We start from the raw sequence: 72,089 nt of genomic DNA, 5'->3' as shown, positions 1-72,089 counted from the left end.
TGGAAACTAAATTCCAAGACCTTAAATTTGATATATAATATGTTTGATAAATACCTCATATAGCACACGAAATATATTTCCCAAAAAGCTCTATTATAAGGCAAATTCTTAGTCGGGTTTTCTGCAACTTTAATCCGATTTTCCCCAAACTTTATGTGATTTATCCAAACATCATATATAATCTTATTATGACTTTAAACTTATTTAAATCATGATTAATAAGTCTCATATTCATTATACATTACATTGGGACGTACAGGGTGTAACAATTTTCCCCCTTAGAAACATTCGTCCTTGAATGTTAAACTCCTAGAGATTTATAGAAATTTTGGCAAAGTCTCCTCTGTAACGGTACCACTACCAACCTTTCAGACATAAAACCCAACAACACAAAGCCACACAGGTCCACAATCATCAATAACACCAATGGTCTCACACGGCCAATGACTATAACTAACATAAGAATCAAGGACCATATACGTACCTAAGGCTGTGATGTTTCAGTCCGATCCTCCTCCGGAAGCGGAAACAAGTGAGGATACCTAGACTTCATGTCTTCTTCAGCTTCCCAAGTCATCTCCTCCACATTATTGTTCCTCCAAAGTACTTTAACCGAAGATACGTCTTTAGTTCTCAATCTCTGAACTTGTCTATCTAGTATAGCAATGGGAGATTCCTCATATGATAGATGATCTATGACCTGAATATCGTCAACTAGAATGACTCTATAAATATCTCCAATACACTTGCGGAGCAAAGACACGTGAAAAATTAGATGTACTGACTCCAAGTTGGAAGGCAAGTCTAACTCATATGTTACCTGGCCTACTCCGCGTATGATCTTATAAGGTCCAATGTACCGAGGGCTAAGCTTTCTTTTCTTACCGAATCTCATAACGCCTTTCATTGGTGATACATTTAGGAATACCCAGTCATCTACCTGAAACTCCAAGTCTCGTCGTCGATTATCTGCATATGACTTCTGACAACTCTGAGCTGCTAATAGCCTTTCCCGTATAAGCTTAATCTTCTCAACTGCCTGTTGTACCAACTCTGGTTCTACTAACTTAGTTTCCCCAACCTCGAACCATCCGATAGGTGACCTACACTTTTGTCCGTAAAGATCTTCGTATGGAGCCATCTGAATGCTGGAATGATAACTATTATTATATGCGAACTCAATAAGTGGAAGATGATCATCCCGGTTACCCCTAAAGTCCATCACATAAGCCCGTAGCATATCCTCCAGTATCTGAATAGTACGCTCAGCTTGACCATCTGTTTGGGGATGAATTGATGTACTAAGACTTATTTGAGTCCCCAATCCTTTTTGGAAGGACCTCCAGAAATTAGCTGTAAATTGAGCACCTCTATCTAAGATAATAGATATAGGGACACCATGAATTCGTACTATCTCCTTAATGTAAATCCTTGCATAATCCTCTGCTGAATACGTAGTCCTGACAGGCAGAAAATGGGCTGATTTTGTAAGTCTATCAATAATAACCCATATAGAATCGAACTTACGCTGGGTACGAGGTAAGCCTATGATGAAATCCATGTTAATCACTTCCCATTTCCAAGTCCGAATCTCTATACCCTGCAATAATCCACCGAGTTTCTAATGCTCAATCTTAACATGTTGACAATTCGGGCACTGAGCAATAAACTCTGCTATATCCTTCTTCATTCCGTCCCACCAGTATATTCCTCTGATATCTTGATACATCTTTGTCGCTCCTGGATGAATGGAATAACGAGAATAGTGAGCTTCTCCCATAACCTACAAGCACAACCCTGCTACATTAGGAACACATAATTGACCTCGATATCTGAGGACTCCATCTCATGTAATCTCCAATGGTGTCTTCTACTTTTGAGGGGTTGTATCTCTGTAGTGAGCTAGCACAGGATTTTCATATTGGCGTTCCTTCACTTCAGTTACTAGGGAGGATGTCTTTGTGTCCTGAATACTAGCTCCGGTACCACCTGAATCTAATAATCGAACTCAAAGATTAGCTAGATGATGAATCTCACAAGTTATCTCACTCTTCTCTGGCGGTAAATATGATAAGCTACCCATAGATCTACGGCTGAGTGCGTCGGCTACTACATTCGCCTTTCCTAGATGGTATAAAATATCAACATCATAGTCTTTTAGTAGATCCAACCATCGCCTCTGATGTAAATTCAATTCTTTTTGCTTGAATATATACTGAAGGCTCTTATGGTCCGTATAGATATCAACATGAATGCCATACAAAAAGTGCCTCCACATCTGTAGTGCATGAATCACCGCGGTTAACTATAAATCGTGGGTGGGGTAATTCTTTTCGTGATTTCTTAGTTGTCTAGAAGCATAAGCGATAACCTTACCATGTTGCATCAATACACAACCCAATCCACCGCCTGAAGCGTCATAATAGATAGCATAACCATCGATCCCTTCTGGAAGTGTTAGAACTGGTGTTAAAGTCAATCTGTCCTCCAATGCCTGGAAACTCCACTCACAAGCATCAGTCCACTGAAACTTGGTTGCCTTCTGAGTCAACTTTGTCAATGGTGCTGAAAGGGAAGAAAACCCCTCTACAAATCTCCTATAATAACCTGCCAAACCCAGGAAGCTACGAATCTCTGTCGGTGTTGTGGGTCTAGGCCAAGTCTTCACTGCCTCAATCTTCTGTGTATCGACCCGGATACCCTCACCCGAAATAATATGACCAAGGAAGGCTACATAATTCAACCAGAATTCACATTTAGAGAATTTTACATACAATTTCCTGTCTTGTAGATCTCTGAGCACAGTACGCAAATGATCTGCATGCTCGGCCTCTGAACGAGAATAAACCAAAATATCATCTATAAATACAATCACGAACAGATCTTGAAAGGGTCTGAACACACGGTTCATCAAGTCTATAAATACCGTTGGGGCATTAGTCAAATCGAATGACATAACACGAAGCTAAAAGTATCTGTATCTGGTCCTGAATGTTGTCTTCGGAATATCCCTTTCTCTAACCCTTACCTGATGGTACCCCGACCTCAAGTATATCTTTGAGAAACACCTGGCACCCTGCAACTGATCAAATAAATCATCAATCATCGGGAGTGGGTACTTATTCTTGATCGTCGCCTTATTCAACTGTCTGTAATCAATACGTATCCGCAAGGAACCATATTTCTTTCTTACAAATAACACATGTGCTCCCCATGGTGTTATACTGGGCCTGATAAAGCCTTTTTCAAGCAAATCCCTCAATTGTTCTTTCAACTCTCAGCTCTGCAGGTGCCATTATATAAGGAGGAATAGATATCGGCTGAGCATCTGGTAATGTGTAAATAGCAAACTTAATCACCGGCTCTGGCGGAAGGCCTGGAATTGCATCGGGAAACTCATTAACCACGGGAATAGATTGAAGGGTCAGTGACTCTGCTTTCACATCCTATGCCCGAACTAAGTGATAAATATAGCCCTTTCTAATCATCTTCCTTGCCTTGAGATAGGAAATAAACCTACCTCTCGGCGACGCAGTATTACCTTTCCACTCTAGAACTGGCTCCCCTGGAAACTGGAACCGAACAATTTTTGATCTACAATCAACGTTCTTATAACAAGAAGTCAACCAATTCGTACCCATTATAACATCAAATTCTACTATATCTAGCTCAATCAGGTTCGCTACTGTAGAACGACTAAGAACTCCTACTATACAATCTCTATATACCCGTCTAGATATCACTGGATCCCCAACACGTGTAGATACCTTAAAAGGTTTAATCCACTCAGGTTCTATCCCAAACTTGCTAGCAACCAATGGAGTGACATACGACAAGGTGGAACCTGGATCAATCAATGCATATACATCATATGAAGAGACTGATAATATACCTGTAACAACATCAGGTGACACTCATGATCATGTCGACCCGCTAATGCATAAATACGGTTCTGAGGAACGCTCGATCTAGATGCTCCACTTCTGCCTCTACCACGACCAGTCGATGCCTGTGATCCTTGCCTAGAGGGGCATACTAATGATGATGAACCAACTATGGATCCCGCTGGCTGAACTATACATGCACCACCTCTCGTCGGACAATGTCTCATAACGTGGCCTGGATAACCACATGTATAACAAACACCCAACCCCACGAGGCACTGCCCAACATGATTCTTACCACACTAAGCACATCATGGCAATTGTGGCCTCATCTGATTTGACTCACCCCTATACTGAGAACGAGAGGCCCTGGAACTCTGACTGGGCCCTGAATATGTGGAACAATCAAATTTCCTACCGAAAAACTGAAGGGGTGCACTGGCTGATGGCTGAGCTGGATACCTCGGGTATTGATGTATCTTACCACCTCGAAACTCACCAGAAGGACCTGAAGATCTCGCTCTCTTACTTTGGTCCCTATCATGCTCACGATCGGGCCTCTGCTTTTTCTTACGCTCCTCTACACCCTAAGAGTATGCCTGAATACGAGAAATATCAATGCCTGGATGAAATGAGACCGACATACAGTCATTAAGCAGGTATGGCTCCAACCCCATCACGAACCTGTGAACCCAATCCTCCATCTTAGCAACAATAGTGGAAGCATACCTAGCCAAAGAATCAAACTGAAGGTTGTACTTCCGAACACTCATATTACCCTGTCGAAGGGTAAAAAATCTATCAACTCTGGCCCGTCTAAGCTCTAGTGGAAAATAATGAAGAAGAAAAGCCTCTGTAAAATCCTGCCATACTGCTGGAAGGGCATCCTCACCTCTGGACAACTCCCAAAACTCGTACCAATTAATTGCAATATCCCGAAGTCTATAGGTAGCTAGCTCAACTGACTCAGTCGCAGTGGCCTTCATTACCCTCAAAGTCCTCTATATCCTATCGATAAATATTTGAGGGTCCTCATTTGGATCTGCTCCAGTGAATATTGGAGGGTCCAAATTAATGAAATCATGAACCCTCGCACTAATGTCCCTATCTGCATGACCAATACCAACCTCCTGACGTCGAGTTGTGCGGCCACTAATCGAGTCAATAACTGAATAGCATCTCTCATCTCCTGACCCGGTGCATCTGGATGAGGATCTGGGGTACTTGAGCGGGTGCTCGAGCTGGTCCCCCTCGGATCTACTTTGGAGAGGGCAGGGTATGTGAAGTCTGAGATAGAGTCTCACTGTGCGACTCTCCCCGAGACCTGGTAACTCGTGGAGCTCTACTTGTAGTCTCATCATCCACTGACTTACCCCTTCTGGGCGGCTGTAACCTTCTTGGGCATCGATGAAAACATAACATGTTGTTAGGAAAATGAATTCTATATATCGCACGATCTAAGATAAGAAAGAAAAGTAACCATTCTAAATATCTTGTAGCCTCATGTCTATAAGTGTGGTGCACAACACACCCATAAACAAGACTCTACTAGACATGGTCTGTAGACAACCCTAGGACAGAACTGCTCTGATACCACTTTTGTCACGACCCAAACCGATGGGCCGTGACGAGTGCCCGAGTTCTACCTATCGAACACCCCTAAGCATTCGTCTAAGATATAAACATGAAATAAGTGTAGGTCATGCATAAAGTCTGGAAATAAACTACTAATTCATATGAACAACCTACATGAGAAAACATGCCCAAAAGACATAGTGTATGTGTGTGTGTATGTGTGTGTGTGTGTGTGTGGAATACGGTAGGGCTAGCCGACAAGGAAATATACTATCTAACTATACATGACTATCTACAGACCTCTATTAGAGTGTACAACTGTATAAAGGACGGGACTGAGCCCCGTCGTACCCATATATATATGTAAACACATAATACCAAAACTCAAAAAAGCTCCGGATCAAATGGAGCACACCAATACTCGCTGATCAAGGATCCTAAGAAGGGGGGCCGTCAGCCTGTCTTCCTGCACATGCGGGCATGAAATGCAGCGTCCCCGGGCAAAAGGGAACATCAGTACGAATAATGTACTAAGTATGTAAAGCATGAAAATTAGTACATAAAAGACATAGATGAAACATAAGGTAAAGAATTCCACTTATGAGTCTAAATAACTTTGTGAATCCTGAAAAATTTATAATATCATGCACATGCTTGTAAATGTCGTATCATGCATAGGTATAGGTGTACATAGTATCATCAAGCCTCTGAGGGTATCCCATCATATCATCTCGGCCACTGTGGGCAAATCATCAACGTATACCAGCTGATCAGGTGGTGGTGCGTATATAACGCCTTCACCTTTTCCCATATCCCATATACATATAATATATGCGTATATAACGCCTTCTAGTCATGGGTCAATGTGCATGTATAAATGCATGAAATGCATAAGAAATACGTTAATAAGATTTCTCAAATATCATAAAATCAATATGCCTTTCGGACAAACTTTATCAAATACGTATTTTTCTGAGACCCATGAACAAAGGATATAATAATAATTCACATGGGGAATCAAGAATATAGACACCCCTAGTATTTCTATGCATAGAGTCATTTATGAAAGTTGCGTATTTTGCTTGTTTCGCTTGTATCATTTGGATCATGCTAAAAAGAAAGAAGGGATACCCTTAACATACCTCAAATAGTCAATGCAACTCAACAACAAGCTTATGACAACTAGCGCACGAACCCTATAGCAAAGAAATATGTGTACAATTTAGATGGAGGTAGTATATTACGTATCTCAAACGATAACTCGATTCTAAAATAAAACGGGCAGCATTTCCCCTTATTTTACTGCTCCCTCAAGCCTACTATAGGCGAGATACAAATATAACATAATCAGCAACTCAAAACAAACCTAATTACAATCCGGGACCTTCAATACAACAAAACCCCCAAAGATACCATAATACACCCAATCAATAAATTATCAATTAGCCTGCAACTACAACGACGAGCGACCAACCTACTACCCTACCACATGTGGCGTTTCTCCCTCCATTTTTATCCTTCCAAACTCCATAAATCAGCAGCACAATAGACAGCCCAAAAGCAACACAAAACAGCCCACAAAACAGTCCACTACAAGTCAAATAACTCGAACTCACGGCTTCCGATCACCGTCCCGTGAGGTCTAACTATTAGGAAACGAATTTATCAACTTTTCTTGATATTTTAAAGCTTAAATACAGAAATTAGGAATTTTAGTAACTATTAAATACATTCCAAAACTCAAACTACAAAGAAAAAGATAGGCGATATAGTGATACTTACGTCGTAGGGATCGTTCTGATGTTATCGCTTCTCGATTTCGTACCCGGGATGTTAGTAATATTTGAAGCTATTAGAGAGCTCAAGGACCGTTCTTTCATGGTGCCTCTGGTCAGATTCTAAGTAAAATGAAGAGAGAGAGACGAATTAAAACATATTTATCAAACTTTTGAAAAGTCAAAAGGTGCTAGCTTGGCACCCTCTCATTCGCCCATCTTCCGACGCTTATATCGTTTTATCTGGATGTCGTATGAATGAACGGTTAAGAGCGTTGGAAACTAAATTCCAATACCTTCAATTTGGTATATAATATATCCGATAAATACCTCATATAGCACACGAAATATATTTCTCAAAAAGCTCTGTTATAGGGCAAATTCTTAGTCGGTTTTTCCCCAACTTTAATCCGATTTTCCCCAAACTTTATGTGTTTTATCCAAACATCATATATAGTCATGTTGTGACTTTAACATCATTTAAATCATGACTAACAAGTCTCATATTCATTATACGTCACCTTGGGACGTACAGGGTGTAATAATACTTACTGGGTACACGTTGTTTGCGTACTCATGCTACGCTTGCTACACTTTTTGTACAGGATATAAGACTGGAACCTTAGGCGGTCCTACTGGTGTACACCCACGCTATTCCGAGGCCTAGTGGTAAGTTGCTTCTCCTGAGCCATTCTGCAACACCTAGTGTCTCCCTTTGTTTTTGTTTTCTGTCTATTTTGTGTTCAGACAATATTTTGGATTTTTTTTGTATAATCTACTAGATGCTCATATACTTGTGACACCAGGTCTTGGCACACACACTAGTAGAATTGTGATTTGTATTATTTTCTTGATTTTTATTTAATTATAACCTTTTATATTTTTTTCTTAAATCTTGCAAGTAAGAAGAGTTTAATTACTCAGAAAATTATTAAAGAAATAGATATATGTTTGATTCACTAGTTATATTGCCTAGCTGTGATGTTGGGCGCCATCACGACCTATAGGTATAATTGGGTCGTGACAACATGGTATCATAGCACTAGATGCACTTAGGTCTCACAAGTTATAAGCAGGCCTAATAGAGTCTTGCGGATTGGTACTGAGACGTATGTACTTATCTTCGAGAGGTTATAGGGTGTTATGAAAATACCTTTCTTCATCTCCTATCATGTAGTTGATGTAGTACTAAGTATCTTTCTCTTATTCTTTCATAGATGGTGAGAACGTTCTCTACTGAGGTTCCTGACTAAGGAAGAGCTGCTCTCCCTGTTGTTAGAGGCCGAGGGAGGGCTCCAGTACGTGGTAGGGGATGAGGACGTCCCAGAGTTACTCCAGTTATGCCACCAGTGGATCTAGTAGAGGATCATATCATTGAGGAGCAGGGCGAGGTGCCCGTAGCAGAGCCAGCTCTAGTAGATTTCACATCCGCTCCGGGATTTCAGGAGGTCATGGGTCATATGATGTGGTTGATAAACATTATGACTCAGGAAGGTTTATTTCCGGTAGACTCAACCACATCTCAGGCGGGAGGAGGAGCACAGACCCCTACCGCACAGGTTCATAGGCAGGCAACTGTTGTATATCAGACCCAGGATGCACTACCCGTGGGCGGAGCCCAGCCAGTGGCAGCAGCTACACCTGAGCCCAGACCAGCTGCGGTCGGCGAGACGCAAAAGCTATTGGATAGATGGATTGGGCTACATCCTCCTGTCTTTAGGGGTGAGCAACATGAGGATCCCAGGATTTCGTCGACAGGTGAAGGGACACACTGCACAACATGAGGATATTGGAGTCCCATGAGGTAGACTTTGCTACCTTTCAGCTGGAGGGCAGGGCCCGTAGGTTGTGGCAGTCCTATCTTCTTGGCAGACCAGTAGATTCTCTTCCCATGACTTGGGACAGGTTCACCCGTGTTTTCCTGGATAGGTATATTCCACCCTCCCAGAGGAAGAGTTGCGGTTTCAGTTTGAGCAGCTCTAGCAGGATCAGATGTCAGTGATCGATTATGAGGCTAGGTTATCTGAGTTGTCTTGCCATGCACTTATGATACTCCCTACTTATGCAAAGAGAGTATGGAAGTTTGTTGCGGGTTTGCACACTGGAATTCAGGCCACTATGGCCCGAGAGGTTGAGATGGGGACTTCTTATGAGCTAGTTGTAAATAGCCCGAAGGATTGAAGGTGTGTGTTAGCATAGCCGAGAGAAGGTTATGAGAGATAAGTAGTTTAGATATTCTAGAGAGTTTAAAGGAGCCCTGACTGGGGGTACAGGTCAGTTCGTGAGAGGGCAGTCCAGCAAGTCCCCATATCCAGCACCACAGCCTCCTCGGGGTGCTCTAGTGCGTCCTTATTTTAGTGTTATGACGGAGAGTCCTTACCACCCACCAGCTAATTAGGGTTCTTCCCGTGGGTATTCAGGTCATCAGGGCCAGACTTCAGGTCAACAGTCCACCGTACCGAGGGGTTATTTTGAGTGCGGGGCTTTCAGTCACATGCGAAGGTTCTGCCCTAGGCTTTAAGGTAGACCAGTGCAGTAGGGTCAGCAGCCTATGATTACTGCACCAGTTGCTCCACCAGTCGCCCGACAGTCCAGAGGCGGAGGGCTGGTGGGTAGGGGTCGTCCTAGAGGTAGAGGCCAGCTAGGTGGAGGCCAGCCAGTTGGCGCTCCAGCTCGTTTCTATGCTTTTTAGCCAGACCAGATGCAGAGGCCTCAGATGCCGTGATCATAGGTATTATTTCTATCTGCGGCAAATATGCCTCAATTTGATCCAGGGTCTACATATTCCTACGTGTCATCTTTATTTGCTCATTTCCTGGGTGTTTCTCCTGAGTCATTGGGTACTCATGTTTATGTGTCCAATCTTGTGGGCAATTCTGTTGTTGTGGATCTGATCTACCGTAAATTGCTGCATTCTGTGGTTATGAAACTAGAGCAGATCTTCTGCTGCATGAGATGGCCGACTTCGAGATCATCCTGGGAATGGACTAGTTATCTCCACATCATGCCATCCTAGATTGCCATGCCAAGACTGTTACCTTGGCGATTCCAGCATTGCCTAGGTTGAAGTGGAAGGGTTCATCTGTCAGTGCATCTGATCAGATTATTTCCTTTCTAAAGGCTCGACACATGGTCGGGAAGGGTTGTTTGGCTGATCTAGCCTATGTTCGGGACACTACTGCAGAGACTCCAGCGATTAATTCAGTGCTTGTAGTTCGGGAGTTCACTGGTGTATTTCCTCTAGATCTTCCAGGCATGCCACCAGATTGTGATATTGATTTTCGTATTGATTTGGCTCCACATACCCAACCTATATCTATTCTATTGTACTGTATGGCTCCAAAAGAGTTGAAGTAGTTAAAAGAACAACTTGAGGATCTACTAGCCAAAGGGTTTGTCAGGCCGAGTGTGTCGTCTTGGGGTGCACCGGTATTATTTGTGAAGAAGAAGGATGGAACTATACGGATGTGTATTGATTATCGCCAATTGAACAAAATTACCATTAAGAACAAGTACTCGTTGTCGCGTATTGATGATCTATTTGACCAGTTTCACGGTGTTAGGGTGTTCTCTAAGATCGACTTGAGATCGAGGTACCATCAGTTGAAGATTCAGGATTTGGATGTTCCGAAGACAGATTTCCGGACTAGATATGGTCATTATGAATTTTTAGTGATGTCCTTCAGTTTGACTAACGCCCCTGCGGTATTTATGAATTTGATTAACGGAGTGTTCAGGCCATATATTGATTCGTTTGTCATTTTTTTCATTGATGACATTTTGATCTACTCGCACAGTAAGGAAGAACACGAGTAGCATATGGGAGTGGTGCTTCAGACGTTGCGGGAACAAAAGTTATATGCTAAGTTCTCCAAAAGTGAATTTTGGCTAAATTTTGTAGCATATTTGGGGCATATTGTATCGGGCGAGGGTATTAAAGTTGATCCCAAAAAGATCGAGACAGTACATAATTGACATCGTCTCACTTCGGCGACTGAGATCAGGAGTTTCCTAGGGTTAACAGGCTATTATCGTCAGTTCGTGGAGGGTTTTTCATCTATTGCAATACCTTTGACCAAATTAACCCAGAAGGGTGCTCCGTTCTGATGGTCCGATGATTGTGAGGTGAGCTTTCAGAAGCTCAAGACAACATTTACTACAATACCAATGTTAGTGTTGCCTTACGGTTCAGGGATGTATATAGTGTATTGCGACGTTTTACGCGTTGGCCTGGGTTGCGTATTGATGAAGAAGGGGCGAGTTATTGCATATGCTTCGCGACAGTTGAAGACTCATGAGAAGAATTATTCAGTGCATGATTTGGAGTTAGTTGCGATTGTTCATGCTCTTAAGATTTGGAGGCATTATCTTTATGGGGTGTCTTGTGAAGTTTACACGGATCATCGCAGCTTATAGCATTTGTTCAAGGAGAGGGATATAAATTTGAGGCAGCGCAGATGGCTTGAGTTACTAAAAGATTATGATATTACTATCCTTTATCATACGGTCAAAGCAAATGTAGTTAAAGACGCCTTGAGTAGAAAGGCGGAGAGTATGGGTAGTTTGGCTTTTATTTCAGTAGAGGAGAGGCCATTAGCTTTGGGTATTCAGTCCTTGGCTAACAGACTTGTGAAATTGGATATTTCAAAGCCCAGTCGAGTTCTTGCATGTGTTGTTTCCCAGTCTTCACTATTTGAGCGGATCAAGGCTCAATAGTTTGATGATCCACACTTATTGGTTCTTCGAGAAACGGTATTACGGGATGGTTCCAATGAAGTTACTATTGGCAAAGATGGTGTTCTACGACTCCAGGATCATTTATGTGTTCCTAATGTGGATGGGCTGAGGGAAAAGATCCTAGAGGAAGCACACAGTTCTCGGTATTCTATTCATCCAAGTGCTACAAAGATGTATCGTGATCTGAGGCAGCACTATTGGTGGTGGCGGATGAAGAAGGACATAGTTGAATATGTAGCTAGGTCCCTAAATTGTCAGCAAGTTAAATATGAGCACCAGAGGCTATGTGGCCTACTTCAACAGATGACTATACAAGAGTGGAAATGGGAAAGCATTGCTATGGACTTTGTAGTTAGGTTGTCGCGGACCTTGTGTAAGTTTGATGCAGTTTGAGTCATTGTCGACAGGTTGACCAAGTCGGCACACTTCATTCCGATTGTGACTATGTATACTTCAGATAGATTGGCCCAGATTTATATTCAGGAGATATTTCGGTTGAACGGTGTGCCAAATTCCATCATATCAAATAGAGGCCCTCAGTTTACTTCACATTTCTGGAGAGCAGTACAGAGTGAGTTGGGGACCCGTGTGGAGCTCAACACAGACATTCATCCGCAGACCAACGGGCAGCCAAAGCGGACAGTTCATATTTTGGAGGATATGCTCAGGGCATGTGTGATTGACTTCGGAGGTAGTGGGATCGTTTCTTGCCTTTGGCCGAGTTTGCTTATAACAAAAGTTACCAATCCAGCATCGAGATGGCACCATTTGAGGCTTTGTATGGTCGGCGATGTGGTTCGCCCATCGGATGGTTTGAGCCCGGCGAGGTTAAGTTATATGGTACAGATTTGGTGAAAGATGCCTTGGAAAAGGTAAAGTTAATTCAGGAGCGACTTCGTACAGCACAGTCCAGACAGAAAAGTTATGCGGATTAGAAAGCACATGATTTATCGTTTATGGTGGGTGAAAAATTTCTCTTGAAGGTTTCGCCGATGAAGGGAATCATGAGATTTGGGAAGAAGGGGAAGTTGAGCCCAAGGTTTATAGGCCCATTTGAGGTGTTGAGATGAGTTGGGGAGGTTTCTTACGAGCTTGATTTGCCTCCCAGTCTATCGGGAGTTCATCCGGTTTTTCATGTATCTATACTCCGGAAGTATCATACCGAACTGTCACATGTGTTAGACTTCAGCACAGTTCAGCTAGATAAGAGCTTGGGTTATGAAGAGGAATCAGTTGCCATTGTGGATAGACAGGTTCACTAGTTGAGGTCAAAGAAGATTTCTACGGTAAACGTTCAGTGGAGGGGCCAACCAGTCGGGGAAGAGACTTGGGAGGCCGAGGAGGACATGCGGGGCAGATATCCACACTTATTCAGCACTCCGGGTATAATTCTAAACTCGTTCGAGGACGAACGTTTGTTTAAAAGGTGGAGAATGTAAGGAGCCAATCGGTCATTTTGCCTTTTAGAATCTCGTTCCCCTAAATAAGACTCCACGTATGTGCTTTTACTATTTTATGACTTGTGGTGATAGTTAGTTCAGGATTTGGAAGTGTTGGGGTTAAAATTGAAACACTTGGTTCCTTAATTGGCTTTAAAAAAGCTAAGTTTGACTTCGGTCAATATTTTGAGAAAATAACCCCGGAATCGGGATTTGCCGGTTCTAATAGGTTCGTATGACGATTTTGGACTTGGGCGTATGTTCGAATCGGGGTTTGGACAACTCGGGAGCGTTTCGGCACTTAATAGTAAAAATTAACTATTTAAAAATTTAACGTTCTTCAAATTTGGTTTGGAGTAGGTTTTGGAGTAATCGAGGTCCGTTCGAAATTCCGAGTATGGGAATAGTTTTGTATGGTGATTTAAGACTTGCACGTAAAATTTGGTGTCATTCCAAGTAGTTTAAGTATGTTTTGGCACGTTCGGAGTAAGTTTGAAGAATTTGAAATTTCTAAGTTGAATCAATTTGGTTTGGGGTATGATTCTTAGTTTTGATGTTGTTTTATGCGTTCAGAGAATTCGAGCGAGTCCATTTTATGATTTCAAACTTGTTGGTATGTTTGGAAAGGGCCCCAGGGGTCTCAGGAATTAATTGGAAGAGGCTCGGACCAACTTTGGACTTAGGAGCAGCAGTTGAAGCTTCCAGCTTCTGCTACAATCGCACTTGTGCTTAACCAGCCGCAGGTGCGAGCCACGAGTCGCAGGTGCGAAGAAGGGGAGGGCAGGCCATCAACCGCAGGTGCGGAATTTTGGGCGCAGGAGTAGGCGCAGAAGCAGAAATGGCACGGGTGCGAAGGCTTTGGTCGCACCTGCGGACGCACAGAAGCGGCCCCTTTGACCGCAGGTGCGGAGACATGCCAAATGGAGAAATGAGCACCTGTGAGGATTTTTTCGTAGGTGCGATTGTACTTCCGCAGGTGCGAAAATCACATAAGGGGGTTTGAAGTACCGCTACACCAGTGAGGTTATCCGTTCTTTTCTGGGAGGAAATAATCCTAAACCTCGGGTACTAGGAGGGGATTAGGTTCCTTAAGAAAACACTGTGAATTCAGTGGGCTCGAATTAATTTTGTTCTTCTGCATATCTGATTTTACATTGTTTCAAAAATTTTAATATATTTTCAAATACAGAGTACTAACAATTTAGGGAGAGACCATAAATGATGGTGGAAGTAGGATTAGTAAAAACTTATATTTTTGATTATTAGTTGTTCGTGGTGGCATTGGGATGTCATGTTATCATCTTCTATTGTTTTGTTTTGTAAGTGGTGGCATTAGGGTCCATAAATTGTGGCATTTGGAAAGTAATGAAATGCTCGTATTAAAACTTCATTGAGCGAAATACGAGAAGTACTATTCTTAGCATGGCGCGGTTAAAACTTGGTTCGGTTTTCAGCATTCTTCTCATAGCTACTAGATGAGGAAGGCCCGTATACGGGCCCAATATTGCAATTTCTTTGAAAATTTAACAGTTATGTCCATTTATAAGTAGTTTATTACAAAAATTCGTCAATTTATTAAATATTATTAATATTAGCTAAATGCTACCAATTAATTATTTGTAGCCAAAAAATGTTAAATTCTGCTTTTTTTTAGTGGGTATTATTAGAATATATTGAGTACATCTTAAGGAGTTTGAATCTCAGTTTTGAGATGGTTTGAATTGAAAATTCGAAATAGAAGATGAAACATGATAAAAATGAGATGTGTATCATATTGTGTATCATTTGTATATCACATATGTATCATATTTGTATAATAGGTGTATCATATGTATATCTATGTGTGTGATACATGTCGCAGAAGAATTTTTGAATTCGATTTTAACTACGATTTTTTATACCAAATCACCTCCAATATTCCTCAAAAAGCATATATTGACCCATCTATATGTTTTCAAAGAATTTCAACCATACTCATTGAAAAAGGTCCCTTTTAGAGAGAACCTTATTTCTTTTCGTCTTACATCTAATGTTGTTGATCACACTTTAAATATGAAAGGAGATCATTGCGTGTGATTCTTGGAGAGAAAGAACCTTATTTATTTGGATTTTTAATTTCTATATGTGATTGGCTAGTGTTGATAAGTCTATTGTTAATGGCTAGAGGTTGGTAAGTTGAAACTTATTTGGGACATTTATGTAATATTCTCATTTTAAAAATGTTATTTATCGGTGCTCAGTTAATTTTTTCATAAATAAATTATCATTATTATATCCATTTAATCATGGATAGAGAATGATATTGGGGATCACAATTTATAATTAATTTATTTTAATAATTTACATAAAATAAAGCTATAAATTATAATATGTTTAAGTTGCTTCAATTAACATAAAAATATTACGTGTTATAATACTCATTTTAACCTCCGATTAATGTCAAACACTAGCATCAAATTGAAAAATTGATATCAATGATATTATTTCCCCACTGTATTTGAATATTTTAAAAGAGAATACATTAAAAAGTTGTAAGTTTCGTCTATATTAATAATTTTTTAAAATAAAAAGTATACCAATCTATCTTCTGTAAACTAATCTGGAATACATCCAAATTGGCCTTGCAAGTGTTTCGACAGTAGGAACAATTAGCTGCTTGATGAAAGAAATATCATTCTTTATAATACTATAAAAGATGGGAAAAAATTATGCTTTTACTTCATATCTTGTATACATCAAAATTAAGAATTTGTTTTAGTTCAATAGGCAAAGAGAACATCCAAGGGAATTTGCATTCCTAATGAGGCAATTTACTATTTCAAACAAAGAGAACAATAGGCACGAAAACAAATATTAACATGATATAAATTATTTTATTATTATTATTTTTTTACTAAATTATAAAAATTCAATATAGCGGTTCAAATTATATTTTATTATAACTCATTTAAAATGATGTTAATTGGTGAAAAAATAATAAATATTTGATAGAAGTCTATATAAATTATACGGATTTTAATTTTTTCCTCAATTAAAGAGATGAGAGAAATGTTTTTATTTTTTATAGAATTATCACATGTTAATTTTCACAATGAAACAATATAAAAATTATAACATGCAATACTTAAGACAATTTATTACCCAAAAGTCTCTTTTCATTCTTTTGTTACGTAAAAGTCATTCAACTTTGTGTTTACTACCCAAAATTCACTTTTCTTTCTTTTGTTACACAAAAATCATTTTACTATGCTCTAGTTATCACGATAATCACTTTTACCAGATTTTATAAACCATTCACCTGAAAAGTTTATTATACCATTGACATTATAAATCTTCCCACTTATGTAATATATTCATACATTTAATTTTTTCTTAATATTAATTTTCAAGATATATAAGTAGCATTATTAAATTTGTCAGTAACATTATCGTGAATAAATCTCAAGTCCGCGTTCTTAATCATGCTTAATAAAAATTAAAAAATCAAAGCTCACTGATTTATCATCCAAGTCATACACATTAATTTTAATAAATAAAATACTCACATTTAGCAAAATGACACATCATATTAATACTTTCAAATAAATAATATTAACAGATAAAGCTTTAAAAAACTCAATATTAAACACAAATATCTTTGAAACTTTTTTTAAAATTTTTATTGACTATAAAAAACTATCATTTGTTAAACAAATCTGTTTTTATTATTTTAAATAAATATTAAAAAATAAATATTTTTTATCATTAACATATGTTCGTGTTTGAATATGATTAAAAAAATTGAGTCCAATGAAAAAATTAAATGTATGGATATATTATAAAAATAATAAATAAAATAATTTAAAACTATTTTAATAATGAGTAAAATACCTAGGTAAAAATATATTATATAGTCTATAATATAAAAGATATTACATAAATGAGAGGATTAATGTCAACGACATAATAGACTTTTCAAGTAAATGTATTATAAAATCTGGTCAATGTGATTTTTGGGATAAATAAAGTAAAATAATTTTTGTGTAACAAAAAAAAATAATTTTTGGATAATTAACACAAAATTGAATGATTCTACGTAACAAAAAAAAGAAAAATAATTTTTGCTTAATGAACACAAAGTTGAATGACCACCCATAAAATTTACTCCTTTTTGTTGCCCTATTATTTAAAAATTAATGTTACTTTTTCTATAAAAACTTCTATTTGACTAAAACAAAATTAATAATTTTACCAAATGAGAAAAAAAGGTTCATAGTACTTCCTGCAAAAATAGTCTAATCAACATTAACATACAGTGCATTTAAGAAAAAAGGCTCACAATACTTCATGTAAAAAAGGAGAGTTGTAGCTATTGGCTAGGGGAATATGGGGTCTATCTGTATCAAACATTACATATTAAGAAATGCAAGGAGCGGTGTTATTTAAAAATACAAACAATGCAGGAATTTTTACCAAATGATATATATGCCTCTGATCGACCATCTTTTCATTTCTATATAATAGAAATATCACAAAGTTAGTATATAGATTTCTTTTCTCTAGATTCTAATTCTTTATTGTCATGTATTTATCTTTGTTTCTATTCATATTCTTTATATGTTAAATTTTCACTTTGTACCCGTCAAAATTTAATTTTTATTAATTATTCTGATGCTGAAATATTTCAGTCAATGCGCCGTAGTTCTCCAAGGTGCAAGTGTTGGCAGCACGAGATGTTGATCTTGAGCTTGCGACAGTCGAGAAGAGACTACTCCCCAACACAAGTAATCCTTATGTTGGGGAGTAGTCTCTTCTCGACTGTCTTGCAAAAACGATACAACGAGAAGAGATTACTTGTCCTACTCGTTGTATCGTTTTTGCAAGACTTGTGATCCTACTGCTGGCTATTGTAAGACAATGGTACTATAGCAGATCAACAACCAAAAGCAACCAATCCTATTATAAAGCTTTGCTCTGAATTTATGTTTCTATGTGATTTCTGTATATATTGTTTTCTTGATCTTTTGTTCTGCTACGTGTTTGATACTTTGTATGAATAATGAAGAAAATCAAGTGAGTGGCGTTTTCAATTAAACAATAATCCGTTTCACTCCAAAGGCTGGCTGACTAGCTATTTGTAACATGTAGAATATATATAATATTATACACATATGTATACTAAGTTTATTTCTGAATTGTTCGCAAATGTAATCTTTGTTAGATTAGTTTCGCTTGTGCAGTTGTGATTTATAAACTTTTTCCCTTCACTACAAAGTTAGTGGATGAAGGAAGTGATAGCCATGTTCAATAAGTAGGAGAAATTTAAAAGCACAATGTATAGGAAAATTTAGTAGTGGATGAAGAGTTCTTTGGTTGATACAAAAAAGGTGGGAATATCACAGGTATTTTTATAGGAATTGAGGACCATGATTTTATTATTCTTGAGATAGATAACTAATGTAAGTGAAAAATTCTATATCTGTCGAGAATGTTAAAAACAAATCAATAGCAATAGTTTCTAGAGAGGTATTTGGATTAAGGTATAAGGAATTATATTCTGTCTTTTGTTACTGCATGATCTAAAATAATCTATTTTGACAGGTTAAATATTTGTATGGATAATTCTATATGGACAATTAAGAAAAGATTTGTGGTCCTACTAAATTAATAATTGAAAAATTAAACTACCTCACAAGGAACACTACTTTAAAAAAAGTCATAACTTTGATATCTTTCTATGTTCTGAGAATCCTAGGATGATTGTAGACATGTAAAACCAGACAACAAATGGAATACATTTGGTAAATTCTTCGCACAACTAACAAAACACATATAAGTAAACTAGATGAGTGTTAATTTCTGTCAACCTTTAGTTGCATCCACAGAAGACATATTGAAATCTAAACCTAAACAGCAATAAATATTTCAGAATAACCATAATACTACACACACATAAGTACAGTTCTAATTTTTATAGATTATGACATAGAAGACTACATATTACATCTGAGTATATAATACAATTTCACAATCTATGAATTTAAGAACAGTAAATTTTGCTCCAATCTTCAAATCATATTCCCTAAGATAACCGTACAAATGACATTCCTGTCGAATTGTTCATACGCTCCTTCTCCAAAAGAGTTCCATTTTCAAATTACTCCAACAAAATTAGGATCGAGACATGTAGCAGTGTGTTAAATTTTAACACATCTACCTGAGATGTATAAATGAGACGTGTAAATAACAATAATTCCTTGAACAGAAAGCCTAGTAATATACAGGCACAGAAGTGAAGCACAGTCCCATCACTAAATAGCCAATTTAACATATAGAAACAAAAGAAGCAATTTCATAACCTGTGAATTCAAGCATAGAAAAATTTGCTCCCTTCTATAAAACTATTCCTTGCATGCTTGTTCATCCACACTATCCTGGAGAAGCTACATCCTAAAATCAATCTACAACAATTTAAGGATGAGACATATCGCATATCAAAAGTGGAAACTTGAGAAAACCTGCTGGAGTTGATCCAAAAACCCACTGACCATGAGTCTCGGATTTCTGACATGACTAAAAGCTGTTTCCTGTAGATATGACTTGATTTTCCATTTCCGTTGTGTCTACCTCTCTATTTCTCTGCCATGTAACACAGAATGTAAATAATAACAGGACGGCATTCAAATCAAACATATAAAAGTCCTTAGATTCTTTTGCAGTACGTCAATAAATATACATCGTCTCTTTAATAATGCATATTTGAACCCCAAGGAGCAGATAGTAAGACAAACAGTACATTTGAAAGTTCATCTAACTTAAGGTCATAATCAAGACCTGCAAGTTCTTTTGAGTTAACGGCTCACAAGGCTTGTATGAACAAATACAAAGGCTTTTTACCACTAATGGTCAAAGCATTTGCATCTGGTATAAGACTTTGACATGCATAACTCAGGAGCTTCAATATGGAATATTTTAGCGCCCTTAACTATGAGCTAAAAAATGCTAAATCAGTTATAGATTAGAGAACAATCGTCACATTTTAATCTTTAATGCAAAGTACATTCTAAAATAGTAGCAAGTCCATGTACTAATAAACATAAGATGCTAGTCCCAAGGAGTAATGCAAGCTCAAAGTAGAATTCAAAGTAACTGAGAGTGATAATTCAAAATGGGAAATCCCCTTAGAAATACATCTGGAAGAACAAATTCTCTTCCTTGCAAATGCATATCTAATACTATTTTTTTTATTTAAAAAAGGAATTAGAGATACATATGAGGGAAGAGCATTGTATTTCTTAAAGCCATAATATTTATTTATCTAGGAAGTACGTAAGAAGCCAAACTATCAAAAGCTTTATAACAAACCGATTACAAGTATATGAGCAACCGAAGAAAAAAAAAAGGAATAGTCCCTTGAATAAACATAACTTGGCATGTTAATCAGTATATAAAAGGGTGGATACACAAGTCATTTAAAAGATAATAGAACCAACATGTTGCCTAGATTACCTGTCAAAGATTTATCATCGTCTATAAAAGCAGTCCTATCAATTCTTATTTCATAGAACCTGATGCTGGAAGTTTGATAGAAAACAAAGCCATCATGCACATGAAAAGGATGCAGCAAATATAAGGAGAGATCAAAAGTTCACATTAGGAAGTTAATGAAAATGGCGTTCAATTTGGGCAAGAGACAAAGTATATCTAAGTATTTAATGAGAACTCCCCTCATGAATACATTACAATGTGAAAGGATTTAATAACTTACAAATTTCAATCACGCTCTATGTAAAAACCATCAAGTAGACTTTATAAAGCAGTTCAAGTAGCAGCTCTCTGTAATTCCTTCAACCTGTTAGCCCACAGCCCAGCTCTCGTCTTTCTGAGATCTGAATAACCAAGAACTTCTTGTTGCGTTAGCTGTGAGTTTGATTTGTTTTCTCTCTTCCTCCAAAAGACATATCAACTGCAACAAACTTTTGATGGGATAGTTGGTAGGTCCTGCCAAATATGCAACATAATATAGTCAAAGATCTGGTGTAGTAGGTAAGTAAAGATGCTAATATTCAATCTAGTTGAAGTTGCATGCAAATATTTTTACCAGTGTGACACATGAGACTAAAAGTTATCAGTTTGATTAAAAGTTCATCTAACAGATAGGTCACATTTTAGTTTTCCTGCTCTATAATAATCCTATCCAATAAAATACATTTAGTTTTTCAAAAGTAATTTTACAATAACAATCATCCTAACAAGAATTGTTTCCAGAAACATTCTTACAAAACATTTCCACAAACTTCTCCAAGAATTATTTTCGAAAAACTCTCCAAACGCTGAATATATATAGAAAGCAATATCTTTTTCCATTGCAAATCTCTAAGCTCCTAAGAGTAAAATAAGAATATCAAGTTCTAACAGCATTCCCTTGGATACATTACAGAGATTTAATTATTTTCCATAAGTTTAAAGGAAATCATTGTTAAAAGAGAACCTTAAAACTATTGTCTCATATCCATCAAACAATCAATATTACACAAAAGTAGTTATCGGTTATATCAGAATCTACTGTCCACACCATCAAATATAGGAAGTAGCAGCTAGCATCATTCACTCATATTAAAGGAGATGCAAAATTCAATACATCTAAGGTGCAAGCTTGATGGGAATAAATTCTCTCTTATTTTTTTTCTTCTTCTTGTCCGTTAAGCTGTAAAACGATTAAATAATAAAGCCACTTATTAGTCACCTTAATGATCTTAAAACCTCATACTATTCATTGACAACCAATTAAGCACATTATGCAACTCCTGAGAATGTTTTAATAGTTGAATATTAAAATTTACTAAGTAAAACTAAAAAGCTACCGTTTATGATCGTGGGATCAATTTTAAACCTCATTCAAGAGCTCGGAGAGAGAAAGAAAAGGACTTCAAGAGCATAGATGAGGAATCTAATGCGCGCAGCAGTCAGGCAATGTAAACAAAAATTTCAAAGGGGTTATGCCTCAAAACAAAGGGTTAATACCTAAAAATTAGGAGAGAATCGGCCTTTAACTTAATAATAAAAAAATAAAGGAAATAAAAATGCAAAACTTTTCAAAATAAATAGCAATTTCAAGGGGTAATACCTCAATACTCCCATTCAGCAACTTCCAAGAGTGCTTACATTCTGCAGGAACAGTCTGAGGATTTTCTCTGTTTGAATAGGAAACTAAAAGGTAACAATCAAAATCTAGAGGTGTATCCGACAACCTACAACGGAAAACCAAAGAACAAAGCATAACCTTAGAAACAAAGAAAACCTTATATTAAAGAATTAATTGTAAGAGAGAGAAAAGAATATATTACAAGATCAAGATGAGTAGCTAACCTGAAGATTGTATCAATCTGAGTAGAAGGATAAGAACAAAAAGTATAGAATTGGAAAAAGTATCTAAAGCAAAGGAAGATGGAGAACCGTGTGATGTTGGGCATATTTCGATACGTGATATGTTATTTTACTCATGTTTTAATTACTTTTTGATATTATTTGATCTTTAAAATGCCCAATATAGTTTAATTATTGATTTTATGACTAATTGAGTTGTGTGGTATGATTTAGGGTGTTTGGAGTGCAAAATTATGAAAAAAAGGTGCTCTAGCTAGAGAAAGAGGGATTGGATGCGTCGCATCCAATCTAGAAAAAAAATCAGATTTCGTGCACCCTTAGCAGTGAAGTCGGCCCATAGCATCCGTACCTAGGCAAAGCTGAGATGGAGGAACATAGGGTGGATGCGAAGCATGCGAAGCGGAGAAGTGGAGGATGAGGTGGATGCGACGCATCCACCCCAGCATCACTCCCTAAAACTTATTTGGATTGGAAATAGGAGAACTTTGGCCCACGACTTTTGTACGCAATATATAAGCCAAAAACGCCTCTTTTTAGGTCATCTAACATATTGGGAAGGGGAAAAAAGCCACGACAAAGCTTGGGAACCACGGAATTCATCTTGAGTTCTTATTTTTCCTTCTTTTATTGATTTTTATGCACTCTTGTAAATTTTTTGATGATTGCATGAACATGAGTGGCTAAGAACCCTATTATTCTAGGGTCATGGGTATACATGAATGTTGACGTTTGAAGTTTAATTTGACAAAGTTGATTTTATCATATTGGGTTGTTTATTTAATTCTATTTTTAATTAATCTGCTGAGTAGCTAACAATGAATTACTATTTATGAATCTAGAGTTGAACTCGAAAGTGAAAATTCTAGATTGCATATAGAATTAAATAAAGCAAGTTCTTGAACCCGGACATCTGGGAACGGATTCGCAATTAGGATAGAAATATACCTAATTGTCTTGCTTAGTTGAAATACAGGAAGTGTAAATGCATTCTTGTTAATCTTAATTCAATAAACATATAGGCATTAAATTAGCTTGAATAGGCGAGTAAGAACTCGACAGATTCTTATGAGTAATATCAACCTTGTCAATCAACAATCCAGATAAATCAATTAGTTATTTTAAGCTAATAATGCAACATGATTGTTAGATAACATGTGACCCTGGAATATTATCTCCTATTGATTGTTATTCGAAATTATTTAAGTGTTGTGGTTGATCTCTAGTATTTCATTACTTGATAGTTTTTAGGTAGTAAATTAGAAAATTATCTATTTTGTGAGAAATCGCTTGAATCGATAAGTTATTTGAGTTTGAGTTAGTCAAAAGTTAATCATAAGTTTTCGTGGGAACGATACTCTACTCACTACTATATTACTTGACGACCACGTATACTTGCGTGAGTGTGTTTGATCGCAACACCCCGTGCAGTGGAATTAAACTACACTAATATGCTACATCAGCTATATGAGATGACAAAAATGCCCTCAATTTGAATCTTAGTGCCAAAAAACAAACAGGTCAAACGGAATAAAGTAGTTGAAGCACAATAATCTAGCAAACTTCTTCTTTGTGACTCGAAAATAAGACATTGCTCCACTTGAGCCTTGTCACAAATGTTGTCTTCTAAACTACACAAAAATATTTGAAACGACAAACCAAGCCAGCTCTTAGTAGTTCCAACAACTAACCTCAATTACATAGAGAATCATTGACGGTCACAAGACTATCTGTCTCATAATAGAGACGCACATTATAGTTCTAAATGGTGGTATACAAACACATATATTAAAAAGAAAATGAGAAGTATTATTGTCTTTAAAGGTGTGCATTAGTAATAAAAAGGTATATTGCACTGCTTTTCTACGGTCTATTTAAATTAAAAGGAATTGTAAGCCTCATAAATAAGAGGTGAAAGTCACAAAGGATTAGTAGGTAGATTTTTTTTTTCTATAATTGTTTGTGTAAAGGTAAATTCGCAATAGCTTAAAATAATAGAAGTCAAAGAGCCATTCATACTGGTTGTGAAAACTCGATACATGCCTTAGAAATCAATTTCAAAGAAATGATAGGTATGCATGATATTTTCACTCTGATATTATTTCTTGAAAAGCAAGAAGAGATTCAATTTAATGCTCTTGGCAAATCATAATAATACCAGTTTACAATAATCTGTCACAAATGTGGCAAGAAAAAAGGTGAAAAACTTTGTCACCCATATCATAAATTTATCGTATCAGAAGAGATCACCAACCGAGAAACTGTAATCTATGATTCACTCAGCACCCAAAAATTCACAATAACAACCAAATTGTTTGTTGAAAAGTTAAACTAATTAAGTAATGTACAAAGTTTTCAATGAGACTTCCTAAATTATGTTTCTTGAAGAAAACATCAATTGTGATGAGGTAAAATTCAAACTTACATGTAACTGCACATACTTCATTATCAACTGACTGTGTGAATGCATACAATCGGAGTTCCCAACCGAGACTTAGAGTAAGCTCCATTGGAGTTCTCAATCGACACTTAGAGTAAGCTCCATCAGAAAATATGTAAGATTCAAAGTAAAACATTCTGGGGTTGGTGCATCTTGTTGAGCATGGAGATGCACTACGAACCCAAATTTCTTTCTTATCGTGTAAAAACGGAGATGAAGCAACATTGACTCCTCTCTCTACCTAGATGATTACTCTTTGGTCAAAGAATACTGAAGTAACATCAACTAAAATGCACTCATTTGAAAAGAACTAATGTGATCATAAGAAGCAGAATATTTCAAAAACGAGCTCATCTACAATTACAAAATTTTCGATCAATCCATAGAAGTTTTTATGAAAGATAGTAACAGAGAAGAGGGCATGGAAGAATTGACGGGAAATGGAAACAGAAAGTTACCTTTTTAATCAATGGAAACAAAAAATTGAAATTCAAAAAGAAGTCAAAAGCAAATGAAATTACTACTATAATCTTTTTGTTCACCGTTTCTACCCCAATCTCCCAACTACATTTTACGCATAGCAAACCTTCCGAAACTCTACCTCTTTCTCTATTAAAGACATCAGCCACAAATTCCAGTTATGAAATTTGGAAGTCTGAAGAGAAATTAGAAGAAAGTGGGCAAAGATTGAGACAAATCATACCTGAAATTAGAACAGCCCAAATGAGAAGATGTGAAGAACTGGGGGGGAGGGGGGGAAGTACGTAGTCTGAAGAAAAATAAAGAGATCATGCAAAAGGAACATTTTAATAATGAAAGAGAGAAACAAAAGGAAGGAGATGAACGGATGAACAAGAACATAGAAGAAAAATAACAATGAATTTCAGCCATGAAATTGAAAAATTTGAAAAGAATTGGAAGAAGATTAAAGCAAAAATTGAGACATGAAATTGAAAGACCACGAAGAGAAATCAAATGACCGAGGGTTTCTTATTCTCCTAAGAGAAATTCTTCTAGAATTGTGTGGGTATATGCTGTCCTAGATTACTACTCTTATTAGAGATTTGCCCTTGATCAACCAATAGAAATAGAAATAGGAAAAATAAAATGACAAGTTAAAATGACAATTTTGCTCTTGGTCGACCACCTTCTCTTTTCTATATAATAGAAAATCGTGACCAAGCTTGTTACATTAGTACTTACACTTGAAAATGTGCCTTTTCACGTCTGCAGTTATGTCGGAGTTTCATTTGAATTTTTCTACAATGCAAAATGTGCTATATGATTATGGTGAATTGTATTAGCCATTAGGGCTCATCTCAGCAAAATCATAGGAACATGAGACAGAATAAGGGGATAGAAAAAAAAACAGTATATTCATTTATTTATAAAAAAAGTACTGAGCAGCCAATTACAAAAGCATATACTTAGACAACATATACTTATTGAAAAATTAAGACCACAGACACCACTTCCAAACTAACACACACTACAGAAAAGCATATCTCAGAACATTAAGCATATGCATCAGGATTCTGTAGGAGATAGGTTTCCACTGCTTTGTACATTCCCAAAACTTTTTCCTTGCCTGCTTTTATCTCATCTTCCTTGAGCTTGAAATCGCCCTCCGTATAATATGTGCTTGTCACCTTAGAGATAGAACCACCATCTGCTGACTGCTCAAACTTCACCTCGTAAGTTATTTTTTCGAGTTTATCAATCAAGGCATCACCTTCAATCAAAGTGTAATTGTAAACAAATTTCTCTTCATTAAGCTCATCAATCCTATACTTAATGGACTTAAAATTGCCACCTGCAGGAAAAGAAGAAAAAAAAACGCCGGTATTAAGAAAATACTAACGGCTAAAATTGGAGTCTATCATCATAAAATTTGAAAAGAATTAAGTAAGATGTTGTTACCTTCAGGAAAGTTGATTTGCTTAATACTTCCAGCACCTCCATTACCCTGAACAAATTCAATACTTTTAATAGCTTGTGGCATTAGCTTTGGCATCAAATTGTGAGAATCAATAATGGAGGCTTTAAAGATTCTTGATGGAGGAATAGGACAAGTGTACTCATCAGTGAAGGAAGTGATAGCCATGATCAGCTTGTAGAAGAAATTTAAAGCACAATGTATTGGAAAGATTAGTAGTGGATGAAGAGCTGTTGTTTGATACAAAAAACTGGGAATATCATAGGGTATTTATAGGTCTTAGGACCATGATTTTATTATTCTTGAGATAGATAACTAATGGAAGACAAATATTCTATTTCTTGTCGACAATGTAAAAAACAAACCAATGCATAGTTTCCACAGTTCATAAAATTGCTTCTTTTAAAAAATCTCTTGCACAGATGCATTTATACTTTAATTTGGCCTTGCATCTCTGGAGTTATCTTAGTAAAGCTTTCATTGGGATAATAGTATAAGGTTTTTGTCTTAACTTACTACCTGAACAAGATTAATCTATTGTTATAGTTCCGATGTTGTTTGAGACTGCATGATACCTAGGAATATAGCTATCGTCCTATTATGTTGCAGCAGTATATTGGTAATTGAAGAACTAGTCATAAGAAACAGCAATTCATTTCATATGCCGGATCTAGTGTATAATTTAACGGTTCATCCGAATAAAGTAACTTTGATTCCGACCTTATATATGGGTTTAAAAATCTAAAAATAAGTACAAATAATAGATTTCGAACTCATAAAATCAAATGAGTTGCAGTAGAATAGCAAACTCAATCCATCTATCTTCATAACTTGGATATTTCCAATACCCTTTTCACCTTTTAAATTAAATGGGAAGAATAACCCGCTTAAGTAATATTTTCCAATGAAAAGAATGTGATTGTGGCAACTTTCTTAGTTTTAATAGTAGCCATAAAATCTGTTTTTTCTTCTTGTAGAGCACATTGCTAGGTCAATGCAGCGTGCATAGTAAGGATGGCAAGTAGGCCGGTCCAAGATCGGGACCGGCCCGGGACCGCGGACCAAACAGTCTTCTGGACCTAAACGAGCTTGAACCGGTTAGAACCGTGGACGTGGGCCTGGTCCGGTCTTCCGGGACAGTTCTTCACTTTAGGACCGCTAGGCCTGGGACCGTTTGGGACCGGTCCTTGGCGGGCCCAAACGGTCCCAACAGTCAAAATTCAAAAAAAAACTTGCCCGTTGGGCTTTGAAGGCTATTTACAAAATAGCCATTTAACTCCCCTCCCCCAACTTTGTTTTAACCCCAAACTTTTTATAATTATATTTTTTTCCTATTTTCAACTATAAATACCCCCTCACTCTTTCATTTTTCTTACAAAATCATCAATCTCTCTCTAATTTTCTTCTATAATTGCTACTATTGCTTACTTTATTGTTATAATTTGTGAAAAAATTATGAAGTTGGTGAATTGAAGTCTTCAACGATAATCAATTTTCAACAAGTTGTTCGTCAATTCGGTAAACTCGTTCCAACTCATAATTTTTAATATTATAGTTTTGTTTGTAGATATTACAGTTTCAATGGATAATGCTACTAGTAACACAAATGATATAGCCTTGCTTACCACTACACTAAGTCTTGCATTTAGTAACATTTTTCATGTTAGATGTATTTGTCATATTTATCATTTAATTGTGGGTGATGGTATGAGAATTTTAAATATTGAAATTGAAAAGGTTAAAATGGCTCTTAACTGGCTTTTTTATTCAAATCGTAGAATTAGACTTAGAGAATATTTTAAAAGATGCGATGAATTTGGCCTAAGAGAAAGAAAGGTTCCTAAACCTTGTCCAACTAGATTGAATTACATGTATGAAAGTTTAGTTGTTGCATATGAATATAGAAACCCTATAAACTCAACGTTTAATGCTCATGTAAGTGGTGATGATGATGAGCACCTTACAAATGCGGATTTGGCTAATGTTAAAATGCTTGTAGATTTTTTAGAAAAATTTCATATTGCTACAAATAAATTTTCTGGGTAATATTATCCAATTATTTCTAACTGTTTAGTTTATATTGCAGAACTTGCAAATTTGTTTGCTAATTTTTCAGAGGGTGGGAAAATTTATCAACTTACTATTAATTATATGAGAAAAAAAATTAAAAATATTTTTTCCCTATTCCTCATATTTATGGTGTTGCTTCTTTGTTAAATCTTGTATGAATTAGGAGGTCCTTAATTTTGGTATGAAACTGTTTATAAAGGTTTAGCACTTGAAGATGAGGAGTTGTCTAAACTTCCGGAAGCAATAACATCAATTAAAATAAATGCTCAAACTATTTATAATGCTTATCAAGTTGTATTAGATCATGCTAGACCAAATATTCCAACTCCTTTTTCTTCTGATTCTCAATCATCTAAAAGAACTGTGGGAGTAAGAGCACTTAGTGTTTGGGCAGGGTTTAGGGGTTCTCAAGGTTCTAATAGTAGTGATATTTCACAATTAAATGAGCTTGAAGTTTATTTGCCACATGGAATTGAGGAAGTGAATCCCGGCGGTTCTTTTAATATTTTTGAATGGTGGTAGGACAAAGAAAAATACTTTCTGGTTCTTTCAAGGATGACCCGAGACATTTTAACTATTCAAGCTTCAACAGTGGCATCGGAGAACGCTTTCAGTCAAGCAAGACTTCAACTCGGTGATTATAGAGCGTCTATGAGGGAGAGCTTGAAAAAATCATTTCAGAGATTCGATCCGTTCGGAAAGAAGTAATTTTGGACTTGTTGAGTCACAACCAGAGGTAGACGAAACTTACGAAGAAATGCTAGTTGAACTTGCGGAGGATGCTGCTTCGCCCGGAAGCGGTGATGACCAAGCTTCTTTTTCGCTACCACCAACGGAAATTCCTCCGGACCTTGATGGATTTATGAAGTTTGTAAGAGATACCATGAAACTTGTATGAACAAAATTTAGTATGTATTATGTAACTTGTATTTTGGCACATCCTGATTAATTTCTTTTTCTTCTCAATTGTGGTATTAGCACCTTGTTGTGCTCATTCCATAGGGGGGAGGAAGACTAAGAACGATATTGTCATATTTTTTTAATGCTATAATAAAATTATAACGCATTACTTTGAATATCTCTTTACAATATTTTTGTCTTTAAATTTGAATTAAAATATTTAGGTCACAATTCTATAATAAAATTTACAAGGAATTGCCTTAGATATTTTTATTAACATCTTTTTTTCTAAAAAACTTTATAAAAAAAAATATTTGTTGGGCCCACTTAGCCCGCGGGCCGAGACCGTTTAGATCGGGACCAATAGTTCGTGGGCCAAAAACCACCAGAATCGGGACCGTTTGACCCGTTTAAATTGGGACCGGCCCACTTGCCACCCTTAGTGCATAATAATATATTCAAGATTTGATGGCATCTTTTTCAATATTTTTACAAATCGTTTCAACCTTTAAATCATACCAACATTAATATGATAATAATAACCTTTAAACCAAGACCAGACAACATTCACATGGTAGATTTTTACTTATTTTGCATAACGTTTACAATTTGTAGTTGCATCAATAACCGAATTCTTACCTTTGTTTCAGCTGGTTAGAGGTATGGAGGCAGACCCTAGAATTTAAAGGTTTTAAGTTGATCAGGTCCAAGACAGAATACTTGGAGTGTAACTTCAATGACGAAACTCAAGGTGGGGAAGGGGAGGTGAGGCTAGACTCGCAGGTCATCCCTAGGAGAGGGAGTTTTAAATACCTTGGGTCTATTATGCAGAGGGATGGGGATATTTATGAAGATGTCACACATCGTATTGGGCGGGATTGATGAAGATGTCACACATCGTATTGGGGCAGAATTGATGAAATGGAGACTCACTTCCGGTGTTTTGTGTGACAAGAAGGTGCCACCGAAATGTCACGACCCAAACCGATGGGCCGCAACGGGCACCCGGTACCTTACTCAACTGAGTACTAACGTAACATATCTTTCATATCATACTATCATAGGTAAATGAGCCGGAGAGGTTGTCATGAGATAAGTAGAATAAAACATGACAAAATACTCAATATAGGGTGACCCAACTTGATATACCAACTTATAAATATGATGTACTGGCCTATAAGGCCATACCAGTATCCGTATACATGACATCTGTCTACAAGCCTCTAAGAGTACATAAATATCATAAAGGTCGGAACAGAGCCCCGACATACCAATCAATACATGTTCGAATCATACTGACCAAATAAGCAACTCCGGAGCAAATGGAGTGCACCAACATCTTCCGCTGAGCTGATAGCCTACTTGGAGAACTCTCAACCCGTGTATCGGGACCTACGGACATAAAACGCAGCATCCCCAGGTAAAAGTGACACAAGTACAAATAAAGTACCGAGTATGTAAGGCATGCCAGTAGTATATAAAAGACATGAAAGAAATATGGAGTAAAGAACTCAACCTGTAATTATGAATAGCTCTGTGAATCATGAAGATTTATAATGTCATGCATGTGTGTATAAATGCCATATCATGCATAGGTATATGTGTACATAATATCATCAAGCCTCTGAGGGTATCCCATTATATCATCTCAGTCACTGTGGGCAAAATCATCAACATATACCAGATGATCAGGTGGTGGTGCGTATATAACGTCGTAACTTTTTCCCATATCCCATATACATATAATATACGCGTATATAATGCCTTCTGGTCATGGGTCAATGTACATGTATAAATGCATGAAATGCATAAGAAATACATTAATAAGATTTCTCAAAATGACAAAAGATCACTATGCCTTTGATTAATATCATGAAATAAACTTTATCAACTTGCGTATTTTTCTGAGACCCATGAACAAATGATAGAATAATAAGACACATTGGGAATCAAGAATATAGACATCCGTAGTATTTCTATGAATAGAGTCATTTATGAAAGTTGCGTATTTGCTCGTTTCGTTTGTATCGTACGGATCATGCCAAAAGGAAATGAGGGATAGCCTTAACATACCTTAACTCCGTTGAGTCCTTAATACCTTCCAAGAAATTCTTCAAACAACTCAACCCAATCTACCATATCATAAGGAGATTCAAAATCAGTGTTGAGTAAATGCTAAGTCTATAACTTAAACTAGTAGCTCGTTTACATAAATTTGGGCAGCATCTCCCTTGTAATTAGGCCCTCCTCCAATACCATATACCAACAGCAATAAGAACACAACAATAACAACATGTAAGCATCATTTTCCAACCTTATCCCCATCATAATATACCACAAAACAACTCACACACCCTAATCACTTCATACATAAAACGATAACCAAAGTAGTGTCAAACAACTAAAAACAATGTAACGACGAACGACCAACCCACCATTCCATCATTATGTGGTGTTTCTCCACACCATTTGTCTCCAAAACTTCATTAAATAGTAGAAAAATATTGTAACACCCCAGAAAATTTTGAAGAACTTAAATGTAAAGCCGGGTAAAATATGCAAAGAAAATAATGTTTCGTGGTGCCGGACTAGGATTATGTGTTTGAGGATTGTAGAAGCGAGTCGCGGCTCAGACCTTTTGGGTTGAACAATGCACAGGAAAGTAAAGAAATTTTTTTGGTGGAAAAGTGCATCTTTGCGGTCCATTATGCGACCGCAGAATCACTCTGCAGACCGCATAATGACCGCAGAGTGAGGTAGTTAATTGGATCAGTTGAAGCAATTATGCGGTCGACTATGCAACCGCATAACTGTTATGCGGTGTACTATGCGACCGCATAACAGTTATGCGGGCCGCATAGTGACCGCAGACTCATGCAAATTTTTGATCATTTTGGACACCAGTAATGCGACTGATATGCTGTCACATATGCGACCGCAGAACCTGTTCCGGAGCTTCCTTTTTTGGGTTTTTAAACCCGACCCTATTTCGTTAAATACACTCTTTGGGTCATTTTTGAGGTATAATCTTATATTTTAGAGTGAGAGAGAGAAAGTGCCCTAGAGTGAGAAGGTGTTCCTCAATAATTGATTCTTCAATTCTTGCTCAAGTTTTGGAAGATTAAGGAGGGAAACTCACTAGGTTTTCATTCTAGAGGTAAGATTCTACACTCTAACCCTCAATTTTGAATTTTGTCTAGAAATGGATAATAAGCAAGATAATTTCTGGGCAAGAGGGTTGTTTATTTTACATGCATGTGTTATCAAAGGGTGTAGAAAGATTGTTGAGCTAAAAATGGTAAAGATTGGGTTGTGGGATGATGGAATCCTTCATAAAAAGGACATTGAAACCTTATGCACACCTAGTGTTTGATAAACTGCTCAAGTGAGCTAGAACCATGATCATCTTCCTAATTTTGGTGCAATTTGTTATATTTCTAAAATAGATTGAGGTTGCTAAGAATTCCGGAACATTTAGAGTGTAAGGAAGCTCAAGTGAGGTATGTTGACTTAACTCTTCTCTTAGAATTGAATCCCACGATATTCATGTAAATTATGTAAGCCCCGAGTGATTCATTATGAAACTAGCCATTCCGAGTAAGATTGGGTTGAAAGATATATGTTCAACAAGCATCCCAAATGCTTTATTCATGTTATGTTACCAATTGAAGATGTGTTAAAATATAGTATGTGCATTAATAATATTTTGACTTTAAGTCAAGTTCAAATGAAGGTTGTTATGCCAATTTTTGTGAAATATCTCTATGTGTCTTAGACTCTAAATTGCTCACATGTGTACTACACACCTTGATTTGAATTGTATTTGTTGTTGTTGATGATGATGATATTTGAAATCGAAAAGGTGAGCATGGAATACTGATTATGGCCAGCGTGCCAAGAACGATCTTATAATTATGGTCATTAGTGCCAATGAAATGAAAAGATGTGAAAGTAAAATGAAATGTGATGATTGATAAAAAAAGTTTGATGTCTCAAATAAGACATCCTAGACGATCGGGTCATGATCGGACACCATGTCACGGTGATTGTGCTGAAAATTGTAATTGAAATGGTAATTATGGTTGATGTCCCTAATGGATAGCCTAGCCGATCGGGTCGTGATCAGACTTCGTTTTAAAGATGGTGGTATTGATATTGAGAGAAATTGTGATTGATGTCTCTAATGAGATGGCCTAGACTTTTGGGTCGTGATCAGGACTCTGTGCTAAGAGTACGATGGTACCGATTTTGTGAATAATGGTATTGTGGACAATGGTATATCGATATTAAAAATCTCCCAATGTGAGATATGGAAATTAATTTGAACACTGTCTTGATCCTAAATTGAGGTTTGATATTAATTAAGGCTTTTATTGATATTATGATAATCTTGTTTATATTATTTGTCATTCTATTGAGAGGTTGTTTAGTTATACATATTGGTGTTATTCGACGGTACTAACGTTTCTTTTGCCGGGGGCGCTGCATCTTTAAATGGATGCAGGTGGTTCCACAGCAGGAGATATTGATCAGTGATAGAAGTACGCCTTCTTCCCAGCTGACTTGGTGAGCCCCACTTCATTTCGGGGTAATGTATCTTTTGTACTTTGTGTATTCGGTTTGAGATATAGCCGGGGTCTTATTGCCGGCATTATCATTGTACTCTTATTTATTTATAGAGGCTCCGTAGACATAGTGTGGGTTGTGTATTGGTGCTGGGGAAAGACAAACTATGTTATGTTGTGGATGTATTACTTGTCCATTTGAGACTTTAAAAATGATGAAACAATTGGAAATGAATTGGTATTGTAAACATGAACATATTTTCGTCTAATTAATGATAATATGTATTATCTCTATTCATGGATGAGTTTGGGTAGAATGAAATCTAACAGGCTTGCTCGGTCGGATTCACTCGGTTGAGTGTCGGTCGCGCTCCTCGATTTTGGGGGGTGACAACAACTAAAACAAATGTAAAAACGAACGACCAGCCCACCATTCCATCATTATGTGGTGTTTCTCCACACCATGTTTCCTCCAAAACTCCATTAAATAGTAGAAAAATATACAGCCCAAAGGCAACACGAAACAACCCACAAAGCAGTCCACTACAAGTCAAATAACTCGAACTCACGGCTTCCAATCACCGTCCCGTGAGTTCTAACTATTAGGAAACGAATTTATCAACATTTCTTGATATTTAAACACTTAAATACAGAAAGTACACATTTTCTTAACTATGAAATACCTTCCAAAACTCAAACTACAAAGAAAAAGAGAGGCGATATAGAGATACTTACGTCATAGGGATCGTTTTAATGTTAACGCTTCTTGATTTCGTGCCCGGGATGATAATATTCTTTAAAACACTATTAGAGAGCTCAAAGACAAGTTCTATGGTGTTCTATGGTCAGTTTCTATGTGAAAATGAAGAGAGAGACGAGTTAAGACATATATATCAACTTTTGAAAAGTCAAAGAGGTGCTAGCTTGGCACCCTCTCATTCACCCATCTTCCAGCACTTATAACTTTTTATCCGGGTATCGTATGAATAAACGACTAAGAGCGTTGGAAACTACATTCCAAGGCATTCAATTTGGTATATAATATGTCCCAAAAATACCTCATATAGCATACGAAATTTATTTCTCAAAAAGATTTATTATAAGGCAAATCCGTTGTTGGTTTTTTCCCGCAACTTTAATCTGATTTTTCTCAAACATCATATTTTATATCCAAATATCATATATAGACATATTATGATTTAAAATTATTTAAATCATGATTAAAAAGTCTCATATTCATTACGTCACCTTGGGACGCACAAGGTGTAACAATCTTTCCCCCTTAGAAACATTCGTCCTCGAATGTTAAACTCCCAGAAATCTATAGAAATTTTGGCAGAGTCTCCTATGTAGTGGTACTACTACCAACTTTTCACATAGAAAAACCAAAAATATAAATCTACAAAGGGACACAATCATCAATAACATTAATGGCCTCACACGACCAATAACAGTAACTAACATAAGAATCAAGTACCATATACGTACCTAAAGGTTGTGATGTCTCAGTATGATCCTCCTCCGGAAGTGGAAACAAGTGAGGATACCTAGTCTTCATTTCTTCTTCATCTTCCCAAGTCATATCCTCCGCATTATTGTTAATCCAAAGTACTTTAACCGAAGCTACATCCTTAGCTCTTAATCTCTGAACTTGTCTATCTAGTATAGCAATGGGAGCTTCCTCATATAATAGTTTCTTTGTAACCTGAACATCGTCAACTGGAATGACTTTAGAGGGATCTCCAATACACCTATGGAGCATAGACATATGAAATACTGGATGTACAGACTCCAATTTGGAAGGCAAGTCTAACTCATATGCTACTTGGCTTACTCTGCGTATAATCATATAAGGTCCAATGTACCGAGGGCTAAGCTTTCCTTTCTTACTGAATCTCATAACGCCTTGCATCGATGATACCTTTAAGAATACCCAATCATCTACCTGAAACTCCAAGTCTCGTCGTCGATTATCTGCATAGGACTTCTAAGGACTTTGAGTTGCTAATAGCCTTTCCCGTATAAGCTTAATCTTCTCAACTGCCTGCCAACTCTTGTCCTACTAACTTAGTTTCCCCAACCTCGAACCATCCGATAGGTGACCTACACTTTCGTATGTAAAGAGCTTCATATGGAGCCATCTGAATGCTGGAATGATAACTATTATTAAATGCAAACTCAATAAGTGGAAGATGATCATCCCAGCTACCCCTGAAGTCCATTACACAAGCCCGTAGCATATCCTCCAGTGTCTGAATAGTACGTTCACCCTGACCGTCTGTCTGGGGATGAAATGTTGTACTAAGACTTACCTGAGTCCCCAATCCTTTTGTAAGGACCTCCAAAAATTAGCTGTAAACTGAGAACCTCTATATGAGATAATAGATATAGGAACACCATGAAGTCGTACTATCTCCACAATGTAAAGCCTTGCATAATCCTCTGCTGAATAAGTAGTCGTGACAAACATAAAATGGGTTGTTTTTGTAAGTCTATCGACAATAACCCATATAGAATCGAACTTTCGTTGGGTACGAGGTAAGCCTATGATGAAATCCATATTAATCACTTCCCATTTCCAAGTCGGAATCTCTATAGCCTGTAATAATCCACCGGGTTTCTGATGCTCAATCTTAACCTACTGACAACTAGGGCACTGAGCAACAAACTCTGATATATCCTTTTTCATTCCATCCCACCAGTATATTCCCCTGATATCATGATACATCTTCGTCACTCCTGCATGAATAGAATAACAATAATATTGAGCTTCTCCCATAACCTGCTGACGCAACCCTACCACATTAGAACACATAATCAACCTCGATATCTGAGGACTCCATCTCCTGTAATCTCAAATTATGTATTCTCTTTTTGAGGGGATGTATCTCTGTAATGAGCTAGCACATGATCCTCATACTGGCGTTCCTTCACTTTAGTTACTAAAGATGATGTTGTCGTGTCCTGAATAGTAACCCTAGCATCACCTGAGTCCAATAATCTAACTCCAAAACTAGCTAGCTGATGAATCTCATGGGCTATCCCACACTTCTCTAGCTATAAATATGACAGGCTACCCATAGATATACGGCTGAGAGCGTCGACTACTACATTCGCCTTCCCCGGATGGTATAAAATATCAACGTTGTAGTCTTTCAGTAGCTCCAACCATCTCCTTTGGCGTAAATTCAATTCCTTTTGCTTGAAGATATATTGAAGGCTCTTATGATCCGTATAGATATCAACATGAATGTTATACAAATAGTGCCTCCACATCTTTAGTGCATGAATCACCGCGGCTAACTCTAAATCGTTGGTCGGGTAATTCTTCTCGTGCTTTCTTAGTTATCTTTAAACATAAGCAATTATTTTTCATGGTCGTTCTGCCACTTGTTGCAGGAATACATGGCTTATCTCATTGCCCACAAATACTGGAATTTCCTCTAACTCATATGATCTCATATATCATCTTTTAATTTTTTTTCCCTCGTTTATTAGCCACGATAGGTACCACTTTCTTATGGAGTGCATACAATATTGTTGTGAGACTGTTGTTACAAGACCATTTCTTCCTTATGTCACTATACTTAAGTTGAAGCCTTCTTCCTTATTCCTTTAGTTGTTCTTTCTTTGTAGTACTTAAGAGAGACCCTTTGACTTCTGTAAAGCTGCGAGCTTATTATGTTGTATACCCGAAATGTTTTTTTTATGTTCTTACTCGCCTACAAATATCCTTAGTTACATACATCCGTGCCCTTGTGCTCGTAGGGTTACTTCTGAACTCAAAGTTTGATTGTCTCCTTAGTGTCACTCTCTCTAATTTTCATAACACTTATACGGTACATTTAACAGCTCCAACTCCTATCTGAATATTTCTCAAGTATTACGATGTCATCATATTTGCAAGACTGAATTCCCTATGTTGGGTTTCGCTATGTTTATCTTGCACAACTTGTTGATTTGTCGGTTCCCTCTTGTTTAACCATGGCTAGGCTCTTCCTGAATCAACTACTAACTACACGTTAGTCCATTATCATATCTATATTCTGTGTAATCTCTATTGGGTTATATCTTTTGTCTTAACTTATCCCGCACACTGGCTCCTTACGTATCTAGTGTTCATTTGCAGTTATTTATCAATAACATCTAGTGATGGAACCCTTACTTCCTCTCCCCGTCATCATGCTTACATAATGTTCTGGAATCGTATCATATCCGTAGGATCTGAATAAATGCAAGCTCATTCCTTTCGCCTTTCTACCACATTCTTCCTTTACCATTCCATAATTACCTTAACCACATAACTCTGATTTAATACCATATCACACCATCTTCCCCCCTTTAAGGGAGTACTAACATTGATTGCTATGAATATATACCTATAAATGTTCCACCCTTTCATATTTGACGTCTTTTCAAATCTTCACGGACTCTTACTTGCCTTGCGGTAACCCTTTTGTACCAGGGATAATTTAATTTCTTACACACAAAGGTGACACCTAGTGTAACTGGCACACTTAGTCCCTTAAGCTTAACTTTGCTCACAACACTTGTTTTAGGGAAACGTCTCCCTGAATTACCTTTAAAAGTTATTCTTCTGTTGTCCATTCAATTATTGCCCGGAACGCGATCCTGAAATTCTCACGATGTCAACTATTATCAAATCCCTCGGTCCCGAATTCATGTTTAGTTTATCTTATTCACTAGCCCATACTAATTTCTATTACTCCGGCGGTCTAACGTTTCCTTCTGGTAATCATATATGAGTCACCAACTCATTTCTCTAAATGAGGACATGACTTTATGGCTTATACTCTTTTATTGTCTCAAGGCATGTAACTTCTTGTCTTTTCCTTCACTTGACTATAGAATTTGTAGTCCTGTCATATTTTAATTTACCGTTATCATCCATTTATCACATCTTACTCATAATGCTTCATTTACTTTCTTCTTATTCTCCTGCTGATATTTCTGTACATCACCTTATTATGAAAACTTCTTCAAAAAATTCTTTCACTTTTAGCGCCCCTTGATTCAACTCACTGGCTCTTCGGGTCACCTAACACTCTCTCTTTACTAGGGACGAGAGTCACCTTATTTACTTTCTTCTTATTCTCCTGCTGATATTTCTGTACATCACCTTATTATGAAAACTTCTTCAAAATATTCTTTCACTTTTAGCGCCCCTTGATTCAACTCACTGGCTCTTCGGGTCACCAAACACTCTCTCTTTACTAGGGACGAGAGTCATACAAAGGTAAATATTTATCCCTTCTAGGATTCCAATGCCAATTTCTGAAATTTCTGAACATTCTAGTATTCATATCTGATTGTACTATTCTAGAGTGCACCATTTGAGTGTCTCACAAGGAAAACCATTACCACGTTTGCAATATCCCTTGAAAATGTGAGCTAATGATAATAATCCATCCACAATTTTGGGTTACTCTAACCCCACCTGGATGCTGATATCCCATCCTTCTCTTAAATTATATCTGTTAGCTCCCACAGGGCATAACTGAAATGAGTGTTATCAAGTGAATATATCTTTGTTATTGTTGAAAGTAACTCATAATGCTTATATTTCTCTGCCTGAATTGTAAATACAGATAATCTTCACTAACTGTGTACCTCGTATCCTTCTTCACTTAGCTTCTTTTACTTGTTGAAACTTGTATCTACCTTCTGATTCTCTCGTTGCTTTTTACCATAAGGGTAGATAGATATTCATGCCTTAGGGCTCCTTATCAAGAGGCTCACACGTCGTAGTACACACATATCTACTGAAGGCCTTACATTTACTCATCATAAGCATGACGCAAAATCAAGTTCCTCTGACTTAACTCTTCCACAACCACATTCAATTTCTTATCAACTGTCTTTCTGGATGTAGATGTCGTTGTATAACGAATAAAATAGAATTTAGGAATTTGAATTTCTTACAGCTGAGCTCTACCACATGATCTAGAGTAAGAAGAAAGAGTGACAATCCTAAATGCCTTGTAGACTCTTGCTTATAAGTGTGGTGCACAACACACCTATAAACAAGACTCTACTAGACACGGCTTGTAGACTCCCTAGGACAGAACTGCTCTGATACCACTTTTGTCACGACCCAAACCGATGGGCCGCGATGGGCATCCGGTACCTTACTCAACTGAGTACCAACGTAATGTATCTTTCGTATCATACTATCATAGGTAAATGAGTCGGAGAGAATGTCGTGAGATAAGTAGAATAAAGCATGAGCAAATACTCAATATAGGGTGACCCAACTTGATATACCGACTTATACATATGACGTACTGGCCTATAAGGCCATACTAGTATCTGTATACATGACATTTGTCTACAAGCCTCTAAGAGTACATAAATATCATAAAGGTCGGGACATAGCCCTGTCGTACCAATCAATATATGTCTAAATCATACTGACCAAATAAGCAACTCCAATGCAAATGCAGCGCACCAAATTCTTTTGCTGAGCTGATATCCTACTTGGAGAACTCTCAACCCGTCTATCGGGACCTGCGGGTATGAAATGCAGCATTCCCAGGTAAAAGGGACGTCAGTACAAATAAAGTACCGAGTGTGTAAGGCATACCAGTAGTATATAAAAGACATGAAAGAAACATGGAGTAAAGAACTCACCCTATAATTCTGAATAGCTCTGTGACTCATGAAAATTTATAATGTCATTCATGTGCGTATAAATGTCATACCATGCATAGGTATATGTGTACATAATATCATCAAACCTCTGAGGGCATCCCATCATATCATCTCAGCCACTGTGGGCAAAATCATCAACGTATACCAGCTGATCAGGTGGTGGTACATATATAACGTCGTAATATTTTCCCATATCCCATATACATATAATATATACGTATATAACGCCTTCTAGTCATGGGTCAATGTATACGTTAATAAGATTTCTCAAAATTTCATAAGATCATTATGCCTTTGATTAATATCATGAAATAAACTTTATCAACTTGCGTATTTTTCTGAGACCCATGAACATATGATAGAATAATAAGATACATGGGAATCAAGAATATAGACATCCGTAGTATTTCTATGAATAGAGTCATTTATGAAAGTTGCGTATTTGCTCGATTCGTTTGTATCGTACGGATCATGCCAAAAGGAAAGGAGGGATAGCCTTAACATACCTTAACTCCGTTGAGTCCTTAATACCTTCCAAGAAATTCTTCAAACAACTCAACCCAATCTTCCACATCATAAGGAGATTCAAAATCAGTGTTGAGTAAAGGCTAAGTCTGCAACTTAAACTAGTAGCTCGTTTACGTAAATTTGGGCAGCATCTCCCCTGTAACTAGGCCCTCCTCCAATACCATATACCAACAACAACAAGAACACAACAATAACAACATGTAAGAATCATTTTCCAACCTTATCTCCATCACAATATACCACAAAATAACTCACACACCCTAATCATTTCATACATAAAACGACAACCAAAGTAGTGTCAAACAACTAAAAAAATGGAATGCCGAACGACCAGCCCACCATTCCGCCATTATGTGGTGTTTCTCCACACCATTTGTCCTCCAAAACTCCATTAAATAGTAGAAAAATATACAGCCCAAAGGCAACACGAAACAACCCACAAAACAGTCCACTACAAGTCAAATAACTCGAACTTACGACTTCCGATCACCATCCCGTGAGTTCTAACTATTAGGAAACGAATTTATCAACATTACTTGATATTTAAGCACTTAAAAATACAGAAATTACATGTTTTCGTAACTATGAAATACCTTCCAAAACTCAAACTACAAAGAAAAAGAGAGACGGTATAGCGATACTTACGTCATAGGGATCGTTTTAATGTTAACGTTTCTTGATTCCGTACCCGGGATGATTATATTCTTTGAAACACTATTAGAGAGCTCAAAGATAGGTTCTATGGTGTTCTATGGTTAGGTTCTATGTGAAAATGAAGAGAGATACGAGTTAAGACATATATATCAACTTTTGAAAAGTCAAAGAGGTGCTAGCTTGGCACCCTCTCATTCGCCCATCTTCCGACGCTTATAACTTTTTATCCAGGTGTCATATGAACAAACGGTTAAGAGCGTTGGAAACTATATTCCAAGACCTTCAATTTGGTATATAATATGTCCTAAAAAGACCTCATATAGCATACGAAATTTATTTCTCACAAAGGTGTGTTACAAGGCAAATCCTTAGTCGGTTGTTTTCCGCAATTTTAATCCGATTTTTCTCAAACTTCATATTTTCTATCCAAACATCATATATCCAAATCCTTATAGTCATGTTATGACTTTAAAATCATTTAAATCATGATTAAAAAGTCTCATATTCATTACATCACCTTAGGACGCAAAGGGTGTAACACGAAACTTAAGGGTAAGTTCTACAGAGTGGTGGTCAAACCAATGATGTTGTATGTGGTTGAGTGTTAGCCAGTCAAGATCGCTCATGTACAGAAGATGAAGGTAGCAGAAATGAGGATGGTGAGATGGATGTGCGGGCACACCAGGTTAGATAGAATTAGAAATATGGTTATTCGCGTCAATGTGGGTGTTGCCCCTATTGAGGACAAGATGCGGGAAACGCGGCTTAGGTGGTTTGGTTATGTGAAGAGGAGGAGCATAGACGCCCCGGTGAGGAAGTGTGAGAGGTTGACATTGGAGGGCCTACGAAGAGGTAGAGGTAGGCCTAAGAAGAGGTGGGGAGAGGTGATTAGGCAAAACATGGCGCAACTTCAGCTGACCGAGAACATGACCCTTGATAGAAAGGTATGAAGATCGAGGATTAGGGTAGCAGAGTGGGTAGTCTAGAGTGGTCATTATAGTAGTATTGATGCATTTATGACTAACCGTTGTTTTCTTTCATTGTTGATCACCTTACTTTCTTGTTGTTTTTATTCTGCTTTTATATGGCTTTTTGGTACTGTCCCTTCTTGTCTATATTTTCATTATTGTGGTGTTTATGCTTTCCTGTGCCGATGATCTATTGAAAACAACCTCTCTATCCTCACAAAGCTCTGCGTACACACAACCCTCCCCAACCCTCACGATGTGAGATAATACTGGGTATGTTATTGTTGTTGTTGTTGTTTCAGCTCATGGATCATTTTGATAATTTTGGATTAATAAAAAACCCTTAAGAAAAAAAAACAATAATATATTTTTCTCACTGGAAAATATTACATAAAGGGGTTAAAGTTCCTATTAAAAAGGTGAAGGGTTTATTATTTTCGAACTCTTAGAAGTTAAGGGTTAAACTGAAATTTACTAAAGGAAAAAGTAAAAATAAGAAAAGAGTATTGAAAAAAGAGAGGCTAATATACATTACATCCCGAGACTTTGCTGAAAGCACAGGTCAGAAAACAAAACCCTACTGAGCTGAGCTCCATATCTCCACTTTTCTTCAATGGGCACAAAGCGAAAATCATCAGCTTCAACCCCAAAAATCCAACCTGAAGAACAAAAACCTAAACTTGAACTTCAATCTTCATCCTCCGAAGAAGAAGAAGAATCTGAATCCGAACCCGAGGCTGCACCCGAATCCGAATCATCATCTTCAGAAGAAGAAGAGAGCGAAGACGAGGCAACAAAGCGAGAAACTGTTCGGAAACTTCTAGACCCTTTCACTAAAGACAAAATAATCCAGCTATTCAAAACCGCCGCTTCAAACGACCCATCAATTATTTCTCGGGTCAAAACCCTAGCCGATACCGACCCGACCCACCGTAAAATCTTTGTTCACGGCCTCGGCTACGACACAACTTTGCACCAACTACACGCCGCCTTCGAACCCTACGGCGAAATAGAAGAGTGTAAACTGATTACTGATAAAGTTACCAACAGAGCTAAAGGATATGCCTTTGTGCTATTCAAAACCCGGGTCGGGGCAAAAAGGGCTTTAAAGGAGCCCCAGAAGAAGATTGGGAATCGTAATACCTCTTGCCAGCTTGCAGCCATGGGACCCGCTGGTGCTGGTTCAGATTCCGTGGAGAATTCGAATAATAATAGTGCTGGTAATAGTAATGCAAATCAAGTTGTGCAGCAAAATGATAGTACGAGTTATGGTTTTGGAATGAGTCCCGGGATATTGGGTGGCGCGAGTATGAATGGGATGCCCTTTTTGATGGGACAAAACATGGGATTCGGAGTGAATCCTATGCTGGGATTAAGCCAGGCTGGTTTAGCTGCATCGGGATTTAATCCTTCGTTCGTGGGGATTGGTGCTGGTTATGATATAAATAGCATTAATCCGGGTGTTTTAGGTAGTAGTTATGGTGCACAGCCAGCTTTGCAGGGATTAGGGACTTACCCGGGTGCACAAATCGGGCAGCATTCTTTTGGAGGAACAGCAGCAATGACAACTGTAACTACACCGGCAAAAGATTCCTCTGGCATTGGGTCAGCGGGGGTGACCTATCCCTCATATTTGGGCCGTTAGGTAATCTGTTTTGAACTTGATTGGACTTGTTCCCCTGTAGTAATGATTTATAGTATGGTCCATTTTCTTTTGTCTTAGATGTTTTCTTTATTGAAATCAGTATTTGAATACATAGTTATCTCTGCTTTCTTTTAATTCGACTTTATTACTCAGTGTATATCATGGTTGTCAAATTAGTATCTTTGAAACTATATGTTTAAATGATTGAGATACCATAATTATGGGCTTGTCATGCTTTGAATTACTTGTCGAACTTGACTATGGTAGAGCTAAATTTGGGTATATGATTAACTGAATTTTGAGTTTTTTATTCTATTCTTAGTTCACTTATACTCTCCAAAGTGTAAGTGCAATGGAATTTTGTCCTTGGCTCGGTTGACATTTGTAGGTAGCATTTATGGACTGGTTGATTGCTTCTATTGTGAATATACTTTGGTGGTAGATTTATGCCATGCTGCATTTTATCGAATCATATTAAGGGATTCTATTTTCTTGTTTTTAATGTTTCATCCATCACCAATAAAATGTTCCATCTCGTCCACTTTGATTGACCTTGTAAGTTCCAAGGAATCGTCTATCATGCTACAGGTGGCTAGGAGAATGTTTGAGATGATGCTAAATGAACGAATGTATGTGTTTCTTTGGTAAATTCACTTTTAGGAAAAATTATACTCTCTCCGTTTTAGTTTATGTGAACCTATTTCCTTTTTGGTCCGTTCCAAAAAGAATGACCCATTTCTAAATTTTGAAACAATTTAGTTTAAACTTACAATTCTACCCTTAATGAGAAGCTTTTATAACCACACAAATACTCTGGGCCCCTTTTTGATTTGTTTAGGACCACAAATTTCTAAAGTTTTCATTTTTTCTTAAACTCCGTGCCCAATCAAACATGTTCACATAAATTGGAACGGAGGGAGTAGGTAATTTGGATTTGACAACTTTATAAAAAAAAAATGGACTTGACAAAACATTGACTACTTTTCACCACTAAGCACAAGTAGGGGAAATCGGAACCTTTTCCGTTCTTTTGTAGCTTTCTACAGGGTGGCATCCCAGTGGTGCAAAAATTTTCTCTCCAGAATGGAAGTTTTTGTACAGGCCTAAAGGGTAACCTGATCCATGACCAAGGATGTTTCAAATTTTTAGTAAAACTGAATAATTTTATCAGAAATCAGTTTGGAAACAAATGAGCAAGTTTTGTAAGTCTGTTTCTATTTGGTTGTGTTATTCGTCGATCATATGTGTTTTTGGCGGTGGGCTGGTTGTGCATAGTTAACAGCTGGAGCAGGACTTCGTGGAGATCATGCTAACACAAATTGTTGTCTTGGAACAGTATTAGCCATGTTATTCATATGTTATAAAATGTTGGATTCTATAATGTAGGGCTTCATATTCAAATTGAAAAGCTTTTTTTTTCAGTAACTCGTAAATGGAGCAAAGTTGGTATCTGTTGTAGGATTTCGGGGGTGGCAATGCGCAAATCCTATCCTCCAATTTTTAAGATTTCCTTGCACATTCTGATTACTGGAGCTAGTGGATTTCAAGGTGTTGCGATCCTAGGATCTAGATCCTAAGTAGTGCATCTCTCAGCATAGAACCTTACGTAGTTGTCAGCCTACCACTATGAAAGTCATTGCCAAATCCAAATCTTAAATTTCAGATAGAATCATTCAACTCAGTGCCTTGTGCTACTTTTGATCTTAGAACACCATAATCATCTATGAGCCATCAATTCTGGCTTTAGCTGCCTCTATTTCGTCCTAGTATTCCTCGTTTCAACTAGTCACCTGTGAAACTCTTCTCCTGCAACAGATGACAAAGTGTGGTTGGGGTATATGGACAGTGGATGAAACATGCATTCTGATCTGCATCATTCCACGCTATTGTGACCTTGAAAAAACTGCTGCGATTAGCCAATATTCATAAAAGAACCAAGGAAGTCAAAGGCCAGAGCCAAGAGCCAAGACATACAACAGTATCTGCATTATCTTCTTGCAAATCCCAAGTTGTATAGCTGTAGCATGCCCAAAGTGCTCACATTCAGAAGTTTCATTGAGTATTTCAGCATTGGGTTGAATATAATTAGATCTGTTTCAGCTCATTGAATGGGTTAGCGGGTCTCAGATGGTTTTTGCTTTGAATATACTTTTATCATTGCGGAGTAGATTTTTCGTAGGGCCTTTCTTCTAAATTGTTTCATTTGGTTTCCTTATAGTTAAGCTTGTTGATATCTACCTTTTACTGCCTGGGCTATATGTTGCTGATAATGCTTTTCTAACTTTCGAAGCGGACACAAAAAAATTGCACAACAAATTTAGCTCTGCTTTTGACTAGTTAATTTCTTTTCTGCTAATACTAAATATGAGTTAATCCATGCCTTTTGAAAATATAAATTGAAAAGAAAGGACCCTTTTTCATTATCCTTCACTTGCATATAGCTGAACTAGCGATCTTGATATCCATCTAAAGCAGTTCATCCCAAATCATGAGTAAATATATGTTGCTCGAGTTACTGTTCCCCCAAATCCAATGGAGAGCAGTCAATTGCCCTAAGATTAAATTAGGTTAACATGAAATATAGTTGAAGAATTTTCAGAAACCACTATTGTTTAGTGGCTATTAACTTTCTATAGCTACCATATATATAATTACTTCCTATAGCTATTCACATGTATTTGCGCCATGTATTCATGAATACAACAGCAAAAAAATGCCTAAAATCAGAGCAGTCCGGTTGTACGCACATGTATTCGCGCTGCTGTATTCATGAATACATCAGTAAAAAGTTTCATGAATACAACAGTAAAAAACGCCTAAAATCAGGGCAGTCTCAGCTGTACGCGCATGTATTCACGCTGTTGTATTCATGAATACATCAGTAAAAAACGCCTAAAATTAGGGGAGTCCCAGCTGTACGCGCATGTATTCGCGCTGATGTATTCATGAATACATCAGTAAAAAGCGCCTAAAATCAGGGCAGTCCCAACTTTACGCGCATGTATTCACATGTATTCGCCTCATGTATTCATGAATACAATAACGACAATCATCTTAAAAATAGGTATGTCCAGCTGTCTAAAAGAGAGAAAAAACATAAATAGCATATTTCATGCCTCAATGGTAGTATATACCATAAATACTTATTTTGCTGTAAAATATGAAAGCTAGCTATAGAAAATAATATTTTAAAGGGAGAATTACGCTCCTTATCACTTGGTCCAACAGCCCATGTTTGAAGCCTTTATCTTATATGTCCCAGGTTGTACATAATCTGAAAATTACTTTTCACCAATTAGCCCATCCCATTTAATTATTTTTTTTTCTTTTCTTCGTTCTTCTTCTCCAGGGAGACACGACTTTGCACCCCAAAATTTCTCTACCATTATATTTATTCTTTAATTCTCCTTCCATATGCAAAGTTGATAACCACTATTTAGATTAGAAGAAAAAATACTACGTAAAAGAATTATTTCTTTTTGGAGTCATACGAAGATCACTTCCTCCATTGGAATGGAGAGAATTGTGAGGTTCACTTGGTAGGTTGTTGGATCATCAAACTAGAAAGAAGATGTTGGCATTGTCTCAGTCTTATCCTCATTCCACATGTAATTTTAATCTCAGTGGTTGATTAAAAACTTGAAAAATAAAAGTCAACATTAAAGGTCGTACGAGCTTCAATTTCAGAAATTGAATTTTTCGATTTGTTAGATGTTTGGATTGGGTGTTGTCCCAATTGATTGGGATCATCAAGGAAAGTTCAAAACTCAAATTTGAAGTGATTTGGAGTAGAGTTAAACTAGATTTGAGTTAAATTTCAGAAGATATCCAAGGAAGAAGAAGAACCTGTGAAGCTCTATTGATAGGATTTATTTGTATAATAGTGTATAATATTGTATAAGTAGTGTATAAACACTTGTTACACATTATTGTATACAAGGTTGATACATTATTTACATGTATTTGAAGGATTTCTCACACTTCTTCTACACCTATATACATTGTGTATCACGAACATTTTCACTACTGTGCTTATACATCTTTATACACTTTTTAACAACTATATATATAATGTACCTCTTTGTATAAAAGTGTATAAGCATATCTGACGAACTTTTTGTACGATTTCACTGCAATTCTTGTATAAAACTAGTCTAAATCTCCATCAAATGATTACAAACTTTGTATATAGCCTACTTAGACTATTTCTAATAAGTTCAAACAATACCCACTCCAAATTTCTCGTAAAATCATATTCGAAATTTAACAAGATTAGCATTAAAGGAGATGGATTTTAGGTTTCTCGCGTCTGTTTTTATGTTTTGGAGTTGTTTTAGGTATGTATAAACTTGAGGAAAAGAAGAATAAAAAGGAGATATTTCAGCCTCAAGATATACATAATTTAAAAAAAACGAAAAAACAATTCGGATTTAAGATTATTGATATTTGGCTACACATTTGTAAACTTGTAACTGGGCTAAAATACTGCAAGATCAACTTATGAAGTGCATTATTCTGTAATTTTGTCTATTTTAAAATAATTTTGGTTTATAATAAATTGAGTGTATATCTTTGCTATATGAGGTAAAATTTCCAATATAGTTTGATGATTATGGGCCCTAGGGCTTTGGTCTATATGTAAGAATGCAATTCATGATGTGTGAGTTACACGCATGTCCTGGGTTCTAATCTTAGCACAAACAAAAGCCGGATATTTAAGTGGAGAAAAGTAGAACGGTGAATCCATTTTTTACTGAGTTTTGAATTGTGCACCACTGATCTTTGGGAATTTTTCATTAGAAAGTACACAATGATCAATGGAAGTTTATGACCATACTGAACGCAATTAGAAAACGTTTTGCTATAAATCTGTAGTTAGTAAAATTATTCTCCGTCCGTAAGGAAAGTTTCTAGTGAAAAAATACTTTTATCTGCTAGAATGGTAATATATTTAGATCTCGTGCGATTGTGGGGTTGTATGATTTCATGATAAAGTACCAATTGGAAGAGTGGTGCATATTGAGGTTTAGCTTAGCTTTTTAGGCACAAGAGTGAACGTACAAATTCTTGTTGAGAAATATGTACTGAGGCATCTCCAAAAGTAATAGTCGATAAAATATATTTTTTTTTATTATATATATAAGTATCTTATATATGAAAAATATATATATTTTATACACTTTTTGGCTAGCGAATGAAATTAATTTTGGCCGACCGATTTTGTATTTTGCTCCTTTTTTTGGTTTCACTTAATTGTTTTCATGTTAGACAAATTTAACTCACATTATGTCCATTATCCGTAAAATGATACAAATCAATAAATTTATGAATGATCCTTCATTGTTAAAGTAAAACAATCAATTTACTAACTTGAATAATTAATTCGTATTAACGCATAATGAGCATGTCCGCTTTCAAATTAAACGCATAATGACACTATTTTTTTCCCCACCCGGCCGACTAAAGTTGGGTTGTAGCCGAGAAATCCCATTTTGGAGGTAAAGCTCGTTAACAAAGGCAACTTCATTACTATGAGCTTGAAGATAAAATAATACTAAGTTTGATGGAAAATTCGAATTAAGTGTGAGACTAAGTTTATACCATATTTGATTTACGGTATAAATTTATACCATCAATACTTTATCCCATCTTATCTTACATTGTCCCGCGTACCAAACGACCCCTAAAAGTACTACATAACGGTAGGGGCGGATCCAGGATTTCGAGAACATGGGTGCACCATTGATACTTCAGGAAAACTAAAATAAAAGGATGTGTTGTTGTCAAAAAAAAAAAGGGAAAGAAAGGCTTAAGAAAAAGAAATTAAAGCAGTAATTTTGAAAGGATTCGATCCCATGACCTTAAGTTAGCAAGAAATAAGGGGCCAAAACCAATGAATCATTTTGCCTCTTTTGATCATTTGTGCCATCAAGTCATAATAAGTCATTTTTTGCAAATTATGTACATAATATATTTGATATCGTCGAAGGACTACGGGTTCACATGAACTACGATTTACACCGTATATTCGCCCCTGCATAACGGTTCTAAGTTTAAAAAAAAAACATGTACTAGTAACTTTTAACAGCTTATCAACTGTTCGTAACTTAGATCAATAAAAGTATATTTTAGATTTTTAGGGACCATAACCTTTTTCAATTTTCCTATGGGGTACTTGTTTTTTTGCTTTCCTTTGTAAGTGATTAGGTTCACTTAATCCAATCAGAATAGGAGTAAAAATTAAAAGGAGTAATTATTTCATGCGAAATTAAAGCAAGCCTGAAAGTGTACAGATATGCCATCATCAAGCACACGTGTTAAAAGTAAAGAAAACATGCAAAAAATTATCCTCCTAAAATCACATCACTGCAGTCAACAAAAGTATACCAAACCCCAAAGAAAAAGTCATAAAAGATAGGCAGAATCATTGATTAGATCAGTTAAAAACCTTTTCTTTGTTTTGCCTGTTAGGCAAAAACTAGATTAATACTCTTTTCAATTTTCGTTTCAATTTACGTAAACCTATTTAATTAGATACAAAATTTTAAAAAAATAAATATTTTTAATATTTTTGGTCCTAAACAAATAAAAAAGGGGTCCAAAGTATGTGTGGTTATAAAAAATTCTCATTAAGACTATATTGTAAGTTTAACCAAAATTATTTTCAAATTTATAAATGATGGATAAAAAAATATAGTTACTTCATCTTAGTAAACATCATTATATTCAAACAAAATAGACTTCCTTTTGAATTATTCTGATACCCATTATAGTTCCTTCTCTTAATATTTGCTCAGTTTCAAACCCAAACAAAAAAAAGAGGATTGCCATAAAATTATCAATTCTTCATATTCTCCAATTTGTTAGGACTAATGCATAGTAATTATTGCTATATAGCTCCTTATCATAACTAAGACTACATGGCCTCTTAATTAACCTACTCTCACTCTAATATTATTAAAGCTCCTTTACTACTATGACTCTATATCTTTTATAAGAGTGTCTGAATTAATTTTGGGCACACTTCAATTATTTCATCAATATCCATTATTTTCCTTCTACCAACCAAAACTTAAGAATTGCATAAATAAATAATTTTATCTACCAAAACTTAAGAATTGCATACGAGATCAGACCATTCTTTTTACTTTTTCTTTTTACGGTCTTTTTTCCTTTCATAGTAAGGACTGTACAAACCACCAAGAACTAAAAATGTTGTTTTCCAGCAAAAAAAACCCAACTTTTTCTTTTTGCAGTATTTCTCAGTACTCTAACAAAGAAGATGCATTAAGCAGTCACCAAGTTTTTTCAGTAACGTTACAAAACTATTTTTATCCCGTTGGCAAAAACAAAACTATAACTCTTTAGCTTCTTCAGTTACTTTCCATGTACTAATAAACTAAATTCCACCAAAATCCCATTGTTTTTTCAAGTGGCTCCAACTCCAAGAAAATCAATGAAGTGCATAGTTTTGCTCTTCATTTGTTTTTCTTGTTTTCCATTATCATAAATGTTAACATTGGTCGTGTTGTTGGCTACTGACTCAGATGCAGAAATTTCTGAGTTTGTATCTGACTGATTACCACATCCACATTGATTTCCTTCATCTACAGTCTTTGCAATTGGCTCCTCATTTCCATACAAGAATTTTGGGTGAACCCCACTTTCCATTTTCACCTCTTCATGTCTTGAGATACCTACAAATTACGTCCCAAAAACAAGGAAAGTGCTTAACAGTAGTTTAAGTTCCATGCAGTAAGACACCTACTTAACAAATACTCCCGTGAAAATGTTTGACTCGGCACGGAGTTTAAGAAAAAATATTGATTTTTGGAATTTGTGATCCTAAACAATTCAAAAAGAGGCCCAAGGTATCTGTGTGGTTATAAAAACTTCTCATTAAGAATAGAATTATAAGTTTAAACAAAATTATTTCCAAATGTAGAAAGAGGTCGTTCTTTTTGAAACGGACCAAAAAAAAAAATAGGTTCATATAAACTGGAACGGAGTTAGTATTTATGTTATCACGTTACTACCTCTGTTTCAAAAAGATTATCTGAGTTTGATTTGACACAAACTTTAATAATAAGGAAAAACTTTTGAGATATATGGTCTTCAATAAGACATAACTTTTGCGTAGACGTAAAACTTTTGAAATTTATGGTCTTAAATCTGTCATAACATTTGTGTGGCTATAAATGATTTCTATTAAGGAAATAATGAAATGTGCCAAACTTTTTTAAACTGACAAATAAAGAAATAATGCTAATCTTTTTGAAAAGCAGAGAGTACTTATTACTTACTATAAGTGACTATTTTACCTTTTTATTTTGGTCCAAAATAAGTGTTCATTTACATAATCAAAAAGAAATTAATTTTATTTATCCAAAATTTGTGTTTATTTACGTTTTCAATGTGTCAATATAATAATTAATTAAGGTTAATTTAGAGAATACTATCTTTTTTTCTCTATGAGTTCGTATTAAGGTTAATATTTTCTCTATGGACCGGAGGGGGTAAGCAGTAAATTGTTATGATAAAAATGATAGCATATTATTACGATTAAACTACATTGATAGTGTAAGAAAAATTTACTTTCAGCATATATAACTTGTAAAGAAATTTACATTATTAGTATATTTTAACCAATCGTTGCAAGTTAATTACTAATTATTTTCTAGGATACTAGAAGGTGGTTATCTAGCGATATTTTTTTGGATGATCTGATTATGTACAAATGTTGATTAGTATATATATATATATGAGATAATAAATATAAGTCAATATTAAAATATAAACAGGAGGGAGAAATGAGTATACCTTTGTTTGATTCAAGAATTTCTTGGTGGTGATGCTGCATAGGAGTAAATCTTGACATGAGAAAGGGAGGAATGACTTTAGAAGAAGATGGAGTAAGTGAAAGATCAGTGCAAGTTGAAGCTGATTGATCATCAATGTTGTTGTTGCTAGAAATGGTTGAATCACTGTTCAAATTAGAAGCAGAGAAAATATGAGGGAAATTGATTTGTTGTAAATTCGAAGGCTTTCTTCTTCTGTAGACACTGGTTTGTTCTCTGTGTTTTCTAGCCATTATGACATGCCAATGGTTCTTAACTGCATTATCTGTTCTGCCAGGGAATAGCCTTGCAATCATTGACCATTTGTTTCCATACATTTTGTGTGCTATTAACAGTCTTTCCTCTTCCTCCTCTGAGAATGCTCTTCTGTTTATTCTTGGATCTAGTTGATTAAACCATCTCAATCTGCAGCTTTTTCCTACAAGGAAGCTTCAAAGTTAATGCGAGGGGTCCGAAAAAGAATTAGACCATAAAAGTCTACTGAACGCAAACTTTTAGTACATATTTAAAGAGACTATTTTCACATCTCGAATATGTAACCTCCCTGTTGTCAGCAAGTAAGGCTCCTCTTCTAAAACTAAAGATATAAAAATTAAAATTAAAAAAAAAATTACCTGATCTTCCTTCAAGCTTTTCAGCAATGAGATTCCAGTTTTGAGGACCAAATTGAGCAACAAGTTCTCTAAGTTTTGCATCTTCATGTGGTCTCCAATGACCTCTTGCACATAGCTTTGCATTACTCTTCCTCATCCCCACTAAATCTACTTCCTCTTTTTCATCCTTCAACTTATTTGTTCCTCTCTCTTCTTCCATTTGGTTAAAAAGCCATGGGCTTTCTTTAACACAAGGGAGTAAAAAGTTCATTTCTTGAACTGCACAAGAAGTAGCAGTACTATTCATGTGTTAAAGACACTCTTTTTTTTCAAATTAAGCAGAAAAGATGGGGTAACCAAAGATTCAAGATGGAGTTTTTTCTGCTTTAGAAAAGGAAAAAAGGTAAGGATTTTTTTTTTTTGGGGGGGGGGGGGGATTTCCTGCTATAACTTCAGAGACTGAAAATGGTAGAAACCAAGAAAAGATCAAGTTTTTATCAGAAATTGAGAGCACAAAAATTAGTATTTCTCATATTGTTTCACTAAGAGAGGAGGAAAAAAGAGAAATGAGAGAGGTTTAAATGTGAGATGACGGTCATATAAGGGAACAAAAAGAAAGAAGCGTAACGTTTAAAAGGGGAAGTGACGAGAGGAGCATGAAACAGAATCGTCTTTTCACTGCTTCAGTCTCTGCACTATGGCATAAAGAACAAAACTAAACAAGAAATATATATATATACTGTAAAAAGATGATGGGAACTTACACGATTTTCTCATTTTTCTAGGAAACAATTCTCTCTTTTATTTTTTACCTACCCTATAGACGTTAACACTATATGAAATTATGAATCAAAGACTGTACCATTTTGTATCATAATTTTGAGTGTTTTTTGAAAAAAATTAAAAATAAGTTTCTTCTAAAATAAATCTAGGGACGCCATCGAGGGGATATAGTGGAATGAATAAATATTTTATGTGAAATCAAAAATTCAAGTTCAAGCACTTGTAATAAAGAGAAAATTTAGTATAGAACACTTGACTATTTAATTAGTCATTTAATTGAGACCAACTAATGTCAATCAAATGGTTAAACAAAAAATTGGAGACGCATACTTCGTTCCGGTCAGTGATTTTTTTATCTTTTTTTTGTGGTCCAAAATATCTTATATTTCTCTATTTTAAGAATGAATTAATTATTTTTTTCTTATATTGTCATTCGAGTGTTGAAATATGTGTTAGGAGTATTTATATGAAGAGATAGTAAATGTTAATATGATCAATTTTACTATTAATTAATGTTAAAACATGAATTTTTTTATATATATAAAAATAATGAAAAAAAATCATTTATTATGAACCGAAAACAGTACTATTAAAATAAAATAAAAAACTATGGTTGGACCGTGTCTCTAACCAAACGTTCATCGAAGAGTTAATACAACAGTAATAGAAAATTTACATGAAGGTAACTTTTCTTTAAATTATGTTAGTTTATTACTTTCGGTTGTAACAATAATTATTCCTCCAAGTAAAGTAGGGAATAAAATAAGTAAGATGATTAACAAAGTCTAGAAATAAGTGTTGTGTGGTCGTGTGTACGTGGAAATCAAGAACCGCTCGTGTGGGTTGGCGAGAGTTCCATTAACACACTGTTGTACTTGGGTTTTGTGCCTTTTTCTGTAACTGCTCTCTCTCTCTCTCTCTTTTTCCCCTCTCGAGTTTTGATAAAAACAGAATCTCCTTCTTCTAGTTGCCCATAAGCAAAGTTTATTCTCATTCAATATTTATTTGTATTTTTATTGAAAACTAGTTTCTATGAACATCTTATACGATAATAATGGCATGTTTATGTTTGATCGCTACAAAATTTTACTTTTTAATTGTAGGGCCTTTAAATACATATGCAATAATGTTTTATCATTTAATATTCATGAATATTGTTTTTAAAAAATTGAGTAGCATAAATGTATTATTTGTTTGTAGAAGTGATAACTAAAAGAAGTAAAAGAAGCTTTGTCATACAAAATAGAAGAAAAATAAAATTAACTCGTTAGGGGACAACTTGTCTATTTTTAGTCAATTAATAATTTTGTTACACCAAATATGAACGAAGGGAGGTAAATATAATATCCTGAACCACAAACGAGGTTAGTGTTATGAAACCAAACCTGAAGTACAATATAGATATGTATTAGAATAGAGTTTATGAGATCTTTGGACAACTTGCTTCTGGCTTTTATATTTAAAAATAAATTCTTTAGAAGAGTAAAATCCTTGATTTATAGATGATTTTATTATATAATTATTTTAAGAAAGACATAATATATGATAATATTATTTTTGTAACAGAACAGAGAACTGATAACCCATACCCTCGTAAGTCCCAATTTGCAGAACTGTGCTAAAATTTATACTGATATTCCCATTGGGTTTGTTAAAGTGAAACGTATGATCAACCAAAACAAAGAAGATATCAAAAAAAATTAAAATTACCTTTAAAGAACGAACAACAATATCAATGTACTGCATGATGCTAATATACTTCATGAATTTTGCATTAAATATATTAAATTAATCTTAAAGAGAAAAATCATGAAATTAATATATTAAATTACCTCTGGAAAGATATATGACCTTTGAATGCAACAACAGATGATGAAACACATTATTAAAGAATGTCATCATATCATAACAGATAAATAATACACGGGAATAAGAAACCAAGCTGACAAAATTTATTTTTTCATTGAGATAGTTACACCAGACAACTCCTTTTATTTTTAATCTCGAGAAGGAACTCATTTTATGAAATTATAAATAAAAAAATCTTAACCAGATTTAACATACAAAGATGTTGAAGTAAATTACTCACTCTGCCAAAGTTCAAATGCTACTACAGGCAATTGTGCACTTGCTTCCTCTGCGTGTTTGATGCTTCGTTTATGTCTAAACCTGTTGAGTTAGATACATGAAACTAATTTTCGAACAAAATTAATAAATTACCTGTAGAAGATTGATATTCCATAATAATAAGTACAACCTAATTTGTTTGAGGTAGACCTAAATAAATTATACAAAGTGTCCTTCTCCAAGTCGATAAGTGTTTAAAAATGCTTGTGTCTATGTCGGGATGGTACGGAACTTCCACATTAAGGAAAACACATATGGTAAATATATGAAAAGTTAAAACTTGATTAGTGTTAGAAGTTTGTTCAAATTCATAATTATCTCCAACGTTATCACTTTTTAATTGAATTAGAAGTTCTCGATATCGGTAGAGTGGAAATTTATATGCACGGTAAGTGAAGTTTAAATCGGGAAGAATTTAATCCTAAAGTAATATTTTAAATATTACAATTTTATCCACCTTTAATAACTCGAATATTTAAGGGCATAAAAGTCTATTAAAGTTTCAAGGATGTTTTAGTCGTTCAACACTTAATATAATATTATTCGTACTTTTATAATAATATAGATAGATATAAATATAGATATAGATTAACTTTTGGTGGTTTTAAACGTTATAAATAGTTGGTACATATGTTTTGTTCGTTTATTTATTTTTTTCTCTTTTTCTATGTGACGTGCATAGTAACAATCTCATATCTTTTGATAAATTCACCGATTATTTTCTAAACATCTCCCGACAGTACAACACTCAAAAAGCAAAATATATATAGAAAAACGTTTACCTTTAATCCTAATATATATAGAAAAACGTTTACCTTTAATCCCCCCCACAACCCAAATTATGTATTTAAAGAAAAAAGTAAAAAAAGAAAATTAGCCTTTTAAATCTAACACAACAATTTGAACGTTTTGGAGTTGCCATGTTATTGTTGTTGTCATGTTAATCTAGGAAAAGTAAGTATTTTTATTCTGAATGTTACAATTGTAGAAAAATAACAATTTTTAGTTGATATTTTTTTCAAAAATTATTATGAGTTCAGAAATATTATTCGACATGGAATTGAATCTTTAATGAAGTAAATATTTATTATGAAATTTCATTATAAATTTTAAGAACACCATTATTACTTAACTTTAAATTTTTATATCTTATAATTTTATCCAACACAAAATTATTTAAAAAATATATATTTAGCTTTTGAAGAATTTAAAATTAATTCGTTTCGATTTTGACATGATAGGAATAATAAGTTATTTTACTCTGTATTTTCTTTGATTAACTTATTATTTCAGTTAGCAGATTATTCTTTGCCTTGTCTAAAAGTTTAAAAAAAAAGTTAAAAATAAATCTTAAAATAAACTAAAGCAAAAACTCCCAAAAGACCCAACCCACGGGCAACATCAATTTCCAATATAGAAAGTCTATTTCATCCGGAAGTAGTATTTTAATAGAATTTTATTTATATTGTTTTGACCAAAATATGACCTACAAAGTTATGTGAAAAATAATGTAAAAAGGATATTTTATCCAGTATTAAGGCAATGAGTCTTGCTTTAAAATTGAAATAACAGAATAACAAAATTTGTCGAAGAACCCTTTTACTCCTAATCAAACTAAAACTATTGAAATAGTTAATACCGTTCTTGTAAAAAAAGGAAAAAATTATTAGAACCATTACAAATTGGGCATATTTCAGGCAAAATCTTAAATACTAAGTACAATTTCTATTATAATTATAACTCTTTATTTTAATGTGCATTACTTCCGGTTTGTGTCCTCTTCTTATGCCTTTTAGTGAAAATTATTTTAAGGTTATTTTGGTCTATCAACATTGTATTCGTGCTTTTATAATAATATAGATATAGATTAAAGTAAATTATTATGTATTTTTATTTACTTATATCACTTAATAATTGTATATTAATAGATTTGTGTAAACACTATATGCAAATAAGTATTTATGAATATGAGTATACAACAACAATTAACATATCACGTAGTCTCACAAATAAGTCTAAGGAGGGTAGTGTATATGCAAACTTTATCCGTAATTTGTACAGATAGAGAGGTTGTTTCCAAAACAAATTTGGCTGATGAAAAGCAAAATCACACAAATTTGAAAATATATATATACACATTAGTGAAAAAACCTTGCAAAAAGAACTTGTAACATCAGCAAAAGAATAGGATAAGTGAAGGAAAAGCAATAACATGTAGAAGTAAAAATCTAAGAATAAGGAAGTACTATAAAAAAAATGGTAGCTAGGCAGAGCCGGATCCAGGATTTAAATTTTATGGGTATACTTTTAAGATTTTTAACATTCAACCCATTATATTTTTAAAGTTATGGGTTCATATCTACTATTTTTGTAATTTTAATAAATTTTTACATATAAATTTTTACTCTGCGTCGAAAGTTATGGGTTCAGTTGAACCCGTAGCTAGTACGCTGCATCCGCCTCTGTAGCTAGGTGCACAAAGTATCACGCGTTCATTCAGGATCTGGGGAAGGGTCACAACCAAAGTGTGTGATGTAGGCAGTGTATCCTAATACAAATATCAGTGGTTAATTCTACGACTTTAATACGTGACATATAGGTTACACAGAGACAACTTTACCACTACTCCAAGGCTCCCATTCAACAAATAAGGAAGTACTATAATAATACTACAGTTAGACATTTTTATAATAACATCCTTATATAATAGTCATTCATAATAAATGTCATATTTTTCTCGAACCGATTTTCTATGTTATATTTTTCCTCTCTATAATAGCTTTTTACCTATAAAAGCAACATCCGTCTTTATAGCAGTACACTCTTTGTAAAATTGCGTCTATATAACACCCATGTAGAATCTCTTACAAGATCACCAATAATAAGTTTAAAGATTTTGACCTCAACCTACTACTACTTGGGTCGAGATAGAAGATTCAACTGTTAACCTCTTAGATTGCTTTCAAGCGAAAGTTATTAGATATCCTTTCGCTGAAAGTTTGAACACAAATCTTTGCTAATTCAAATATTATATAGCTAGTAAGAGACTAGAATCTATGAAACAAGCTATAATTATAGAGCTTTTCCATCAAATCTTGAAATAATTTAATCTTCTAGTAGCTTTAAAATGTATACTTCAGAGTTTAAATCTTTATACATTTAGTTACGAATTTATTAATAATGTATTAACTTTTTTTAATATTTAATCAGTAAATATTACATATATCTTGAGTATTTAAATTTGAATAATTTTCTTATCTTTTATATGTAACATTAAAAAAATAATTTGTGGATAATGTTTGTTTATAACAGCCAAAATATATTTAAACGTCAAATATTGTGATATGTGTATAAGAACCATTCACTTACAAACCAAAAAATGTAGGAACAAACAATATTGTTATATGGATGTTTGACTGTAATATTATTGGTTTGGAAGAAAAATACACTTGGCTATCTACTAACATTTTGTGATGACCCAAAATGTCATATTTAAATTTAATAAGTAATTCCATGTTCTAAGACCTCGAAAAGCACCATTTATTATTCCTCGACTTGCGTGCACAGACCGAAAAATTTTCCTAAAATATTTCATGTGAAAAATGGATTAAAATGTGAAATGGAACTTTAAAACTCAACTGAGTTGACTTTGGTCAACATTTTTAGCAAACGGAGCTGGATCAGTGTTTGATAGTTCCGGTAGCTCCGTATCGTGATTTGGGACTTGGGTGTATGCCCGAAATTTAATTTGGAGGTCCCTAACTCAAGTTAAGACCATTTAACGAAACTAGCAATTTAAAGGTTAAAGATTTTCAAGTTTGACCACGGGTTTGACTTTTTGATATCGGAGCTAGAATTCGATTTTAAAATTTGAACAGTTCTGATTTATGATTTGTGCCAAATTTGGAGTCATTCCGGATTCATTTAATATGTTTTGTCACAAGATTTGCAAATTGAAAAGTTTAAAACTCAAAGTTCGAATCGGGGTATGTATTATAATTTTGATGTTATTTGACGTGAAGTGAAACCCCGAGTAAGTCTGTATTATGTTTATGGACTTGTTGGAATATTCGTACGAGGTCCCGAGTGGCTCGGATGAGTTTCGGATGAGCCACAGAACAATTGAAACCTGCTGCCCAGTGCTCGATATGGTGTGCAACAGCCTCCGACATTTTGTGCGCAGGTGCGTGGTCGCTCCTGCGAAATTCCAGTCACTTCTACAACTTTGGTCAGCCTTGCCGAGCTCCGCTTCTACGGAGAAATGAGCGCAGGTGCGAAACCGCATCCGCGATGGACAAGCCGCTCATGCGATGACGACCGCTTTTGCGGTCACTTGTGCGCTTCTGCGATGTCGCATGTGCGACATTTTTTGGCGCATATGCGGCCACTGGACAAGCTTCCCTGCTCCGAAAATGCGAGCTTTGTCTCGCAAATGCGAGGCCGCAGGTGCGAAAATATAACCCGCATATGCGAAAATGCTGAACTCGTATCGGAACGGGTGTTCAGATTTCGCGAGTGTTGAAGGTCCATTTGATATTGGAATTGGACAATTATTGTATGGTTGAACTCGTATCAGAACGGGTGTTCGGATTTCGCGAGTTTTTTCAGGATTTTAGACGTGGGTCCCACTGTCTTATATTTAAAAAAAATCAGATTTTTACCCAGAAAATTAGTAAATTCACATGGAATTAATTCTTATGATTAGTATTGAATATATCGAATTGTTTGTGAATAGATTTGAAGCTTTCGGAGATAAAATTAAAAGAAAAAGTTGTGGTTGAATAATTAATTGAAATTTGTAAAGCGAGGTAAGTGTCGTGGTTAAACTTGACTTGAGGGAATATAACCCTTAAATTAATTGTTATGTGAATTGCACGTGAACAACGTATAGGTGAGGTGATGAGTGTCTATACGTCGTCAAATTAATTGTTTGAATAATTATTTGAAAATCCTAAATTTGTTTTAATATATAAATTAATTATTATAATAATTGTTCCTCTCATAGTCTTTGCCAAATATTAATTCTTAAATACCTGTAATAATTGCTACATGCTTAAGTGAATTATGTGCACTAATTGCTACTTGACATTTAGCATATCAAATATTAAATTATTTATTTTCTCCACGATTTCCAAAATAAATTGTTATTGCCATTGTTTGTTCATAAGTAAATTATAATTATTGTGTGCCTAGATGCTTAATAGTTTCTCATTAGACGTGGTATTTATTGGAGTAATTTTTATTTATATTATGAGTTGTTTAAAGTTTTATATATTGGGGTAACGGGTTGCATGCCGCAACGGAAATGAAAGTTAATATATCAATATTGGGGGATCGGATTGCACGCCGCAATAGACTTATTAAAAAGTTAATATTGTAAAATCGGATTGCACACCGCAACAAACTTATTTGAAAGTCTATATATCTACTTGATTAAAATGAATATATTAGAGAAGAGGGTAGCACGCTGCAACAGAACTGAATGTGAATATATTGTGAGAGCGGGTTGCACGCTGCAACAGAATTGATGGAAATGATAACTGGTTATGACTGTTGAGTTGGCTTCAATTATTATAAATGAGTTACCTGATTTATTTCTATTATTGTTGTTGTTACTAATATTGCGTACAGGTAATTAAGTGACCCGCCTTAGCCTCGTTACTACTTCGTCGAGGTTAGGCTCATCACTTACCAGTACATGGGGTCGTTTGTACTGATACTACACTCTACACTTCTTGTACAGATTTCGGAGTTTGTCCCACCGGCGTACCATAGAATTGCTCGGATTTCAGCTACTAGAGTAGACTTGAGGTATAACTGCACGACGTTCGCAGTTTCTGAAGTCCTCGTCTATTTTACTTTAGCTGTGTGTTTATTTCTAGACAACTTTATTTTATTCAGACCTTTATTTATATTATTCTAGAAGCTCGTGCACTTGTGACACCAATTCTGTGATGGTATTTAGACACCGTTGTTTTATGGATTAATCATTATATTTCAGACTTTACTTCCACACTTATTTATTTGTTATATATAAATTTAAAAATCATTTAAAAATGACTAATATTATTCTAACGTTGGCTTGCCTAGCAACTGAAATGTTAGGCACCATCACGGTCCAAAGGTGGGAAATTCGTGACAGTTGGTATTAGAGCACTAGGTTACATAGGTATCACGAGTCTGATGGATCGGTAAACGTATGTGTTTATCACTTAGAGGCTATGAAGTTTAGGAACAATATCACTTCTTTCTTATTCTGTCGTGCGATTTTATTCTATCATCGATGATTGAACCATTCTATTCTTATTCTCTCGCAGATGGTGAGAACATGTAATACCTCTACCAATGGACAGGGACAAGAACCCCCGATGGAAACTATGGATAGGGGTAGAGGTCGAGGTCGAGGTTGTGCTAGAGGTCGAGGTAGAGGCTGAGGTAGAGCTCAGTCTAGAGCTCAAGCAGTTGCACATATTGAAGAACCTCAGGTGGACCTTCAGGAGGAGGTTCCAGTTCAGAATGTACCAGTTGGACCAGTTCATGTTCTCAAAGGATTCATAGCCACTCTAGTACTTCAGGATGCTCTAGTCCGTTTGGTAAGTCTTATGGAGGGCGTGGCCCAGAATGGTACATTTTCAGTGGCACCAGCCGTCTCACAGGCTGGGGGAGGAGCACAAACTCCCACTACTCCCGCTGCGGAGCAGATGGCTCCCTAGAATCAGACTCCAGCAGTCCCGCCAGTTGGGGTAGTTCAGCTAGTTTTTGCGACACAGACCGGTGATAGGCCCGCTATGTCTTTTGATGCCTAATTAAGACTGTATAAGTTTCCTAAGCTCTTTCCAGTTCACTTCAGTGGTACACCTTCTGAGGACCCACACGATTATCTTGAACGCTGCCACGAGGTATTGCAGAATATGGGTATTGTTGAGACCAATGGGGTTAATTTGTTGTATTTTAGATGACGGGTTCCGCCAAGAGGTGGTGGAGAGATTATACATTGACTCGACCAGTCGGATCGCCTGCACTCACCTGGGAGCAATTCTCTTAGCTATTTCTAGAGAAGTTCCTCCCTATCACACTGAGAGAGGAATTCCACAAGCAATTTGAGCATCTACATCAGGGCAGTATGACTGTTACTCAATATGAGTCCCGTTTTGCGGATTTGGCCTGTCATGCTCTCCTTTTGCTACCTACGGAGGGAGAGAGAGTAAGCAGGTTTTTTGAGGGACTCGCTCACCCTATCAAACTTCAGATGGCCAAGGAAATCGGAAGTCAGATTTCTTTTCAGGGGCTACTAATGTCGCAAAGAGGATCGAGATGGTTCTTGCACAGGAGAAAGGGCAGAGGTCCGATAAGAGGCCTCGTTAGTTCGGTGGTTTCAATGGTGCCTCGTCTGGAGGCAGAGGTAATTTTTGTAGGGGTCATCCTCTAGACCGTTTCATTCAGCACTTTATGTATCCCCTGGTGTTTCAGGGAGTCACGACCCCGTTATGCCGTACTCTGGGCAGGCAGTATTCAGTGCACATTCAGCTCTTATCAGTATATTACCACTCTAGAGTTACTACAATGGTTATCCGGCCCATTTGGGTAAGCTTTAGCTTCAGCAGTCACGACATCAGGATGGGTGTTATGAGTGTGGAAACATTGGTCACATCAACAGGTATTATTGCCCTAGATTGGAGAGTCACAAATCTAGGTAAGATTCTCGTGCCATCATACCGACACTGGTTGCTTCACCGCCTACTCATCCAGCTAGAGATAAGGGTCAGGCAGCTAAAGGTGGAGGTCAGGCTATTAGAGGTGGAGGTTAGGCCATTAGAGGTAGAGGTCAGACCGTTAGAGATGGAGGCCATCTAGTCAAAGGCCGTCCCAGGGACGCCGTTCAGAGTGGTGGGGACCAACCTCGATTTTATACTTTTCCAGCTAGGCCTGAGGCCGAGTCATCTGATGCTGTGATCATAAGTATTATTCCAGTTTGCCATCCTATGTGTCCTCCTATTTTGCTTCATATTTGGTTGTGCCTTGTGATTCTCTGAGTGCTTCTATGTATTTATCTATACCGGTGGAAGACTCTGTTGTAGTAGATCATGTCTATCGTTCGTGTGTGGTAAATATTGGTAATCTTGAGACTAGTGTGGATTTTCTACTTCTTGATATGGTAGATTTTGATGTCATCTTGGGTATAGATTGGATATCCCCTTATCATGCTATATTAGATTGTCATGCCAAGTCAGTGACTCTAGCCATGCCGGTGTTACCTCGGTTAGAGTGGAGAGGAACTCATAGTCATTCTGCTAGCGGGGTTATTTCTTTTATGAAAGCTCGGCGTATGGTACGAAAAGGGTGTCTAGCCTATTTATCTTATATTCACGATCCAAGTGTGGATGCTCCTTCTATGTACTCAGTACCAGTTGTTCGTGAATTTCCTGCAGATTTGTCGGGGATGCCACCCGACAGAGATATTGACTTCTGTATTGATTTGGCTCCGGGCACTCAGCCCATTTCTATTCCACCATACCGTATGGCCCCACCAGAGTTGAAAGAGCAGTTATAAGACTTGCTTGATCAGGGTTTTATTAGACCGAGTGTCTCGCCCTGGGGTGCACCGGTATTATTTGTAAAGAAGAAAGATGACTCTATGCGGATGTGTATAGATTATCGGCAGTTGAACAAGGCCACTATCAAAAATAAATATCTGTTGCCAAGAATTGATGACTTATTTGATCAGCTTCAGGGTGCCAAGGTATTTTTGAAAATTGATTTGAGGTCGGGTTACCATCAGTTGAAGATTAGGGCATCTGATGCCCCTAAAATAACTTTTCGAACTCAGTATGAGCATTACGAATTCCTAGTGATGTCATTTGGGTTGACAAATGCCCGAGCAACATTTATGGATTTGATGAATCAGGTGTTCAAGCCTTATTTGAATTCTTTTGTGGTTGTATTCATTGATGATATCGTGATTTACTCCAGCAGTCGAGAGGAACATGAGTAGTATCTTTAAAGTGTGCTTCACACCTTGAAGAATAATCAGTTATATGCTAAGTTTTCAAAATGTGGGTTTTGGTTAGACTCAGTTGCCTCTTTGGGGAATGTTGTCTCGACAGAAGTCATAAAGGTGGATCCTAAGAAGATTAAGGTTGTTCAGAATTGGCCTAGACCTACGTCAGCTACAGAGATCCGGAGATTCCTGGGTTTAGCAGGTTATTATCGTCGGTTCGTGGAAGGGTTTTCATCTATAGCAAGCCCATTGACCAAATTGACCTAGAAAGGTGTCCCATTCAGATGGTCAGACGAGTGTGAGTTGAGCTTTCAGAAGCTCAAGACCGGTTTGACTACGACGCCAATGTTGGTATTTCCCACAGGTTCAGGATCGTATACGGTGTATTGTGATGCATCTCACATTGGGCTTGGTGCAGTACTAATGTAAGATGGCAAGGTAATTTCATATGTGTCGCGGCAATTGAAAGTTCACGAGAAGAATTATCGTATTCATGACTTAGAATTGGCAGCCATTGTTCATGCGCTGAAGATTTGGAGGCATTACCTATACGGTGTTTCGTGTAGGGTATTTATTGATCATTGTAGCCTTCAGTATCTGTTCAAACAAAAGGATCTTAATTTGAGGCAGAGAAGATGGTTGGAGTTGTTGAAAGACTATGATATCACCATTTTGTATCACCCCGGAAAGGCCAATGTGGTGGCCGATGATTTGAGTAGAAAGGCTGTGAGTATGGGCAGTCTTGCGTATATTTCGGTTGGTGAGAGGCTATTAGCTGCAGATGTTCAGACTTTGGCTAATCAGTTCGTGAGGTTAGATATTTCAGAACCCAGTCGGGTTCTAGCTTGCACAATCGCTCGGTCTTCTTTATATGAGCGCATCAGAGAGAGGCAATATGATGATCCTCATTTACTTGTCCTTAAAGACACGGTGAACATGGTGATGCCAAACAGGTTGTTGTGGGAGAAGATGGGGTTCTGCATATGCAAGGTCGTATTTGTGTGCCTAATGTGGATGGGCTTCGTGAATTAATTCTTGAAGAATCACACAGTTCGAGGTATTCTATTTATCCAGGTACCACCAAAATGTATCAAGATTTGCGGCAACATTATTGTTGGATGAGAATGAAAAAGGATATAGTTGCATATGTAGCTCGATGTCTGAATTGTCAGCAAGTTAAGTACGAGCATCACAGATATGGTGGTTTACTTCAGAAGTTAGAAATTCCTGAGTGGAAGTGGGAGCGTATCACTATGGATTTTGTTGTTGGGCACCCACAGACTTAGAGGAAATTTGACGCAGTTTGTGTCATTGTGGACAGGTTGACCAAGTGAGCACATTTCATTCCAGTGGCAGTTACCTATTATTCAGAGAGGTTAGCTGAAATTTACATTCGTGAGATTGTCCGCCATCACGGGGTGCCCATGTCTATAATTTCAGATCGAGGTACGCAATTTACTTCATATTTCTGGAGGGCTGTACAACGTGAGTTAGGCATGCGGGTGGAGTTGAGTACAACATTTCATCCACAGACAGACGGACAGTTAGATCGCACTATTCAAATATTGGAAGATATACTACGCGCTTATGTTATAGACTTTGGAGGTTCTTGGGATCATTTCTTGCCACTTGCGAAGTTTGCTTATAATAATAGATACCAGTCGAGCATTCAGATGGATCCAAATGAGGCATTATACATAAGGCGATATCGATCGCCAGTTGGTTGGTTTGAACCGGAAGAGGCTCGGTTGTTGGGTACCGATTTGGTACAGGATGCCTTGGATAAGGTCAAGTTTATTCAGGATCGACTTCGCACAGCTTAGTCTAGGCAAAAGAGTTATGCCGACCGTAAAGTTAATGATATTTCATTCATGGTTGGAGAAAGAATATTGCTCCGGGTCTATCCTATGAAAGGTGTAATGAGGTTCAGAAAGAAGGGCAAGTTGAGCCCTAGGTATATCGGACCCTTTGAAATTCTTGAAAGGGTGGGTGAAGTAGCCTACAAGCTTGCATTACCACCTAGTTTATCAGCGGTTCATCCGGTGTTCCATGTATCTATACTCCGAAAATATCATGGTGATCCGTCCCGTGTGTTGGATTTCAGCTTAGTCCAATTGGGCAAAGATTTGACTTACGAGGAGGAGCCGGTGGCTATTCTAGCCCGGCAGGTCCGACAGTTGAGGTCTAAGAGTTATCCTTCAGTTCAGGTGCACTAGAGAGGTTAGCCGGTAGAGGCATCTACCTGGGAGTTCGAGTCAGACATGCGGAGTAAATATCCACACCTTTTTCCAGCTCAGGTATTCTTTTTTTTTCTAACTCCGTTCGAGGACGAACGTTTGTTTTAGAGGTGGAGGATGTGATGACCCAAAATGTCATCTTTAAATTTAATAAGTAATTCTGTATTCTAAGACCTCAAAAGGCACCATTTATCATTCCTCAACTTGCATGCACAGTCCATAAAATTTTTCGGAAAGTTTTCATGTGAAAATAGATTAAAATGTGAAATAGAACAATAAAACTCAACTGAGCTGACTTTGGTCAATATTTTTAGCAAACGGACCCTGATCGGTGTTTTGATAATTCCGGTAGCTCCGTATCTTGATTTGGGACTTGGGCGTATATCCGAAATTTAATTTGGAGGTCCCTAACTCAAGTTATGACCATTTAACACAACTAGAAATTTAAAGGCTAAAGATTTTCAAGTTTGACCACGGGGTTGACTTTTTGATATTGGAGCCGGAATTTGATTCTGAAAATTTGAACAGCTCAATTTTGTCATTTATGCTTGTGTGCCAAATTTGAAGTCATTCCGGATTCATTTAATATGTTCTGGCACAAGATTTGCAAATAAAAAAGTTTAAAACTCAAAATTCGAATCGGGGTGTGAATTATAATTTCGATGTTGTTTGACGTGAAGTGAAACCCCGAGTAAGTCCGTATTATGTTTATGGACTTGTTAGAATATTTAGACGAGGTCTCGAGTGGCTCGGATGAGTTTCAGACAAGCCACAGAATAATTAGAACCTGCTGCCTAGTGATGGTTCTAGTGTGCCGCACCTACGACATTTTGTGCGCAGGTGCGTGGTCGCTCCTGCAGAATTCCAGTCGCTTCTGTGACTTTGGTCAGCCTTGCTGAGCTACGCTTCTGCGGAGAAATGATCGCAGCTGCGAAACCGCATCCGAGATGGACAAGCCGCTCCTGCGAGGACGACCGCTTCTACGGTCACTTGTGCGCTTCTGCGATGTCGCATGTGCGACATTTTTGGGCGCAGAAGTGGCCACTAGACAAGCTACCCTGTTCCGCAAATGCGAGCTTTGTCTCGCAAATGTGAGGCCGTAGGTGCAAAAATATAGCCTACATATGCGAAAATGCTGGGTGGAATACATAAAATCGGGTCTTAGCCATTTTTACTCATTTTTTAGTTTCAAATCTTATATTTGGGCGATTTCAAGGGGGATTTTTACGACTTTGTATTGGGTATGTGTTCTTTAACCAAAAGTGATTATATTTCACAAATACATGTCTATATTCATCATTTATTTCGAATTTAGATGGAAGAAATCAGATTTTTTATAAAATCTTTCAAAAACGAAAAGTTAAGATTTGAAGGTCCATTTGATATCGGAATTGGACAATTTTTATATGATTGAACTCGTATCGGAACGGGTGTTCGGATTTCTTGAGTTTTATGGTATTTGAGATGTGGGTCCCATTGTCGAATATTTAAATAATTTCGGATTTTTATACGGAAAATTAGTAAATTCATATGGAATTAATTCCTATGATTAGTATTGAATATATCGAATTATTTGTGAATAGATTTAAAGTTTTTAGAGACAAAATTAAAAGAAAAAGTTATGGTTGAATAATTGATTGGAATTTGCAAAGCGAGGTAAGTGTCGTGGTCAACCTTGACTTAAGGGAATAGAACTCTTAAATTAATTGTTATGTAAATTGCATGTGAACAACGTATAGGTGAGGTGATGAGTACCTATACATCGTCAAATTAATTGTTTGCATAATTATTTGAAAATCCTAAATTAGTTTTAATACATGAATTAATTATTATAATAATTGTTCCTCTCATATTCTTTGCCAAATATTAATTCTTAAATTCTTGTAATAATTGCTACATGCTTATTTGAATTATGTGCACTAATTTCTACTTGACATTTAGCATATCAAATATTAAACTGTCTATTTTCTCCCTGATTTCCAAAATAAATTGTTATTTCCATTGTTTGTTCATAAGTAAATTATAATTATTGTGTGCCTTGATGCTTAATAGTTTCTCATTGGACGTGGTATTTATTGGAATAATTTTTATTTACATTATGAGTTGTTTAAAGTTATATATATTAGGGGAACGGGTTGCACGCCGCAATAGACTTATTTAAAAGTCAATATTAGGGGATTGGATTGCACGCCGCAATAGACTTATTTAAAAGTCAATATTGGGGGATCGGATTGCACATCGCAACAGACTTATTGAAAAATCTATATATCTACTTGATTGAAATAAATATATAACAGACTTGATTAAAATGAATATATTGGAGGAGTGGGTTGCACGCTACAACAGAACTGAATATGAATATATTGTGAGAGCGGGTTGCACGCTGTAATAGAATTGATGGAAATGATAATTTGTTATGACTGCTGAGTTTGCTTCAATTATTATAAATGAGTTACCTGATTTATTTCTATTATTGTTGTTATTACTAATATTGCGTACAAGTAATGTAAGTGACCCGCCTTAGCCTCGTCACTACTTCCTCGAGGTTAGGCTCAGCACTTACCAGTACATGGGGTCGATTGTACTAATACTACACTCAACACTTCTTGTGCATATTTTGGAGTTGGTCCTAGCGGCGTACCATAGAATTGCTTGGATTTCAGCTACTAGAGAAAACTTGAGGTATAACTGCACGACGTGTGCAGTTTCTGAAGTCCCCGTCTATTTTACTTTATCTGTGTGTTTATTTCCAGACAACTTTATTTTATTCAGACCTTTATTTGTATTATTCTAGAAGCTCGTGCGATTGTGACACCAATTCTAGGATGGTATTTAGACACCGTTATTTTATGAATTGATCATTATATTTCAGACTTTACTACCACACTTATTTCTTTGTTAAATAAATTTAAAAATTATTTTAAAATGGCTAATATTATTCTAACGTTGGCTTGCCTAGCAAGTGAAATGTTAGGCGTCAATCACGGTCCGAAGGTGGAAAATTCGGGTCGTGACACATTCTATCATAATACTCGACATCTACACCCTCCTATCAAGGATCATGTCCTCTGTAAGCTGAAGATAAGTCATGTCTTGCCTAATCACATCTCCTCAATACTTATTCGGCCTACTTCTACTTCTCCTTAGACCCACCATAGTCAATCTGTCACACCTCACATGGGCATCTATGCATTCTCTTTTCACATGTCTAAACCATCCCAACTTTGTTTCACACATCTTGCCCACTACGGAGGCTACTACTATCATGTTCTCAATATCTTTATTCCTATCCATGTATATCTCTCATAATATGTCCATTCATCCATCTTAACATCCTTATTT

General features: G+C 36.2%; 3 protein-coding genes across 3 annotated transcripts; 1 reads left to right on the top strand and 2 right to left on the bottom strand.

Moving 5' to 3' along the window:
- Window positions 1-26,572: 26,572 nt before the first annotated feature.
- Window positions 26,573-27,385, bottom strand: LOC104099720 (major strawberry allergen Fra a 1-2-like). Its single transcript, XM_009606804.4, has 2 exons — window positions 27,134-27,385; window positions 26,573-27,026 (listed from the first exon to the last, which is right to left on the bottom strand). The coding sequence occupies exons 1-2, from the start codon at window positions 27,315-27,317 to the stop codon at window positions 26,728-26,730; spliced, it is 483 nt and encodes a 160-aa protein (XP_009605099.4). The 5' UTR covers window positions 27,318-27,385; the 3' UTR covers window positions 26,573-26,727.
- Window positions 27,386-44,028: 16,643 nt separating this feature from the next.
- Window positions 44,029-45,395, top strand: LOC104085083 (UBP1-associated proteins 1A-like). Its single transcript, XM_009589036.4, has one exon. It carries the CDS (start codon window positions 44,120-44,122, stop codon window positions 45,149-45,151), a length of 1,032 nt encoding a protein of 343 aa, XP_009587331.1. The 5' UTR covers window positions 44,029-44,119; the 3' UTR covers window positions 45,152-45,395.
- Window positions 45,396-52,269: 6,874 nt separating this feature from the next.
- On the bottom strand, window positions 52,270-55,295 carry LOC104085082 (transcription factor MYB56-like). The gene is made up of 3 exons (XM_009589035.4): window positions 54,624-55,295; window positions 53,972-54,427; window positions 52,270-52,848 (listed from the first exon to the last, which is right to left on the bottom strand). The coding sequence occupies exons 1-3, from the start codon at window positions 54,907-54,909 to the stop codon at window positions 52,580-52,582; spliced, it is 1,011 nt and encodes a 336-aa protein (XP_009587330.1). The 5' UTR covers window positions 54,910-55,295; the 3' UTR covers window positions 52,270-52,579.
- Window positions 55,296-72,089: the final 16,794 nt, after the last annotated feature.

Source organism: Nicotiana tomentosiformis, chromosome 2 (assembly GCF_000390325.3).
Source record: "Nicotiana tomentosiformis chromosome 2, ASM39032v3, whole genome shotgun sequence".
Classification (NCBI taxonomy): domain Eukaryota; kingdom Viridiplantae; phylum Streptophyta; class Magnoliopsida; order Solanales; family Solanaceae; genus Nicotiana; species Nicotiana tomentosiformis.
Note: the sequence above shows the minus strand (reverse complement) of the source record. Positions and strands in the feature narration are given on the sequence as shown.

What these genes read in the sequence shown, in the direction of transcription:
- LOC104085082 (XM_009589035.4), bottom strand. Translation starts at nt 54,909, where the DNA reads ATGAATAGTACTGCTACTTCTTGTGCAGTTCAAGAAATGAACTTTTTA. An exon ending in AAAGCTTGAAGGAAGATCAG is followed by an intron (nt 54,428 to 54,623) that starts GTAATTTTTTTT and finishes GCTTCCTTGTAG; the next exon opens with GAAAAAGCTGCAGATTGAGA. An exon ending in AATTCTTGAATCAAACAAAG is followed by an intron (nt 52,849 to 53,971) that starts GTATACTCATTT and finishes CGTAATTTGTAG; the next exon opens with GTATCTCAAGACATGAAGAG.
- LOC104085083 (XM_009589036.4), top strand. Translation starts at nt 44,120, where the DNA reads ATGGGCACAAAGCGAAAATCATCAGCTTCAACCCCAAAAATCCAACCT.
- LOC104099720 (XM_009606804.4), bottom strand. Translation starts at nt 27,317, where the DNA reads ATGGCTATCACTTCCTTCACTGATGAGTACACTTGTCCTATTCCTCCA. An exon ending in GCAAATCAACTTTCCTGAAG is followed by an intron (nt 27,027 to 27,133) that starts GTAACAACATCT and finishes CTTTTCCTGCAG; the next exon opens with GTGGCAATTTTAAGTCCATT.